The sequence below is a fragment of the Rhinoraja longicauda genome, unplaced genomic scaffold, assembly GCF_053455715.1.
Source record: "Rhinoraja longicauda isolate Sanriku21f unplaced genomic scaffold, sRhiLon1.1 Scf000401, whole genome shotgun sequence".
Classification (NCBI taxonomy): Eukaryota; Metazoa; Chordata; class Chondrichthyes; order Rajiformes; family Arhynchobatidae; genus Rhinoraja; species Rhinoraja longicauda.
The window spans coordinates 2,521-74,609 of record NW_027601618.1 but is presented as its reverse complement, the minus strand read 5'-3'; the positions used below and the strand labels follow the sequence as shown (position 1 = coordinate 74,609).

At 47.8% G+C, this 72,089-nt stretch overlaps 1 protein-coding gene and 1 non-coding gene across 2 annotated transcripts; one reads left to right on the top strand and one right to left on the bottom strand.

The window, feature by feature from the left end:
• The first annotated feature begins 19,446 nt into the window (after positions 1-19,446).
• LOC144590930 (ribonuclease T2-A-like) lies at positions 19,447-52,220 on the top strand. The gene is made up of 10 exons (XM_078395278.1): positions 19,447-19,517; positions 24,033-24,099; positions 29,719-29,777; positions 30,626-30,680; positions 36,488-36,546; positions 39,526-39,612; positions 41,514-41,547; positions 45,051-45,095; positions 50,389-50,421; positions 51,759-52,220. The coding sequence occupies exons 1-10, from the start codon at positions 19,465-19,467 to the stop codon at positions 51,789-51,791; spliced, it is 525 nt and encodes a 174-aa protein (XP_078251404.1). The 5' UTR covers positions 19,447-19,464; the 3' UTR covers positions 51,792-52,220.
• An 18,208-nt stretch (positions 52,221-70,428) lies between these two features.
• LOC144590932 (U1 spliceosomal RNA) lies at positions 70,429-70,592 on the bottom strand. Its single transcript, XR_013546631.1, has one exon. It is a non-coding gene; the product is annotated as a U1 spliceosomal RNA (small nuclear RNA).
• Positions 70,593-72,089: the final 1,497 nt, after the last annotated feature.

Genomic DNA, 72,089 nt, shown 5'->3' with positions numbered 1-72,089 from the left:
GGTAAACTCCGAAATCAGGGTGAGGTGCCGCTGCTGGCGAGCCGACCACGGGTCAGAAACCTTAGCAAAAGCGAATGTTAGAGGTTTGTGATGCGTGTAGGCCACAAAAGAACGGCCTTCCAAAAAATAACGGAAGTGGCGGACTGCTAAATAGAGGGCCAGGAGCTCCCTATCAAACGCACTATATTTGAGATCGGCTCGCGAGAGCTGCCGGCTGAAAAACACCAGGGGCTGCCATTGACCTTCGACCTGCTGCTCCAAAACCCCACCCACCGCCACGTCCGAGGCGTCCACCGTCAGCGCCGTGGGGGCGGAGGAGCGCGGGTGCACCAGCATGGTGGCGTTGGCGAAGGCCTGTTTGACCGCGACAAAAGCCGTCTCTGCAGATGCGGACCATACCAACTCTGCGGGGTTACCCGCGAGGCATAGAAAAAGGGGGCGCATGACCCGAGCTGCTGCAGGCACGAACCGGTGGTAAAAGTTCACCATGCCTACGAATTCCTGCAAACCCTTGATGGTAGTAGGGCGTGGAAAAGAGCGGACCGCCTCCACCTTAGCTGGCAAAGGGGTGGCTCCGGCTGATGTAACCCGGTGACCCAAAAAATCTACCACCGACAGGCCGAATTGGCATTTGGACGGATGGAGAATCAGGCCGTGGTCCTGCAGCCTCTGGAATATAGTGCGGAGGTGGACTAAGTGCTCCTGGACCGAACGGCTGGCAATAAAAATGTCATCGAGATAAATAAACACGAACGGCAAACCTCGACCCACACGGTCCATCAGACGCTGGAATGCCTGAGCTGCGTTTTTAAGGCCGAAAGGCATGCGCAACCACTCAAACAATCCGAACGGAGTAATGGTAGCCGTCTTTGGAATGTCCGGCGGGTGGACCGGGATCTGATGATATCCTCGCACCAAATCAATCTTAGAAAAAATTGTAGCCCCCTCCAGGCTAGCTGAGAAGTCCTGTATGTGCGAACTTTCCCCTGACACCCTTTATATCAAACAAAAATCACAGCTGGAGAAGTGACTGATGCAACTTTGTCATGTTATAGTGTCCAAGTAAACCCCTGGAACAGATATATGGGAAAGATGTAAAAGCAGAGGGTGAGTTGTAGTGGGTGACTTTAATTTTCCCAATATGGACTCGGTCTCCGGTGGTGCCACAAGCTTAGATGAGGCAGAATTTTTGTAGGTGTATCTAGGAGGGTTTCTTGGCAATATCTAGATCCAACCAGGGAAGGGACCATACTGGACCCTGTATTGGGAAATGAGCCTGGCCAGCTGATTGGAGTTTCAATGCAGGAGCATATTGGGAACAGTAAACACAACTCCACATGTTTTCTGAAAGTTACGTATAAGGATAAATCTGGACCTTGGAGGAGAGTGCTAAGTTGAGAAGATGCCAATGACATCAGTATTAGGCATGAGCTGGGGAGACAGGATGAAAGGCAAGAATGGCAAGGCTCACGAACCTTCGATGACAAGTTTAGTCAAAAAGAAAAAAAGAAGCATATGTAAGGATGAGGAAACTGAAATTGGGCCCTTGAGAAATGTAGACAATAAGAAGAAAACAAAACTTCCATGGCAAGTTGGATTAAGGAGAATCCCAAGATATTGTATTCATTGTTGACAAATAAGTGGGTAACTAAGGAGGGGATTGGAACAGTCAAAGGTAAATAAGAGAATTTATGCATGGATTCACCGAAAACGGGTGAGTTACTAAATGAGTACTTTGCACCTGTATTCACCAAGGAGAGAATAGTGCAATCACGGAGGGGTATATTGATATTCTAGGGCATGTTGATCATTTTGACTGTTTATCATTATTGTCCTATTCTGCTGCAGGCTCTGGTGCCTGTGGTAAGAGCAGGGAGTGTACCTCTGGTAGTTGCAAGAACTTGTGGTTGGAACATGTCGTATAGGAAGCCTGTGTGACCACAGCCCCATCTGATCTCATGAGCCTGCAGCCTGGGGATGTATAAAGCCTGAGCATCCCACTGTGCATTACAGCTACAATAGCCTACAACTGTCTCCGCCGTGACATGGGAAAACAAAACATTTCTTCACACAGAGAGTGGTGAGTCTGTGGAATTCTCTGCCACAGAAGGTAGTTGAGGCCAGTTCATTGGCTATATTTAAGAGGGAGTTAGATGTGGCCCTTTTTGCTAAAGGGATCAGGGGGTATGGAGAGAAGGCAGGTACAGGCTACTGAGCTGAATGATCAGCCATGATCATATTGAATGGCGGTGCAGGCTCGAAGGGCCGAATGGCCCACTCCTGCACCTATTTTCTATGTCTATGTTTCTATGGGTCTGCCATTCCTCCTGAGTACTTTGCACCTGCATTCACCAAGGAGAGAATAGTGCGATCAGGGAGGGGTATATTGATATTCTAGGGACATGTGATCAAGAAGGAGGAGGTTTACTCTGCTTTAGTTCAGAGATACAGCATGGAAACAGGCTCGTTGGCTCTCCATGTCCATTCCGACCATTGATCACCCATACACACTAATTCCATGCTATCCTGCTTTCTCATGTACTTCCTACACATCAGGGGCAATTTACGGAAGCCAAATAACCTACAAACCCGCATGTCTTTGGGATGTAGGAACAGGGAGAATAGGCAAACTCAACACTGGCAGCATCCAAGGTCAGGATCAAACTTTGGTCCTGGGCACTGTGAGGCAGCAGCTCTACCAGCTGTGTCACTGTGTCGCCCTTGGGCCACTGTGGCACAGGTATTGTTTTCTAGAAGAAGAATATTGTGTCCAAGAAAACTACCGGAACAGATATATGGGAAAAATGTAAAAGCCACAGAGGAGTTGCAGTGGGTGACTTTAATTTTTCCAATATGGACTTAACTCCCCTTGGTGCCACAAACTTAGATGGGGCAGAATTTTTGTAGGTGCATCTAGGAGGGTTTCTTGACAATATCTAGATCCAACCAGGGAAGGGACCATACTAGACCCTGTATTGGGAAATGAGCCTGGCCAGCTGATTGGAGTTTCAATGCAGGAGCATATTGGGAACAGTAAACACAACTCCATATGTTTTCTGAAAGTTATGGATAAGGATAAATCTGGACCTTGGAAGAGAGTGCTAAGTTCAGAAGATGCCAATGACATCAGTATTAGGCATGAGCTGGGGAGACAGGATGAAAGGCAAGAATGGCAAGGCTCACGAACCTTCGATGACAAGTTTAGTCAAAAAGAAAAAAAGAAGCATATGTAAGGATGAGGAAACTGAAATTGGGCCCTTGAGAAATGTAGACAATAAGAAGAAAACAAAACTTCCATGGCAAGTTGGATTAAGGAGAACCCCAAGATATTTTATTCATTGTTGACAAATAAGTGGGTAACTAAGGAGGGGATTGGAACAGTCAAAGGTAAATAAGAGAATTTATGCATGGATTCACCGAAAATGGGTGAGTTACTAAATGAGTACTTTGCACCTGTATTCACCAAGGAGAGAATAGTGCAATCACGGAGGGGTATATTGATATTCTAGGGCATGTTGATCATTTTGACTGTTTATCATTATTGTCCTATTCTGCTGCAGGCTCTGGTGCCTGTGGTAAGAGCAGGGAGTGTACCTCTGGTAGTTGCAAGAACTTGTGGTTGGAACATGTCGTATAGGAAGCCTGTGTGACCACAGCCCCATCTGATCTCATGAGCCTGCAGCCTGGGGATGTATAAAGCCTGAGCATCCCACTGTGCATTACAGCTACAATAACCTACAACTGTCTCCGCCGTGACATGGGTCTGCCATTCCTCCTGAGTACTTTGCACCTGCATTCACCAAGGAGAGAATAGTGCGATCAGGGAGGGGTATATTGATATTCTAGGTACATGTGATCAAGAAGGTGGAGGTTTACTCTGCTTTAGTTCAGAGATACAGCATGGAAACAGGCTCGTTGGCTCTCCATGTCCATTCCGACCATTGATCACCCATACACACTAATTCCATGCTATCCTGCTTTCTCATGTACTTCCTACACATCAGGGGCAATTTACGGAAGCCAAATAACCTACAAACCCGCATGTCTTTGGGATGTAGGAACAGGGAGAATAGGCAAACTCAACACTGGCAGCATCCAAGGTCAGGATCAAACTTTGGTCCTGGGCACTGTGAGGCAGCAGCTCTACCAGCTGTGTCACTGTGTCGCCCTTGGGCCAATGTGGCACAGGTATTGTTTTCTAGAAGAAGAATATTGTGTCCAAGAAAACTCCCGGAACAGATATATGGGAAAAATGTAAAAGCAACAGAGGAGTTGCTGTGGGTGACTTTAATTTTTCCAATATGGACTTAACTCCCCTTGGTGCCACAAACTTAGATGGGGCAGAATTTTTGTAGGTGCATCTAGGAGGGTTTCTTGACAATATCTAGATCCAACCAGGGAAGGGACCATACTGGACCCTGTATTGAGAAATGAGCCTGGCCAGCTGATTGGAATTTCAATGCAGGAGCATATTGGGAACAGTAAACACAACTCCATATGTTTTCTGAAAGTTACGGATAAGGATAAAACTGGACCTTGGAGGAGAGTGCTAAGTTGAGAAGATGCCAATGACATCAGTATTAGGCACGAGCTGGGGAGACAGGATGAAAGGCAAGAATGGCAAGGCTCACGAACCTTCGATGACAAGTTTAGTCAAAAAGAAAAAAAGAAGCATATGTAAGGATGAGGAAACTGAAATTGGGCCCTTGAGAAATGTAGACAATAAGAAGAAAACAAAACTTCCATGGCAAGTTGGATTAAGGAGAATCCCAAGATATTTTATTCATTGTTGACAAATAAGTGGGTAACTAAGGAGGGGATTGGAACAGTCAAAGATAAATAAGAGAATTTATGCATGGATTCCCCGAAAATGGGTGAGTTACTAAATGAGTACTTTGCACCTGTATTCACCAAGGAGAGAATAGTGCAATCACGGAGGGGTATATTGATATTCTAGGGCATGGGAGGAGTTGGCTGCACCTAACGGCTGCGGCTCTCTGGCAGTCTGTTGTCTTTTTTTCTTTTTTTTTGTTTGTGTCGGTGTTGGGATGGTTTTTGTTTCTGTTTTTGGCTGTGTATGTGTGGTGGGGGTGTGTGGTGGGGGTATGGGGTGGGGTGGGGGGGTGGGGCGGGGGGAAACCTTTATTTTATTAGGTCTCTTCCCCGGGGCGCGGCTCGGCTGCGGGCCTTAACATTGCCGGCGCAGCTCGGCTGCGGGACGTTTCAGTGCCCGGTGCGGCTCGGCTGCGGGCCTTAACATTGCCGGCGCAGCTCGGCTGCGGGACGTTTCAGTGCCCGGTGCGGCTCGGCTGCGGGCCTTAACATTGCCGGCGCAGCTCGGCCGCGGGACGTTTCAGTGCCCGGTGCGGCTCGGCCGCTGGACTTAACATCGCCCGGTGCGGCCGCGGGACGTTTCAGTGCCCGGTGCGGCTCGGCCGCGGGACGTTTCAGTGCCCGGTGCGGCTCGGCCGCTGGACTTAACATCGCCCGGTGTGGCCGCGGGACGTTTCAGTGCCCGGTGTGGCCGCGGGACGTTTCAGTGCCCGGTGCGGCTCGGCCGCGGGACGTTTCAATGCCCGGTGCGGCTTGGCCGCTGGACTTAACATCGCCCGGTGTGGCCGCGGGACGTTTCAGTGCCCGGTGCGGCTTGGCCGCTGGACTTAACATCGTCAGCGCTGTTCGGCCGCGGGACGTTTCAGTGCCCGGTGCGGCTCGGCCGTTGGACTTAACATCGCCCGGTGTGGCCGCGGGACGTTTCTGTGCCCGGGGCGGCTCGGCCGGGGGGCCTTCCATCCCCTTGCGGGGGCTGTGCGTGTCGGTTGCCTCGGTAGGGGTCGAGCTGCCTGTCCGTGGGTGCGGGGGGAGGAGAGGGGAAGTTTTGTTGCCTCCATCACAGTGAGGGGGTGTTTGGAGTCACTGTGATGGATGTTTGTGTTGGGGTCGGGTGTCCTGTGTTCTTTTCTTTTTGCTGTATTTTGTGTGACTGCTGAAATTTCGCTCGGTGTTGTGCTGAGTGACAATAAAGTGTTGTTATGTTATGTTATGTTATGTTGATCATTTTGACTGTTTATCATTATTGTCCTATTCTGCTGCAGGCTCTGGTGCCTGTGGTAAGAGCAGGGAGTGGACCTCTGGTAGTTGCAAGAACTTGTGGTTGGAACATGTCGTATAGGAAGCCTGTGTGACCACAGCCCCATCTGATCTCATGAGCCTGCAGCCTGGGGATGTATAAAGCCTGAGCATCCCACTGTGCATTACAGCTACAATAGCCTACAACTGTCTCCGCCTTGACATGGGTCTGCCATTCCTCCTGAGTACTTTGCACCTGCATTCACCAAGGAGAGAATAGTGCGATCAGGGAGGGGTATATTGATATTCTAGGGACATGTGATCAAGAAGGAGGAGGTTTACTCTGCTTTAGTTCAGAGATACAGCATGGAAACAGGCTCGTTGGCTCTCCATGTCCATTCCGACCATTGATCACCCATACACACTAATTCCATTCTATCCTGCTTTCTCATGTACTTCCTACACATCAGGGGCAATTTACGGAAGCCAAATAACCTACAAACCCGCATGTCTTTGGGATGTAGGAACAGGGAGAATAGGCAAACTCAACACTGGCAGCATCCAAGGTCAGGATCAAACTTTGGTCCTGGGCACTGTGAGGCAGCAGCTCTACCAGCTGTGTCACTGTGTCGCCCTTGGGCCACTGTGGCACAGGTATTGTTTTCTAGAAGAAGAATATTGTGTCCAAGAAAACTTACCGGAACAGATATATGGGAAAAATGTAAAAGCCACAGAGGAGTTGCAGTGGGTGACTTTAATTTTTCCAATATGGACTTAACTCCCCTTGGTGCCACAAACTTAGATGGGGCAGAATTTTTGTAGGTGCATCTAGGAGGGTTTCTTGACAATATCTAGATCCAACCAGGGAAGGGACCATACTGGACCCTGTATTGGGAAATGAGCCTGGCCAGCTGATTGGAGTTTCAATGCAGGAACAGTAAACACAACTCCATATGTTTTCTGAAAGTTACGGATAAGGATAAATCTGGACCTTGGAGGAGAGTGCTAAGTTGAGAAGATGCCAATGACATCAGTATTAGGCATGAGCTGGGGAGACAGGATGAAAGGCAAGAATGGCAAGGCTCACGAACCTTCGATGACAAGTTTAGTCAAAAAGAAAAAAAGAAGCATATGAAAGGATGAGGAAACTGAAATTGGGCCCTTGAGAAATGTAGACAATAAGAAGAAAACAAAACTTCCATGGCAAGTTGGATTAAGGAGAACCCCAAGATATTTTATTCATTGTTGACAAATAAGTGGGTAACTAAGGAGGGGATTGGAACAGTCAAAGGTAAATAAGAGAATTTATGCATGGATTCACCGAAAATGGGTGAGTTACTAAATGAGTACTTTGCACCTGTATTCACCAAGGAGAGAATAGTGCAATCACGGAGGGGTATATTGATATTCTAGGGCATGTTGATCATTTTGACTGTTTATCATTATTGTCCTATTCTGCTGCAGGCTCTGGTGCCTGTGGTAAGAGCAGGGAGTGTACCTCTGGTAGTTGCAAGAACTAGTGGTTGGAACATGTCGTATAGGAAGCCTGTGTGACCACAGCCCCATCTGATCTCATGAGCCTGCAGCCTGGGGATGTATAAAGCCTGAGCATCCCACTGTGCATTACAGCTACAATAACCTACAACTGTCTCCGCCGTGACATGGGTCTGCCATTCCTCCTGAGTACTTTGCACCTGCATTCACCAAGGAGAGAATAGTGCGATCAGGGAGGGGTATATTGATATTCTAGGGACATGTGATCAAGAAGGAGGAGGTTTACTCTGCTTTAGTTCAGAGATACAGCATGGAAACAGGCTTGTTGGCTCTCCATGTCCATTCCGACCATTGATCACCCATACACACTAATTCCATGCTATCCTGCTTTCTCATGTACTTCCTACACATCAGGGGCAATTTACGGAAGCCAAATAACCTACAAACCCGCATGTCTTTGGGATGTAGGAACAGGGAGAATAGGCAAACTCAACACTGGCAGCATCCAAGGTCAGGATCAAACTTTGGTCCTGGGCACTGTGAGGCAGCAGCTCTACCAGCTGTGTCACTGTGTCGCCCTTGGGCCACTGTGGCACAGGTATTGTTTTCTAGAAGAAGAATATTGTGTCCAAGAAAACTCCCGGAACAGATATATGGGAAAAATGTAAAAGCAACAGAGGAGTTGCTGTGGGTGACTTTAATTTTTCCAATATGGACTTAACTCCCCTTGGTGCCACAAACTTAGATGGGGCAGAATTTTTGTAGGTGCATCTAGGAGGGTTTCTTGACAATATCTAGATCCAACCAGGGAAGGGACCATACTGGACCCTGTATTGAGAAATGAGCCTGGCCAGCTGATTGGAGTTTCAATGCAGGAGCATATTGGGAACAGTAAACACAACTCCATATGTTTTCTGAAAGTTACGGATAAGGATAAATCTGGACCTTGGAGGAGAGTGCTAAGTTGAGAAGATGCCAATGACATCAGTATTAGGCACGAGCTGGGGAGACAGGATGAAAGGCAAGAATGGCAAGGCTCACGAACCTTCGATGACAAGTTTAGTCAAAAAGAAAAAAAGAAGCATATGTAAGGATGAGGAAACTGAAATTGGGCCCTTGAGAAATGTAGACAATAAGAAGAAAACAAAACTTCCATGGCAAGTTGGATTAAGGAGAATCCCAAGATATTTTATTCATTGTTGACAAATAAGTGGGTAACTAAGGAGGGGATTGGAACAGTCAAAGGTAAATAAGAGAATTTATGCATGGATTCCCCGAAAATGGGTGAGTTACTAAATGAGTACTTTGCACCTGTATTCACCAAGGAGAGAATAGTGCAATCACGGAGGGGTATATTGATATTCTAGGGCATGTTGATCATTTTGACTGTTTATCATTATTGTCCTATTCTGCTGCAGGCTCTGGTGCCTGTGGTAAGAGCAGGGAGTGTACCTCTGGTAGTTGCAAGAACTTGTGGTTGGAACATGTCGTATAGGAAGCCTGTGTGACCACAGCCCCATCTGATCTCATGAGCCTGCAGCCTGGGGATGTATAAAGCCTGAGCATCCCACTGTGCATTACAGCTACAATAGCCTACAACTGTCTCCGCCTTGACATGGGTCTGCCATTCCTCCTGAGTACTTTGCACCTGCATTCACCAAGGAGAGAATAGTGCGATCAGGGAGGGGTATATTGATATTCTAGGGACATGTGATCAAGAAGGAGGAGGTTTACTCTGCTTTAGTTCAGAGATACAGCATGGAAACAGGCTCGTTGGCTCTCCATGTCCATTCCGACCATTGATCACCCATATACACTAATTCCATTCTATCCTGCTTTCTCATGTACTTCCTACACATCAGGGGCAATTTACGGAAGCCAAATAACCTACAAACCCGCATGTCTTTGGGATGTAGGAACAGGGAGAATAGGCAAACTCAACACTGGCAGCATCCAAGGTCAGGATCAAACTTTGGTCCTGGGCACTGTGAGGCAGCAGCTCTACCAGCTGTGTCACTGTGTCGCCCTTGGGCCACTGTGGCACAGGTATTGTTTTCTAGAAGAATAATATTGTGTCCAAGAAAACTCCCGGAACAGATATATGGGAAAAATGTAAAAGCAACAGAGGAGTTGCAGTGGGTGACTTTAATTTTTCCAATATGGACTTAACTCACCTTGGTGCCACAAACTTAGATTGGGCAGAATTTTTGTAGGTGCATCTAGGAGGGTTTCTTGACAATATCTAGATCCAACCAGGGAAGGGACCATACTGGACCCTGTATTGGGAAATGAGCCTGGCCAGCTGATTGGAGTTTCAATGCAGGAACAGTAAACACAACTCCATATGTTTTCTGAAAGTTACGGATAAGGATAAATCTGGACCTTGGAGGAGAGTGCTAAGTTGAGAAGATGCCAATGACATCAGTATTAAGCACGAGCTGGGGAGACAGGATGAAAGGCAAGAATGGCAAGGCTCACGAACCTTCGATGACAAGTTTAGTCAAAAAGAAAAAAGAAGCATATGTAAGGATGAGGAAACTGAAATTGGGCCCTTGAGAAATGTAGACAATAAGAAGAAAATAAAACTTCCATGGCAAGTTGGATTAAGGAGAATCCCAAGATATTTTATTCATTGTTGACAAATAAGTGGGTAACTAAGGAAGGGATTGGAACGGTCAAAGGTAAATAAGAGAATTTATGCATGGATTCCCCGAAAATGGGTGAGTTACTAAATGAGTACTTTGCACCTGTATTCACCAAGGAGAGAATAGTGCAATCACGGAGGGGTATATTGATATTCTAGGGCATGTTGATCATTTTGACTGTTTATCATTATTGTCCTATTCTGCTGCAGGCTCTGGTGCCTGTGGTAAGAGCAGGGAGTGTACCTCTGGTAGTTGCAAGAACTTGTGGTTGGAACATGTCGTATAGGAAGCCAGTGTGACCACAGCCCCATCTGATCTCATGAGCCTGCAGCCTGGGGATGTATAAAGCCTGAGCATCCCACTGTGCATTACAGCTACAATAGCCTACAACTGTCTCCGCCGTGACATGGGTCTGCCATTCCTCCTGAGTACTTTGCACCTGCATTCACCAAGGAGAGAATAGTGCGATCAGGGAGGGGTATATTGATATTCTAGGGACATGTGATCAAGAAGGAGGAGGTTTACTCTGCTTTAGTTCAGAGATACAGCATGGAAACAGGCTCGTTGGCTCTCCATGTCCATTCCGACCATTGATCACCCATATACACTAATTCCATTCTATCCTGCTTTCTCATGTACTTCCTACACATCAGGGGCAATTTACGGAAGCCAAATAACCTACAAACCCGCATGTCTTTGGGATGTAGGAACAGGGAGAATAGGCAAACTCAACACTGGCAGCATCCAAGGTCAGGATCAAACTTTGGTCCTGGGCACTGTGAGGCAGCAGCTCTACCAGCTGTGTCACTGTATCGCCCTTGGGCCACTGTGGCACAGGTATTGTTTTCTAGAAGAAGAATATTGTGTCCAAGAAAACTTACCGGAACAGATATATGGGAAAAATGTAAAAGCCACAGAGGAGTTGCAGTGGGTGACTTTAATTTTTCCAATATGGACTTAACTCCCCTTGGTGCCACAAACTTAGATGGGGCAGAATTTTTGTAGGTGCATCTGGGAGGGTTTCTTGGCAATATCTAGATCCAACCAGGGAAGGGACCATAATGGACCCTGTATTGGGAAATGAGCCTGGCCAGCTGATTGGAGTTTCAATGCAGGAGCATATTGGGAACAGTAAACACAACTCCATATGTTTTCTGAAAGTTACGGATAAGGATAAATCTGGAACTTGGAGGAGAGTGCTAAGTTGAGAAGATGCCAATGACATCAGTATTAGGCATGAGCTGGGGAGACAGGATGAAAGGCAAGAATGGCAAGGCTCACGAACCTTCGATGACAAGTTTAGTCAAAAAGAAAAAAAGAAGCATATGTAAGGATGAGGAAACTGAAATTGGGCCCTTGAGAAATGTAGACAATAAGAAGAAAACAAAACTTCCATGGCAAGTTGGATTAAGGAGAATCCCAAGATATTTTATTCATTGTTGACAAATAACTGGGTAACTAAGGAGGGGATTGGAACAGTCAAAGGTAAATAAGAGAATTTATGCATGGATTCCCCGAAAATGGGTGAGTTACTAAATGAGTACTTTGCACCTGTATTCATCAAGGAGAGAATAGTGCAATCACGGAGGGGTATATTGATATTCTAGGGCATGTTGATCATTTTGACTGTTTATCATTATTGTCCTATTCTGCTGCAGGCTCTGGTACCTGTGGTAAGAGCAGGGAGTGTACCTCTGGTAGTTGCAAGAACTTGTGGTTGGAACATGTCGTATAGGAAGCCTGTGTGACCACAGCCCCATCTGATCTCATGAGCCTGCAGCCTGGGGATGTATAAAGCCTGAGCATCCCACTGTGCATTACAGCTACAATAGCCTACAACTGTCTCCGCCGTGACATGGGTCTGCCATTCCTCCTGAGTACTTTGCACCTGCATTCACCAAGGAGAGAATAGTGCGATCAGGGAGGGGTATATTGATATTCTAGGGACATGTGATCAAGAAGGAGGAGGTTTACTCTGCTTTAGTTCAGAGATACAGCATGGAAACTGGCTTGTTGGCTCTCCATGTCCATTCCGACCATTGATCACACATACACACTAATTCCATGCTATCCTGCTTTCTCATGTACTTCCTACACATCAGGGGCAATTTACGGAAGCCAAATAACCTACAAACCCGCATGTCTTTGGGATGTAGGAAAAGGGAGAATAGGCAAACTCAACACTGGCAGCATCCAAGGTCAGGATCAAACTTTGGTCCTGGGCACTGTGGGGCAGCAGCTCTACCAGCTGTGTCACTGTATCGCCCTTGGGCCACTGTGGCACAGGTATTGTTTTCTAGAAGAAGAATATTGTGTCCAAGAAAACTCCCGGAACAGATATATGGGAAAAATGTAAAAGCAACAGAGGAGTTGCAGTGGGTGACTTTAATTTTTCCAATATGGACTTAACTCACCTTGGTGCCACAAACTTAGATTGGGCAGAATTTATGTAGGTGCATCTAGGAGGGTTTCTTGACAATATCTAGATCCAACCAGGGAAGGGACCATACTGGACCCTGTATTGGGAAATGAGCCTGGCCAGCTGATTGGAGTTTCAATGCAGGAGCATATTGGGAACAGTAAACACAACTCCATATGTTTTCTGAAAGTTACGGATAAGGATAAATCTGGACCTTGGAGGAGAGTGCTAAGTTGAGAAGATGCCAATGACATCAGTATTAGGCATGAGCTGGGGAGACAGGATGAAAGGCAAGAATGGCAAGGCTCACGAACCTTCGATGACAAGTTTAGTCAAAAAGAAAAAAAGAAGCATATGTAAGGATGAGGAAACTGAAATTGGGCCCTTGAGAAATGTAGACAATAAGAAGAAAACAAAACTTCCATGGCAAGTTGGATTAAGGAGAATCCCAAGATATTTTATTCATTGTTGACAAATAAGTGGGTAACTAAGGAGGGGATTGGAACAGTCAAAGGTAAATAAGAGAATTTATGCATGGATTCACCGAAAATGGGTGAGTTACTAAATGAGTACTTTGCACCTGTAAGATTTGAGAAGTTTTCCCTCATTCTGAAATCAACACAAAACCAAAGAGCTGCAGTTTGGACATTTTAAACGGGAGACTGGGGCTGATAGCGGAGAAAGGCTGCAGTCAGTTTACCAAAGGATGTCACAATCTGTGGGTCCTAAAATGGCTGCAGGACCTCGTGACCAGCCACAAAAGGTAAAAAACCTTACAACCCAGTCTCTAGGTTTCTGCAAAGCTACGGCCAGAACAAAGGATGGGTATTGGCCATGCAGAAACCTACGAAACCAGGTCGGAGTCCAGACACTGGGGCGCTGACATCAGCATACTCACAATGCCCCAAGCCGACCTAAACAGTTCATCTCAGTGAGGGGGCACAATAGCCCATAGAAAACTACCTGGTAGGTGATGGGAAACCAGTTAACACCCATCACCTCACAACGAAATCCCAATTAACACCGTCTGGCCATCCCCGGTATCCCCGAACATAAGCGCAGATCAGAAGAAAACCTCATACATATCTTTTTGAACAAAGAGATTCCAAGATCTGGCGGGAGATAGGACGGGTCAGAAACAGTATAACTGGCCACTACTTTTGGGTGAATAAGTGAAGTCAACTCGAGAAGAAAACCTGCAGGGAACGCAAGCAGGCAAGGCGGACACAGTCAAGAAGCGCAGAGAAAACCGGGTTTGAAGTCAACTGAAGTCAAGAAGAAAGTCGGAAAGAAGAACGGATGCAAGAGGGAGGAACAGGCACGCAACTGGAGAAGAAATACTGCAAAACGAACAGCCAGTAACCCCAGTAATAGCCCCATGGTGAGCATGCACTCCAAATCCTACATATCCTGGACATAGTTTAGTGTAGAGGGGAGGGTGGTTGTGAATAAACGTTGGGTGTGTATTAAAATATGTGTTGGTCAAGGTTGCGATGCGTCGTGCGTTCCCCATCTTACAGTCGTGTATGTGTCTTGCAGAACTGTGTTTAAGAATTCATAAGTAAAAGGGTATTCGTGTATATGTTTTGTGGAACTGTGTGTTTCAAGAATTCAGCGAAGAAGGTATTCGGATATATGTCTCGTGGAACTGTGTGTTTTTAAGTTTTCAGCGAAAAGGGTATTCGGGTATATGTCTTGTGAACTGTGCGTTTCGTGATTAATAAATCAAAGGTATTCATGTATTCGGTATGTGTATTATAGATATATCTTATAGAACTGTATAAATATATTCATGGACAATAGTCCCAAGTGCTGAATAAAAGCCTTTTCATTTCAACCCTGGTTTTGAAATCTGGTCTGGTTGAATTTTTTCTGCACTATAAGAGCTCCTGCATCTAAGCCCAGTGTCTAGAACCGTAAGGGGTGAGTGGGTCGAACCACTCACGGGGAACCAGTGTGCACGGCCTGGTCAAGGGATCAGAGCAAGGCACGGGGACCTTAGGTCGGGCGAAAGCTCGGCGCAGAAACCCCTTACACACCTGTATTCATTAAGGAGAGAATAGTGCAATCACGGAGGGGTATATTGATATTCTAGGGCATGTTGATCATTTTGACTGTTTATCATTATTGTCCTATTCTGTTGCAGGCTCTGGTGCCTGTGGTAAGAGCAGGGAGTGTACCTCTGGTAGTTGCAAGAACTTGTGGTTGGAACATGTCGTATAGGAAGCCTGTCTGATCTCATGATCTCAGGCCTGCAGCCTGGGGATGTATAAAGCCTGAGCATCCCACTGTGCATTACAGCTACAATAGCCTACAACTGCCTCCGCCGTGACATGGGTCTGCCATTCCTCCTGAGTACTTTGCACCTGCATTCAGCAAGGAGAGAATAGTGCGATCATGGAGGGGATATTGATATTCTAGGGACATGTGATCAAGAAGGAGGAGGTTTACTCTGCTTTAGTTCAGAGATACAGCATGGAAACAGGCTCGTTGGCTCTCCATGTCCATTCCGACCATTGATCACCCATACACACTAATTCCATGCTATCCTGCTTTCTCATGTACTTCCTACACATCAGGGGCAATTTACGGAAGCCAAATAACCTACAAACCCGCATGTCTTTGGGATGTAGGAAAAGGGAGAATAGGCAAACTCAACACTGGCAGCATCCAAGGTCAGGATCAAACTTTGGTCCTGGGCACTGTGAGGCAGCAGCTCTACCAGCTGTGTCACTGTGTCGCCCTTGGGCCACTGTGGCACAGGTATTGTTTTCTAGAAGAATAATATTGTGTCCAAGAAAACTCCCGGAACAGATATATGGGAAAAATGTAAAAGCAACAGAGGAGTTGCAGTGGGTGACTTTAATTTTTCCAATATGGACTTAACTCCCCTTGGTGCCACAAACTTAGATGGGGCAGAATTTTTGTAGGTGCATCTAGGAGGGTTTCTTGACAATATCTAGATCCAACCAGGGAAGGGACCATACTGGACCCTGTATTGGGAAATGAGCCTGGCCAGCTGATTGGAGTTTCAATGCAGGAGCATATTGGGAACAGTAAACACAACTCCATATGTTTTCTGAAAGTTACGGATAAGGATAAATCTGGACCTTGGAGGAGAGTGCTAAGTTGAGAAGATGCCAATGACATCAGTATTAGGCATGAGCTGGGGAGACAGGATGAAAGGCAAGAATGGCAAGGCTCACGAACCTTCGATGACAAGTTTAGTCAAAAAGAAAAAAAGAAGCATATGTAAGGATGAGGAAACTGAAATTGGGCCCTTGAGAAATGTAGACAATAAGAAGAAAACAAAACTTCCATGGCAAGTTGGATTAAGGAGAATCCCAAGATATTTTATTCATTGTTGACAAATAAGTGGGTAACTAAGGAGGGGATTGGAACAGTCAAAGGTAAATTAGAGAATTTATGCATGGATTCACCGAAAATGGGTGAGTTACTAAATGAGTACTTTGCACCTGTAAGATTTGAGAAGTTTTCCCTCATTCTGAAATCAACACAAAACCAAAGAGCTGCAGTTTGGACATTTTAAACGGGAGACTGGGGCTGATAGCGGAGAAAGGCTGCAGTCAGTTTACCAAAGGATGTCACAATCTGTGGGTCCTAAAATGGCTGCAGGACCTCGTGACCAGCCACAAAAGGTAAAAAACCTTGCAACCCAGTCTCTAGGTTTCTGCAAAGCTACGGCCAGAACAAAGGATGGGTATTGGCCATGCAGAAACCTACGAAACCAGGTCGGAGTCCAGACACTGGGGCGCTGACATCAGCATACTCACAATGCCCCAAGCCGACCTAAACAGTTCATCTCAGTGAGGGGGCACAATAGCCCATAGAAAACTACCTGGTAGGTGATGGGAAACCAGTTAACACCCATCACCTCACAACGAAATCCCAATTAACACCGTCTGGCCATCCCCGGTATCCCCGAACATAAGCGCAGATCAGAAGAAAACCTCATACATATCTTTTTGAACAAAGAGATTCCAAGATCTGGCGGGAGATAGGACGGGTCAGAAACAGTATAACTGGCCACTACTTTTGGGTGAATAAGTGAAGTCAACTCGAGAAGAAAACCTGCAGGGAACGCAAGCAGTCAAGACAGACACAGTCAAGAAGCGCAGAGAAAACCGGGTTCGAAGTCAACTGAAGTCAAGAAGAAAGTCGGAAAGAAGAACGGATGCAAGAGGGAGGAACAGGCACGCAACTGGAGAAGAAATACTGCAAAACGAACAGCCAGTAACCCCAGTAATAGCCCCATGGTGAGCATGCACTCCAAATCCTACATATCCTGGACATAGTTTAGTGTAGAGGGGAGGGTGGTTGTGAATAAACGTTGGGTGTGTATTAAAATATGGGTTGGTCAAGGTTGCGATGCGTCGTACGTTCCCCATCTGACAGTCGTGTATGTGTCTTGCAGAACTGTGTTTAAGAATTCATAAGAACCACTGAAGGTCACCTCACCTACTGTCTCCTTTCTCTGTTCATTTATTTATTTACTTATTTATCTATTTATTAATTTCCCTATGTTCTCAAAATCTCTGTAAAGCGTCTTTGAGTATATGAAAAGCGCTATATAAATAAAATGTATTATTATTATTATTATTATTATAAGTAAAAGGGTATTCGTGTATATGTTTTGTGGAACTGTGTGTTTCAAGAATTCAGCGAAGAAGGTATTCGGATATATGTCTCGTGGAACTGTGTGTTTTTAAGTTTTCAGCGAAAAGGGTATTCGGGTATATGTCTTGTGAACTGTGCGTTTCGTGATTAATAAATCAAAGGTATTCTTGTATTCGGTATGTGTATTATAGATATGTCTTATAGAACTGTATAAATATATTCATGGACAATAGTCCCAAGTGCTGAATAAAAGCCTTTTCATTTCAACCCTGGTTTTGAAATCTGGTCTGGTTGAATTTTTTCTGCACTATAAGAGCTCCTGCATCTAAGCCCAGTGTCTAGAACCGTAAGGGATGAGTGGGTCGAACCACTCACGGGGAACCAGTGTGCACGGCCTGGTCAAGGGATCAGAGCAAGGCACGGGGACCTTAGGTCGGGCGAAAGCTCGGCGCAGAAACCCCTTACACACCTGTATTCATCAAGGAGAGAATAGTGCAATCACGGAGGGGTATATTGATATTCTAGGGCATGTTGATCATTTTGACTGTTTATCATTATTGTCCTATTCTGCTGCAGGCTCTGGTGCCTGTGGTAAGAGCAGGGAGTGTACCTCTGGTAGTTGCAAGAACTTGTGGTTGGAACATGTCGTATAGGAAGCCTGTCTGATCTCATGATCTCAGGCCTGCAGCCTGGGGATGTATAAAGCCTGAGCATCCCACTGTGCATTACAGCTACAATAGCCTACAACTGCCTCCGCCGTGACATGGGTCTGCCATTCCTCCTGAGTACTTTGCACCTGCATTCAGCAAGGAGAGAATAGTGCGATCATGGAGGGGATATTGATATTCTAGGGACATGTGATCAAGAAGGAGGAGGTTTAATCTGCTTTAGTTCAGAGATACAGCATGGAAACAGGCTCGTTGGCTCTCCATGTCCATTCCGACCATTGATCACCCATACACACTAATTCCATGCTATCCTGCTTTCTCATGTACTTCCTACACATCAGGGGCAATTTACGGAAGCCAAATAACCTACAAACCCGCATGTCTTTGGGATGTAGGAAAAGGGAGAATAGGCAAACTCAACACTGGCAGCATCCAAGGTCAGGATCAAACTTTGGTCCTGGGCACTGTGAGGCAGCAGCTCTACCAGCTGTGTCACTGTGTCGCCCTTGGGCCACTGTGGCACAGGTATTGTTTTCTAGAAGAATAATATTGTGTCCAAGAAAACTCCCGGAACAGATATATGGGAAAAATGTAAAAGCAACAGAGGAGTTGCAGTGGGTGACTTTAATTTTTCCAATATGGACTTAACTCACCTTGGTGCCACAAACTTAGATTGGGCAGAATTTTTGTAGGTGCATCTAGGAGGGTTTCTTGACAATATCTAGATCCAACCAGGGAAGGGACCATACTGGACCCTGTATTGGGAAATGAGCCTGGCCAGCTGATTGGAGTTTCAATGCAGGAACAGTAAACACAACTCCATATGTTTTCTGAAAGTTACGGATAAGGATAAATCTGGACCTTGGAGGAGAGTGCTAAGTTGAGAAGATGCCAATGACATCAGTATTAGGCATGAGCTGGAGACACAGGATGAAAGGCAAGAATGGCAAGGCTCACGAACCTTCGATGACAAGTTTAGTCAAAAAGAAAAAAAGAAGCATATGAAAGGATGAGGAAACTGAAATTGGGCCCTTGAGAAATGTAGACCATAAGAAGAAAACAAAACTTCCATGGCAAGTTGGATTAAGGAGAATCCCAAGATATTTTATTCATTGTTGACAAATAAGTGGGTAACTAAGGAGGGGATTGGAACAGTCAAAGGTAAATAAGAGAATTTATGCATGGATTCCCCGAAAATGGGTGAGTTACTAAATGAGTACTTTGCACCTGTATTCATCAAGGAGAGAATAGTGCAATCACGGAGGTGTATATTGATATTCTAGGGCATGTTGATCATTTTGACTGTTTATCATTATTGTCCTATTCTGCTGCAGGCTCTGGTACCTGTGGTAAGAGCAGGGAGTGTACCTCTGGTAGTTGCAAGAACTTGTGGTTGGAACATGTCGTATAGGAAGCCTGTGTGACCACAGCCCCATCTGATCTCATGAGCCTGCAGCCTGGGGATGTATAAAGCCTGAGCATCCCACTGTGCATTACAGCTACAATAGCCTACAACTGTCTCCGCCGTGACATGGGTCTGCCATTCCTCCTGCTCCTCTTCCTGGTGGCAGCCAGCTGTTCTGGGTGAGTACAGTCAGGATTACTGGTAAGGGGAGCTTTTTCTTTCCATTGTGTCTGGATTAATCCCATCTGTTCATGAGTGATAGCTGAATGAGGCTATTCAGCCCATCAAGTCCACTCTGCCATTCAATCATGGCTGATCAACTGCCATTCAATCATGGCTCCCTCTCAACCCCATTCTCCTGCCTTATCCTCATAAGCCTGTCACTCGTACTAATCAAGAGTCTATCTACCTCCACCTTAAAAATATTCATCGACCTGGCCTCCACAGCCTTCTATGGCAAAGAATTCCATGGATTCACCACCCTTTGAGTAAAGAAATTCCTCCTCAGCTTCCTAAATGGACGTCCTTTTATTCTGAGGCTACGACCTCTGTTCCTAGACTCTCTCACTAGTGGAAACATCCTCTCCACATCTACTCTATCCAAGCCTTTCACTATTCGATGTTTCAATCAGGTCCCCCCCACATCCTTCTAAATTCCAGGGAGTGCAGGCTCAGTGCGGTCTGGGCGGTAAAACCAGCCAACACTCTCAAAGTACTCAACTTATAGATGTTAGTCTTTAAAATGTTTATTGGAAGTAAATATCAAAAACTATTATGGCATAAAATACGTAATAAAATGTGCGATTAAATTTTACAAGAAAGTTAAAATGATTCAAGATAAAATGTTACAAAATACAATGCACTGACCATTCCTCTGTGCCCTAATGGGTTTGCACAGCTTTAATTCTTAACTTTAAGTCTCCAACTCAGAATGCAGCTCACCTCAATGTTTACTGATCCAGTGGTTAAATGGTACTTTATTGTCACATGTAACTAGGTACGTACACTTGAGTAAGAATCTTACTATACAAAGACACAAACATACTTAAGTACAAGAGTGTAGGAATAGTAGATTACACTGTTACAGGCATTACACAAGGCACACCACATTTCCAGCGCTATTTGTAAGATTGAAGTCCAAGGTTGTTTAAAATGTTGAGTCCGAACTTGGCCATAAAGGCCAGTTGTCCTAGTGGCGGCACTGCATTGGAGTTGCAGCGGCCGATCTGGCCAGACGATGTTATCAAAGTCCTCCACCCCTGCTCCGCCACTCTGTGCTGCAGCAGGCTGGTTCTGATCCACGCACTCGGCCTCTTAGAGCGGCACCTGAGCCACTTGAGCCCCCGGCTGCTGCAGGGCCTCCAGTGGCCCACTCCACCGACACTTTGACAAGGGGACATCCACCCATAAACATGTCGTCACTCGCCTCACACGGCCACTGCTCAGCCTTCGATCCCCAGGGTGCCACCCCGCAATCAACCTTGAGCACAGAGTGCTGCCGAAGGTGTGGGAGGAAAGACCCCAGCAGCACCGTTCTTTTACTGCAACCGCCACCATTTTGAATCTTACGCACCAATCCTGTCCAGTTTCATTGCAAGTTGCTCTGAACTTTCCCCTGACACCCTTTATATCAAACAAAAATCACAGCTGGAGAAGTGACTGATGCAACTGTGTCATGTTATAGTGTCCAAGTAAACCCCTGGAACAGATATATGGGAAAGATGTAAAAGCAGAGGGTGAGTTGTAGTGGGTGACTTTAATTTTCCCAATATGGACTCGGTCTCCGGTGGTGCCAAAAGCTTAGATGAGGCAGAATTTTTGTAGGTGCATCTAGGAGGGTTTCTTGACAATATCTAGATCCAACCAGGGAAGGGACCATACTGGACCTTGTATTGGGAAATGCGCCTGGCCAGCTGATTGGAGTTTCAATGCATGAGCATATTGGGATCAGCAAACACAACTCCATATATTTGCAGTAAGTTACGGACAAGGATAAGCCTGGACCTTCGGGGAATGTGCTACATTGAGGTGAGGCTAATGACATCAGTATTAGGCACGTGCTGGGGAGAGAGGACGGAAGGCAAGAATAGCAAGGCTCAGGATCCTTGGATGTCAAGAGATGCTGCAAGTTTAGTCAAAAAGAAAAAGGAAGTTTGAGGAAGCTGAAATTGGGCCCTTTGAGAAATGTATAGACAATAGGAGGAAAATGAAACTCCCATGGCAAGTAGGATTAAGGAGAATCCCAAGATATTTTACCCATTGTTGACAAACAAGTGGGTAACTAGATAGAGGATTGGACCAGTCAAGGATAAATTGATGCTTGGATCTGGAAATGGGTGAGGTACTAAATGAGTACTTTGCACCTGCATTCACCAAGGAGAGAATAGTGCGATCAGGGAGGGGTATATTGATATTCTAGGGACATGTGATCAAGAAGGAGGAGGTTTACTCTGCTTTAGTTTAGAGATACAGCATGGAAACAGGCTCGTTGGCTCTCCATGTCCATTCCGACCATTGATCACCAATACACACTAATTCCATGCTATCCTGCTTTCCCATGGACTTCCTACACATCAGGGGCAATTTACGGAAGCCAAATAACCTACAAACCCGCATGTCTTTGGGATGAAGGAACAGGGAGAATAGGCAAACTCAACACTGTCAGCATGCAAGGTCAGGATCAAACTTTGGTCCTAGGCACTGTGAGGCAGCAGCTCTACCAGCTGTGTCACTGTATCACCCTTGGGCCACTGTGGCACAGGTATTGTTTTCTAGAAGAATAATATAGTGGGTAACTCCCCAGGGCCTCATGGGATCTATCCCAGATCATTGAAAATACAAGAGTGGAGACTGCTGGGGCCTTGACAAAGATCTTTGTATGCTCTTTAGCCACATGCAAGATCCCAAAGTTCTGCAGGTACCCCATTGCAATTCTTTCATTTGAGGCAGGAAATAGAGACAAAACAGGTAATTCATAGGATGGTGAGCCTGTGGTAGAAAAATTGGTGGAGAAGATTTTTAGGGATAGAATCCTAATCTATCCATAATAAGTCTTTTTAGGGATAGTCAACATGACTTTGGGAGGCAGAGATGATAACTTAAAAAATTGGTTGATTTTTTTGAGGAGGTGACAAAGATAATTGAACGTAGGGCAATGGGTGTTGAATAAATGGATTTTAGTAAAGTTTTCAACACAGGCCTTCATGGTAGGCTGATGTAAAGGCTAAAGTACATGAGATCCACAGAGACTTGATAGATTGAATTCAAAGTTGATGTGCACAATGTGAGAGGGACCCCTCCTTCAGATGCCGCTCTGATCCCTCTCATTGGCTGACAGGCCAGGAGAGGCAATTCTCAGCATCATTGGTAACAGCGGGGGGCAATTAGCTTATATTGGTTTGGTCACCAGAACCTTTTCAGCCTGTTCCCTATAAACCTAGGCATTCTAGCGAAAAGAGAGAGTGTTGGAAAGGGAAAGGCAAGGGGCAAGGCGCAGGGCTCCCTGCTAGCTGTGTTCCCCTGTCACAAGTCCGAGGAAGACTGAGTTACTGGGACAAAACTGAGTCTGCCAGTACCATTGTGTGGTCAAGACTGGGCTGTCAGGAAAAAATCCGAGACAGCCAGCACTTCCACTGAGACTAAGGCCAAGTGGCCGGGGCAAGCCTGAGGTGCCAGTGCCTCGTCCTGTCCTAACAAGGGATTGCGCCCATGCATATGCAAAGACTGAGCTGGTCTGGCAGCATCTCCGGAGAAACGTCTAGGTCACGTATCGTGTCGGAATCCTTCTTCGGACTGACACTCTCACTCAGCCTGAAACATCATCTATTCCTTTTCTCCAGAGATGCTGCCTAATTGGTGCAGTTATGGATAGTGAGGAGGCTTGTCGAATGATTCAGCAGGATATAGATAGGTTGAAAATATGTGCAGAGAAACGACTGATGAAGTTTAATCTGGACACACTGCAGCCATGGTGTATCACTGTGGAGGGTGTGAATAGACTGGGTGCTCATTAAATGCGTTATTCGCCTTGGTCATCTAGACATGAGTCAAGCATTCCGAGTGTCATTGGAAGTGCACGCATCTAGGAATGTGGAGAGTATTCATTATTGTCTTGATATTCTTTATAGACCATGGATTGAACAATGTAAGACCTGATTTGGATTCATAATCCAAGCAGCCCCAGAAACACCTTCACATTATAAACTTGGAGAATGCAGCATTTACATTGATTAAGCCTAGATGAATGGGAGGGTGGTGAGTGGATTGGAAGCAAGTGAGGAGAAACATCCAAGTTCAGAAAGTGTGGGGCTGAGGGGAATGTGGATGGTGTTTTGATCTGCTGCCTTTGGTCACTTTTCACTGCTTTTCACTGTACCTCGATACATGTGACAATAAACTAAACTGAACCGAGCTCTGTCTACCTAGATGACTGGATTGGTGTACTCAGATGGAATGTAAACATTTCATGATCCCTGTTGCCACTTTGACTCTGCTCCCACCTAGACCACTCTGACTCTTTCCCTCCCTTTGACATCTCTACCCCCATCTCTGGAGTTACCAGGTGAGTGCGTGTTGTGGTGGTTTATATGCAGTAGGTGAACGGGGGCTGTACCGCCAATTACTATTTGCTCTATCAGCACTTCCTCGTGTGGCCAGTTCACAGATCCGTTAATGAAAACACTTTTGTTTTATAGCAAATCTAACTTGGAAGTTCCTCCCGATAATATTCTGGCACTTCAATGGCCGAAAAATGTCTGTAAGGTAAATGGAATTATTTGTGTGCCAGTCTGAGTGCTTTGATTGTGAGAGCATGCAAATAGTGTCATTATCACAGAAGCTGCTTTAGAGATCATATTGCCATATTAATAATTAGAATCTGGATGGCATGACTGGTAGGGTTATGGATGTACCTGCTCCCAGTCAACCTTTGCCAGGTCCTGTTTCATGACATTCATATCATCCTTCCCCACTTCAGATCCTTAATTTCTAATCCTTGTACCTTTCCTTATCTACCTTGAAACGCACGTTTGGAACAATAAGGTTGAGAGAAGATTGGTGGTATAGTGGACAATGAAGAGGCTTGTCTCAGGTTACAACTGATTTGGATGAGAGTGTACAAGGCTTGATTAGTAAGTTTGTAGATGACAATAAAGTAGGTGGTATCGCAGATTGCAAAGAGGGTTATCAAAAATTACAGCAGGGTCTTGATCTGCTGGGCAAGTGGGCCGAGGAGAGGCAAATGGAGTTTTATGCAGATCAGTGCAAGATGTTAAATTTTGTAAAGTCAAACCAAGGTAGAACCTTCGCAGTGAATGGCAGGGGCCTGTGGAGTGTTGTAGAGCAGAGGGATCGGGCGGTGGTGCGGTAGTAGAGTTGCTGCCTTACAGCGCCAGAGACCCAAGTTCGATCCTGACTACGTACTTGTCAGTACAGTGTTTGTAAGTTCTCCCCGTGACCTGTGTGGGTTTTCTCTAGGTTTCCTTCCACACCCCAAAGACATACAGGTTTGTTGGATAATTGGCGGGGTACAATTGTAATTTCTCCCTAGTGTGTGTAGATTAGTGTTAATGTGTGGGGATTGCTCATCTGCGCACTCAGTGGGCCGAGGGGCCTGTTTCCACGTTGTATCTCTAAACTAAACTAAAAACTAAGCAGTGAAAGTGCTAGTGTAAAGTGTAGTTCCCTGAAAGTGGCATCACGGGTGGTTTGGGTATTAAAGAGGAGTTTTAGTGTATTGGCTTTCATCAGTCATAGGGAATGGATATGGTGAATGTACAGTTTTTTACCCAGGATAGTGGAATTAAGAACCTGAGAGCATAGGCCTAAGGTGAGAGGGGAAAGAATTAATAAGAATTTCTTCACACAAAGGGTGGTAGGTATGGAAAATGAACTGCCAGAGGAGATCATTGAGGCACGTACAATAACAGCATTTAAAAGACATTTGGGCAGGCACATGGACAGGAAAGGTTTAGTGGGATATGGGCCATACCTAAGGAAATGGGACTAGCTTAGGTGAGGCACCTTGGTCAGCATGGACGAGTTCGATCAATGGGGCTGTTTCCATGATAACTCTTTACGACCGAGCACACACTTTATGCAGGTATGCCAAATAAGACAATCCACTGTTTGTTGTCACCAATGGAGTGTGTCGATGTTGAAAGGCTTCAAGAATACTGTACGAGCATCTCTGAAACTTGTTCTGTCACCACCTGATCGTTTGCCCTCAGTCAGCGATCCATAAAACAGCTGCCTTCTGACATCAGTCCCTCTTGTGTCATGTCCTGCTCCTCTGATCTGTGATTCCTTCAGTAACGTGTACATGTTTTTAGTTTCAGAGATATAGAGTGGAACAGGCCCATTGAGTCCGTGCTGAACAGCAATCACCAGTACACTAGTTCTATCATACACACTAGGGACAATTAACCTACAAACCCACACGTCTTTGGGATGTGGGAGGAAACCAGAGCATCCAGAGGAAACACACGCAGTCACAGCAAGAACGTGCAAACTCCATATAGACAGCACCCGTAGTCAGGATGAAACCCGGGTCTCTGGCATTGGGAGGCAGCAGCTGTACTACTGCGCCATTGTGCCACCCATGGTGAGGAGGTTTATTTGGGACAGAATGTGTGTATCTGGATTTATGTCTGAAGAGTGATTGGTTACATGGTGATATTGATCTAATAAGATGGGCAGAGCAATGTCAGGTGGAAGTGAGACCATATACATCAAAGGTCTAATAAGGGTAGAACAAGAGGAAAGGTTATGGAGGTTAGGCCAGTGGTCTGCTCTTCCTGTGGGAGTTTGGGAACATTTCTGGTGTGTCTGACTACACCTGCAGGAGGCTGTGTCCAGCTGCAGCTTCCCACTGTGTAGTGCCGTGGAGAATTTGATTTACGGAGAACTTTGTTGACTGAATTTAGCAATTAGTCACACTGCAGGTAGAGAAAGGAAGGAGGTGGATGACCAGGAGGAGCAGTAAGTGCAGGCAGGTCGTGCAGGAGTGAGTGCCCTGTGGTCATTCCCCTCGCAGACAGAGTAGGTCTCTCAGAGGAAAGTTGCAGCAGTAGCCAAGGTGTGGCACCACAGTTGGCTGTGATGCACAGCAGGGCAAGGAAACATCTCAGTGAGCTGTGGTGTGGGGAAGAGATGGACTTCCCCTTGGCTCAGAGCGAGATCCCAGGATGGTTTGTTGCCTCTCACGTGTCAAGGACAGGGATGTCTTGGATTGGATCCGGGACATTGTGAAAGGGGAGGGAAAACAGCTGAGATTGCTGTACACAATGGTACTGACAACCTAGGCAGAACGAGAGGTGAGATCCGACAGGGTGAACTTAGAGAGTTTGGTAGAAGTTTACAAAGCAGAACTTCCAGAGTGTAATCTCAAAATTCCTCTCAGTGCCATATGCCAACGATGGTAACAATAGAATAGATGAACGCATGGCTGAAGAACTGGTGCAGAAGGCAGGCCTTTAGCTGATGAGATCACTGGGATAACTTCTGGGCAGGTGTGACCTGTACAAGAGGGACAGGGTGCATCAAAACTGGAAAAGGACTAACATCCTCTCAGGGAGGTTTGAGGAATGGGTAGTAAAGGCTTTTGGTACCTTCATTAATCAGGGTGTTAAGTAAAGAAGTTGCAATATTGTGTTACAGTTGCACAAGACTTTCAGGCTGCATTTGGAGTATTGTGTTCAGTTTTGGTCACTCTGCAATAGGAAGGATGTCATTAAGCTTAAAGAGCACAGAGAAGCTGAAGAGGATGTTGCCAGGACTTGTGAGCCTGTGCTACAGAGAGAGGTTGTGTAGGCGAGAACGTTATTCTTTGGAGTGCAGGAAGATGAGCAATGATCTTATAAAGGAGTATAAGGTCTTGAGGGGAATAGATAGGGTATTTTACCGAACGCGGGGGAATCATGAACAAGAAGACTTAGGTTAAAGGTGAGTGGGGCAAGATTTGATTGGAACCTGAGGGTCAATTTCTTCACACAGAAGGTGGTGGCAACATAGATTACAGCCACCTGCTCCATGACCCTTGCATCCTTTAACAACCTGGGATTATCCCTTCCGGTGCAAGTGACTTGTTAGTGTTACCTCCTCCTCCTCATCAGTTACCCCCACCCCCTCTCCCAGATCTGCATCACTCCGCTTCTGGCAGCTCCCATTTCCTGATAACGGGTGATACAATGCCCTCAGCCATGTTCCAGCTGTGCCTCTACCTTGATGCAGATCACTCCGTTATACCCTGATCTCCACACTCCGCTCATCCCATTTACAGGCCTTTGGAAGGCTCTTTGTTCCACTTTCCCTTGAAAAGCCTCTCTCCTTTTGTACTCACTGCCTCTCCCAACTCACCACATTCAGGTGGGTTTCCATTGAAGTCTCACCTTCCTCATGCTCACTCCTTCCTTCACTCCCTCCTGGGTGATCCAGGGAGCACCTGAGTTCCTTTACTTTTCCCTGGTGTGGGAATACTCCTCGTCTGTACATAAAACATTCCCCATTCTTCAGTGACAGTGCCAGCTGCCACAATATCAACACTTGTGATACATGAGGACTGGGGAGAGCAGTCCATTTCGCGATTTACTAACACAAAGCACATTATCTATGCTTGCGTAAGGAAACAAGAGTTGAAAAGTGTTCTGTCCATTTATTTTTTTCTCCAAATAAAATTTGGCAATCTCTAATTTTTTTTGGTATCCCAGATCTTTGAAACTTGTGATTTTTTGTCCACTGAAGAAATGGCAGGCAGGTTGGTGCAGTGTATTTCCTGCAGGTTATGGGCGGTCAAGGATGCCTATGGAGCTTCTGGAGACTACACCTGCAGGAATTGTGTCCAGGTGCAGCTCCTGAGTGAACGTGTTGGGGAACTGGGGAAGCAGCTGGATGACCTTAGGGCCATCCTGGAAAATGAGAGTTTCCTGGACAAGTGAAGTTGTTAAGCCAGTGATTCAGGAGGAGAGCAGGTGGGTGACTGGGAGAAAAGGGAGTAAACGTGGAGAGCAGGCGACCCCGGTGGCTGTGCCGAATGAAAACAGGTATGCCCCCTTAGGAGTTGTCGGAGCAGAAGACGCTTCCAGTCCAAGCGGTGAACAGGTCGGTGGCTCCAATCCTGGCAAGGAGACTCGACTGGGGAGACCGACGTGAGGCAGAGCCATAGTAGTAGGTGACTCCATTGTCCGAAGTGTGGGCAGGAGATTCTGTAGCGGCAGGCGGGACTTCAGGATGGTCTGTTACCTCCCTGGTGCCAGGGTTAAATATGTCACAGACCGACTTCAGAACATCCTCAAGAGGAAGGGTGAACAGCCAGAAGTGGTTGTGCACATGGGCATGAACGACGTCGGGAAGAAGAGGAAGTTCTGCAAAGTGAATTCCAGCCCAAGCGAGTTTGTGCATGGCCTCAAGGACATCCCCTCTCTTCAGTCTATAGTAGTTGGCATCCGTCCATCGGCGAGAGGCGACGGTGAAGCTTTGATGCTGTCTTGTTTGGAGAAGGGAATGTTTAATCGATAGTCTATAATACCATTTTCCTCTGCCTCCCATCTCCTGTTTTCCATCCTTGCCTTTTCTGACCACCATATCTTTGAATATTAAGAGGTCTGTTCTGCCGAGAATGAGCCATGTGATCAGCAGCACATCATAATCACACATGGCTCTTTGTACCTGCAGCTCACCAATCTTACTCATCACATTCTGTGTATATTGTGGACACCAGATTGTGTCTCTCAATTTGCTCCTATCCAACAATTCCTTCTCTGTCATCATCCAACACTCACACCCTCTGTTCACCTTATTTATTTTTGCTGTTATTGCCTGGTATGCCCATACCCTGCTGATCTTGATTCAACTGTCGTGACTTGGGCATTGTCCCAATCCTATTAACTTGTGACCCGTCCATCTCATACAGGTTTCATCTGCCTCTGAATCTGAATGTACCTGTATGCACCATGGATGTTACCAGTCTATCACCACCTTCTCTTCATATTCTGTTCTCCCTGAAGCCTCGCCGTGCCAGCAACCCAGAGATTGCCACCTGTCCACCTCTGGCAACATTGACAGACTTCCATTGCTGCCTTCTCCACATTGGTACCAATGTGTACCACTTGTTCTGGGTCCCACTTTCCTCTGCACCCTCTCACTCATATCCTGAGAAGCAGAGAAACATCCACCTGGAGAGAAGCAACCAATCCCACAGTCACTTTGACCCATCCACCTGTCTCTTCCACCCCTCCCTTTGTTCACTCACCCCTCTGTCCTTTTGCCAAACCCTCCCATTGCCTGCCCACTCTCTGCCTGACAATGACCCCAATGATCTATCTTTTTTTTAACCTTTTTCATCCATTCTGTTTCAGTGATGGGTTTTCTTTGTTCTTTCTCCAGGTGAAGAACTGGACCAGCTCAGAATGTAATTTTAATTGGTGGACCATCCATGGCTGGTGGTAAGTCTCGTTACTCAGATGGGTTCTAGTGAGAGATGGGAGTTGTCAGGGAGAGCTGACAGGGGGGTCTCCAGTGGTAGTGTCGGGCTGTGGTGCTGGGCTGTGGTCTCCACTGAGCCCAGGCACTGGGCACCAGCACCAGAACAACAGCTGGTTCTGCAGCTGCACGGCTGCATTCTGAGCAAAGGTCTTCAGCTCCACCTCAAATGGCCGCCCCTGAATCTGACACAACCCTGTCAGTCCCCCTCACAATTTAGACAATTCATGAAGATCACTTCCCATTCCAAAATCTCCAGTGAGCTTCGGCCCAACCTGCTCAATCTCTCATACAGCACCCCATCCCAGGACTCAACCTTTCACCATTCACCCAACTGCTTCCATGGCAGCTATACCTCTCTTTAAATAAAGAGACCAAGAATCTGTTGTGATGTCACTAAAGGTCTGCAGAGACAAAGCCAGACCTCTGTTGGAATAATATATTCAAGACGTGAGTGACAATTAACTTCTTTGTTCACAATAACATGTCAAGCCAGAGACTGCTCTGCTGACTCAGAGCATGCAACCTTTTAATATCATATTTAATAGCAAGAAATGTGGAGTGGGTCACGTATATTTGTTAACATGGTTAACTTCACACCCGGCAAACCCGGGACGGGGTATATTTGCTGTCATTGCTCCAAGCTGCAGTGTGGGAGCACCGATTCTGCAACGCTGGAGTTACCACGGAGCTCCTGGTCTCTGGCACTGAGACAGAACAGGAAGTGTTGTCCCTGTGAAGAAGTTGTCAGCAAAGTGCAGGAACTCTTCAGCTTGGAGGTAGTAACTCACCCCATCCATTTATCTTCCAGGCCCCCCCAGGGTGACAATGTGAATAAACATGACTTTACCTTCGACAAAATAAGAGTAAGTACTTACGGTTCAAGACCATCGTGAGTTTTGGGTCTGGGGTGACACGCTGGCACACAGGCCTTTGGTCAATTTCTCTAGAGGGTGGGTGGGCTTTTCAAATCACACAGCAGCAGGAGGTGTCCTCAGGTCTGTTCTCTGGGCATTTTACATTGGCCTCAGCTGCAGTATTTGAGATTGTGTACAGAAACACACAAACCCATTGAAAACCTTCAGTTTGTAACCCACTCCTAGTATCTGTTATTCAACATGTAAATGACTTCCTACAGACAATGAATGACTTCCCACTCTGTAACTCTGGTATCTGTTATTTCCACACATAAACTATCTGAACTCCTGCCATAGATCCAAGCATGTTACTCCCCCACAGATATCTGATATTAGAATCATGCAGCATGCAAAGAGACCTGTCAGCTTAACCATGCCAATCAAGATGTCTACCAAAGCTAGTGAGCTTTGCCTGTTTGGCTCATATCCCTCTAAACCCTTCCTATGCATAAACCTGTACAAATGTCTTTTAAACGTTATAATTCTACCCATCCCTACCAATGTCTCTGGCAGCTTCTTCCTTATACCCAGCACCCTGTGTGGGAATAAGTCTCTCCCCTCTCACATTAAAGCTGTGCCCTCTAGTTTTAGACTCCCCTATGCTGGAGTATAGGCTGTGACCATGCGCCTTCTCTATGCTTCCCATGATTTCATAAACCTCCATAAGATCACCCTTCAGCCTCCTTCACTCCAGGGAAAACAGTCCCTGTCTGTTCAGTCTGATCAATCTGAAGAAGGTTCCCAACCCAAAAGGTTTCCTGTCCATTCCTTCTGCAGATGCTGCCTAAATCCAGCATCTTACTCCAGCATTGTTTTTGCTAAAGATTCCGGTGCCTGCAGTTTCTTGTGTCCACAGCTGATCCAATGTCACCTAATAACTCAAGCCTTCCAATCTTGTAGTATTTCACCTGTGAATATTAGGTGTAGCGGGACAGGAGGCATCTCTGGAGAGAAGGACTGGGTGACATTTCAGCTCGAGACCCTTCAGTCTGAAGAAGTCTTATCCGAAATGTTATCCAGTCCTTTTCTCCAGAGATGCTGCCTGTCCCACTGAGTTATTCCAGCATTTTGTGTCTACATTCAATTTAAACCAGCATCTGCAGTTATTTCCTACACAATATTAGGTTTAGGTTCGGCTTAAGTTTATTGTTGTCACATGTGCCGAGATACAGTGAAATGATACAGCAATGATACAGCATTCTTTTGCATGCTTTCCAATCAGATCAGAAAATACTATACATAAAAACAATCAAGCCAAACTCGAGTGCAATAGATAGAACAAAGGGGAAGATACAGAGTGCTGGAGTAACTGAGAATATGTTTCTCAGCTTTGTAGTGCATTAGTTCCAGAAACAAAGTCCAATGTCTGCAATGCAGTAGAGGTGAATTGGTTTAGTACCCTAGTTAATGGAAGGACCGTTCAGAAGCTTGATAACAGAGGGGAAGAAGCAGTTCTGGAGTCTAGTGTTGCACGCTTTCAAGCTTCTGTACCTTCTGCTGGAAGAGAACAGGGAGAAGGATGACCAGGGTCTGACAAGTCAGTGATTGTGTTGGTTGGGTCACTGGTTGGGTCTAAGTCTGGTCTGTGTTAAATAAAGAAACAAAGTGATGGAGTAACTCAGTGGGTCTGGCAACATCTCTGAGGAATGTGGATTGGAGACGTTTCAAGTCAGGATACTTCTTCAGACTGATTGTAAGAGGTGGGGGAAAGAAAGCTGGAAGAGAGGAGGGGGATTACAAATTGTGAAGCCATAGGAAGAGATGTAAGAGGAGGGGGAAGGGAGAAATAGGTGTGAGCCAGGTAAGGGGGAGGGGGGGGGTTGTTAGAGGTCACCTAAAATTGGAGGATTCGAAGTTCATACTCTTGGGTTGTAAGCTTGGTAAATGTTTAAAAAATCATCTCTAGTGTGTGTAGGATAGTGGTAATGTGCGGGGGTTGCTGGTTGGCGAGGACTTGGGCCAAAGGGCACGTTTCCGCACTGAATGTTAATCTGAATCTTATGTTTAAAAAGCTTTGAGACAAATGCTTAAATAGGACATGGCAGAGAGGGATACTGTCTTAATGTGGGCAAATGGGATTAGTGTAGTTGGGTAAAATGCAAGCCATGACTGAAACATGGATAAGGGAGGGGCAGGACTGGCAGCTCAATGATCCGGGGTACAGGAGCTTCAGGAGAGACATGGGTGAGGAAAAAAGCAGAGGGGGAGTTGCATTGTTGATTAAGGAGGATGGCACGGCTAGGTTCAGAGGTTAAGTTCAGAGGTAACATTACGGACAGTTCGTCTAGTGAAACTATATAGGTGGAGCTGAGGAACAAGAAAGGGATGATCAGGAAAGGGGTGTACTACAAACGCCCAAATAGTCAACGGGAATTAGAAGAGCAAATGTGCCAGGAGATTGCAGACAGCTGCAGGTCAAATAAGGTTGTTATTGTAGGGGATTTTAACTTTCCTAATATAGACTGGGAAAATCATAGCATGAAGGGTTCAGGTGAGGTTTAAGAAAGCTATGGATCGGAATGGAGAGGGTCCATGTGTTAAAATGCTCAACTGGGGTAAGGCCAACTTTGAGGGTATGAGAGAACCTTCAAGTTGACTGGAGCAGGTTATTTGATGGGGAATGGAACATCGGCCAAGTGGGATGTTTTTAAAAGTGTACTAAAGAGAGCTCAGGATGTGTACGTCCCCGTTAGAGTGAAAGGCATAGCAGGCAAACAAGGCAGCTTGGCTGATGAGGGAAATTGAGATGTTAGTCAAAAACAAGAAGGATACATGGGACAGGTATAGGCAGCTGGGATCAAGTGCACCCCTGGAGGAGTTTTGGGAACTAAGGAGCAACTAAAAAAAGGAGAACAGAAAGGCTAAAAAGAGGCCAGGAGATAGCTCTTGCGAGTAGCCTCAAGAACAATTCCAAAAGATTTTATAAATAATTAAGGGAGAAAGGGTAACTAGAGAGAGAGTGGGACATCTCAGGAATAAAAACTGTCACCTCTGTGTGGAGCCACAGGAGATGGGCAAGGTCCTCAAATGAGTATTTCTCCTTTGTATTTACCGAGGAGAAAGACAGTAGGACAAAGGAAATTGGAGCATTCACTGGAAGTGTCATGAGAGTCATTGTTACCGTCAAGGAAGTACTGAAGGTACTGTCGTGTATGAAGGTAGACAAATCTCCGGGGCCTGATCAGATCAAGTTAGGAGGAGGGGGAGTTCAACGAGATCTGGGTGTCCTAGTGCATCAGTCAATGAAAGGAAGCATGCAGGTACAGCAGGCAGTGAAGAAAGCCAATGGAATGTTGGCCTTCATAACAAGAGGAGTTGAGTATAGGAGCAAAGAGGTCCTTCTACAGTTGTACCGGGCCCTGGTGAGACCGCACCTGGAGTACTGTGTGCAGTTTTGGTCTCCAAATTTAAGGAAGGATATTCTTGCTATGGAGGGCGTGCAGCGTAGGTTCACTAGGTTAATTCCCGGAATGGCGGGACTGTCGTATGTTGAAAGGCTGGAGCGATTGGGCTTGTATACACTGGAATTTAGAAGGATGAGGGGGGATCTTATTGAAACATATAAGATAATTAGGGGATTGGACACATTAGAGGCAGGAAACATGTTCCAATGTTGGGGGAGTCCAGAACAAGGGGCCACAGTTTAAGAATAAGGAGTAGGCCATTTAGAACGGAGATGAGGAAGAACTTTTTCAGTCAGAGAGTGGTGAAGGTGTGGAATTCTCTGCCTCAGAAGGCAGTGGAGGCCAGTTCGTTGGATGCTTTCAAGAGAGAGCTGGATAGAGCTCTTAAGGATAGCGGAGTGAGGGGGTATGGGGAGAAGGCAGGAACGGGGTACTGATTGAGAGTGATCAGCCATGATCGCATTGAATGGCGGTGCTGGCTCGAAGGGCTGAATGGCCTACTCCTGCACCTATTGTCTATTGTCTATATCCGACGACATTCCGGGAAACTAGAGAGGAAATTGCGGGAGCCCTGGTTGAAATTTATGAGTCATCCTTAAATACAGGAGAGGTGCCAGATTGGAGGGTGGCAAATGCTGTGCCTCTTTTCAAGAAAGGCTGCAGGGAAAATGTTGGGAACTATAGGCCGGTGAGCTTAACATCTGTAGTTGGTAAGTTACTGGAGAGTATTCTGAGGGATAGAATATACAGGCATTTGGATGGGCAAGGGCTAATTAGGGATAGTCAGCATGGTTTTGTACGTGGGAGGTCATGTCTCAGAATTCTGATTGATTTTTTTGAAGACGTGAGCAGAGCTGTAGAAGTTGTGTTAATGGACTTCAGTACGGTGTTCGACAAGGTTCCACATGGTAGGCTGCTCTGGAAGATTAGATCTCATGGGATCCAAGGAGAGATAGCTGAAAGGATAGCTAATTGGCTCCATGGAAGGAGGCAGAGGGTGATGGTGGAAGGTGGCTTCTCAGAATGGAGGCCTGTGACTAGTGGTGTGCCTCAGGGTTTGGTGCTGGGCCCATTACTGTTTGTCATCTACATCAATGATTTGGATGAGAACATACAGGGCAAGATTATCAAATTTGCTGATGATACCAAAGTTAGTGGTTTGCAGATAGTGAAGATGGTTGTGAACAATTGCAGCAGGATCTGGATCGATTGGCAAGGTGGGCGGAGGAGTGGTTGATGGAATTTAATGCAGAGAAGTGTGAGGTATTGTATTTTGGGACGTCGAACAAGGGTAGGACCTACACAGTAAAATGGTAGGCCTCTGTGTAGTGTTACAGAGCAGAGGGATCTAGGAATACGTGCATGGTTCCTTGAAAGTCACGTCGCAGGTAGATAAGGTAATCAAAAAGGCTTTCAGCAATTTGGCCGTCATCAGTCAGAGTATTGAGTGTAGAAGTTGGGAGGTCATGTTACAGTTTTATAAGACGTTGGTGAGACCGCATTTAGAATATTGTATTCAGTTCTGGTCACCATGTTATAGGAAAGATATTGTCAAGCTTGAAAGGGTTTAGAAAAGATTTACAAGGATGTTGCCAGGACTAGAGGGTGTGAGCTATAGGGAGAGGTTGACTAGGCTGGGTCTCTATTCCATGGAGCGTAGGAGGATGAGGGGAGATCTTATAGAGGTATACAAAATCATGAGAGGAATAGATCGGGTAGATGCACAGAGTCCTTTACCCATAGTAGGGGAATCAAGGACCAGAGGACATAGGTTCAAGGTGAAGGGGCAAAGATTTAATCGGAATCCGAGTGGTAACATTTTCACACAGAGGGTGGTGGGTGTATGGAACAAGCTGCCAGAGGAGGTAGTTGAGGCTGGGACTATCCCATCGTTTAAGAAACAGTTGGACAAGTACATGGATAGGACAGGTTTGGAGTATTATGGACCAAGCAAGTGGGACTAGGGTAGCTGGGCCACTATTGGCCGGTATGGGCGAGTTGGGCTGAAGAGCCTGTTTCCACACTGTACCACTCTATGACTCTATAACTATAAATCTACGACTCAATATTCAAGTCTACACATAACTTTTGGGTTTCTGTTAGATTATGTGGAAATCCTCACTTGGATTCCAACCTGTAATTCCTGAGTATCTGTTTATTTACAAACCCCCAAATCCCTGGATTAGATCCCACCCTATTCCCAGATACCTGCATCTGTTTTCATATCGCTGACCAACTTGATTGCAATCCAGCTGCTATCGCTGTGTAGGGTATGTGATGTTCTCCTTCTTGTATTTTCAGTTTTTATTTCACTCTTGTCCTGACACAAAATGTTAATTTGTTTATTTTCAGGATTTACTACCACGTTTGAACATCGATTGGCCAGATCTGGCTGGCCATAGAACTCTTTGGTAATGGTTTGTACCTAAGGTGGATAAATCCCCAGGGGTTGACCAAATGTATACTTGCACCTTGTGAAAAGCTAGGGTAGAAATTGTGGAGCCCTTGCACAGATATTACCATCATCTTTAGGCACAGGTGAAGTTCCAGTAGACTGGAAGGTGGCTAATGTACAGTTATTTAAGGGCACCAAGGACAAGCCAGGGCACCACTGGTGAGTGAGCCTGCATCAGTAGTGGGTACGTAACTGCAGGTGATTCTGAGGGACATCATTTACCAGCAGTTGATAGATAAAGACTGATCAGGGATAATCATAGGAAATCATATCTCACAAAGCAGACAGTTTTTTAAAGAGGTGACCAAGAGGATTGATTGAGGTTAAAGATCGTTGTCTATGTGGACATTAGCTGGGCCATGACAAGGTCATAAGTGATTGGAGCAGAATTAGGCCATTCGGTCATTCCACAATAGTGACCCAGCATCGATCCCTGTGGCACACCACTGGTTTCTGATCTCCAATCTGAATAACAACTCTTTACTATACCCTCTGGCTCTTGCCATCAAACCAATTTTCTCACCAATTGGCTAGTTTGCCGTGGATCCCATGTGATCTAACCTTCCAGCCGAGCTTACAATGCGATACCTTGTCAAAGGCCTTGCTGAATTTAGCAGGCCACACTGCCCTCATCAATCCTCTTCTAACTTCTAAATGTTGTGAGAGTCACTGCTTCCACTGCCTCGAGCAGTGTGTTTCAGATTCCAACTACCCTCTCTTGAAAAAGTTATTTTCAGATCTCTAAATCTTTTCCCACTTCTCCTAAAAGTGAGCCATCTAGTTTCCTACTATCTGCTCTGTCTCTTACTCTCATACCTTTGTGCATGTCCACCGGGTCACCTTCAGCCTCCTCAATTCCCAGGAAAACTAACGCTGTCTATCCAGTCGTTCCTCATAATTCAGGTGCCTAATCCTAGATCAGAATTATACAGTTCTCCAGGTGTGGCCTGACCAATAGATAAAGTTGTAACACTGTTCTTATTTAGTGCCTGACAAATGAAGGGAAATATTGTGCACACCTGTGCTGGCAACCTTGTGTACTGCACACCTGCAATCCTTGGGTTTGAACACCAAAGTTTGTCTGTTCAATGGTTTAGGTGGCACAGTGACACAACTAGTAAAGCTACCACCACACGGCTCCAGTAACCCCTGGTTCAATCCTGATATCTGCCTCTGCTGCCTGTGTTTGTACATTCTCCCTGTTATTCTGTGGGCTTCCCAAGGGTGCTCTGGATTCTTCCCATATTCAAAAGATGTGTGAGGGCTACGTTAATTGGCTGCTATAAATTAAGGGGGAGAATCTATGGGGCAATTGATCATAAAATGGGTGCTTGGTGGTCAGTGCAGACTCAATAAGCCAAATAACTGACTGCTGTGCTGTACCTTCATATCAGTCAAATCTCCAACCCACTGGATCCCCTCCCACGGACACTCTCCCCACCATTCTGCCCCAATTACCCACTCTCCCCACCACTCTGCCACATCACCCACTCTCCCCCATCACCCACTCTCCCCCATCACCCACTCTCCCCATCCCCATCCCTCCCACGGACATTCTCATCACCCACTCTCCCCATCCCCACCCCTCCTATGGACACTCTGCCCCATCACCCACTCTCCCCACCCCCTTCCCACCCTTCAACGGACACTCACACCACCCACTCTCTACACCCCTCCCACGGACACTCTCATCACCCACTCTACACCCCTACCACGGACACTCTCCCCCATCACCCACTCTCCCCATCCATGGACACTGTGCCTCATCACCCACTCTCCCCAACCCCACCCCTCCTGTGGACATTCTCCCCCATCATCCCTCCCCTCCCACGGGCACTCTCCCTCATCACCCACCCTCCCCACCCCTCCCCTCCCATGGACACTCTCCCTCATCACCCACCCTCCCCACCCCTCCCCTCCCATGGACACTCTCCTTCATCACCCACTCTCCCCACCCCCACCCCTCCCACTGACACTCTCCCCCATCACCTGCTCTCCCCACCCCTCCCCTCCCATGGACACTCTCCTTCATCACCCACTCTCCCCAACCCCACCCCTCCTCTGAACACTCTCCCCCACCACTCACTCTCTCCACCCCCTCCCCACCCATAGACACTCTCCCTCATCACCCACCCTCCCTGCCCCCACCCCTCCTGTGGACATTCTCCCCCATCATCCCTCCCCTCCCTTGGACACTCTCCTTCATCACCCACTCTCCCCACCCCACCCCCACCATGGACACTCTCCTTCATCACCCACTCTCCCCACCCCCTCCCCTCCCCTCCCCTTCCAACTGGACAAATAATGTTTTGGTTCCTGATCTTCAGACTGGAGAAAATGGTCATCTGTGCATTTTCTCCCTGCAGATACTGTCTGGTCTCCACCAACTTGTTATTAACTTCCTCTAAACATTTCTATCCATATGCCTGACCAAATGTCTTTTAAATCCATCTCTACATGACCTCTGTCAGCTTATTCCATTAATGTAGCACCGTCTGTGTGGAAAAGATTGCCCCTTAGGTCCCCTTTAAATCTTTCCCCTCTCACCTTAAACCTATGCCCTCATGTTTTAGACACCCCAACCCTGGGAAAGCAGTCACTTTATTGCCTTCTTCACTCCAGTGAAAACAGCCCCAGCCTGTCCAGTCCCTCCATATCATTCAACCCCTCCTGTCCCTGTTACATCCTCATGAATCTCTTCTGTACCCTTTCCAACTTAATGACGGGGTTCCCATAGTTGAAATTATTCCTATATATTTAGTTGGAATAATTCCTGTAGTTGGGTGACTGGAACTCTGCACAATAGTCCAAGTGTGGTCTCACCACCAATATCATTCAATGAGAGTTTCTGTTTCTCCTTCAATCCATCTTTCAGCTCTGCACTCTTGAAAACTCTTCATATTGAAACATTGCTGTTCCTAATCTCTTTCCACAGGCCCCATGAGTGGAATACACACGGTAAGCGTGCTACTCAGACATTAACAGTGCATCGGTACTTTGTCAAAGGTCTGGACTACTACAGGTGAGGACCTGATGTGTGTATCTCACTGACATACAGCCCCACCACCACCATCCACGGGAGGAGAGAGAGACAAAATGAAGAAGGGTGGCAGAGAGACAAATATATGGAAGAAGAGAGACAGAGGCAGGGAGATGGAGAGAGAGAGAGATGGAAGGAGGGAGAGGAGGAGGACGGACAGAGAGAGAGTCTGAGGGAGAAGTGATGGAGAGAGTAAGAGTGACAGAGGGGGAGACAATGAGAAGAAGAGGGGAGATTGAGGACAGAGCACAAAGAGATGGGATGGAAAAGATGGAGAGTTCAAGGAGAGAGCAACAGTGTGTGAGTGGCAGAGAGAGAGTGGGAGATAAAGGATGCAGCGAGGGAGAGAGAGAAGGGGGAGATGCACAGATGCCTGACAAAACAAACAGATGTGGGAAACAGGCAGACACAGGAAGATAGATAGATAGTTACAGATAGATGTGTGAAAAGAGGGGAGGAGGACAGATGTGAAGAGATGGAGAGCTATACAGGCAGGGAGAAAGAGATGGATGGGTAGAGGGAGAGGCAGAATATAGATCATATAGACAGAGTGCTATGCAGCATGGAAACAGGGCCTTCAGCACCTCTTCCATGCTAACCAAAGTGTTCACCTCGAGCCACACCCATTAGGTTGCGTTTGGCCCATACTCCTCTAAACCTTTCCAATCCATGTACCTGTCCGTATAACCTTGAAATATTGTTATTGTACTCGCTCCTCCTACCTCTTCTGGCAGCTCATTTCATACTCCCACCACCCTCAGATCTCTTTTAAATCTTTCCCCTCTCATCGAAAATCTAGTTTTACACTCTCCCGCCCTTGGGAAAAGACTGTGATCATCCACATGATCAAAGTTCCCTGTGTTACACCCTGCATTGTTCCAGGCCTATCAGTACAATGCAGCACAGGAACAGGCCCTTTGGCCCACAATGTCAGTGCTGTTCATGATGCCAAGATAAACTAATCTCCTCCACCTGCACATGATCCACATCCCTCCATTCCCTGCATATCCATGTACTTATTTAAAGGCCTCAAATGCCACTATTGTATCTGCCTCCACCACCACCCTCAGCAGTGTGTTCCAGGCACCCACCACTCTCCTTTAAACTTTGCCCCTCTCACTTTAAAGCTTTGCCCTCTGCTCTTTGAATCTGGTCCTTATAAATTAAACCCTCCGTAGCATTATCTGCAGAGGAATCTTGAGGAGCAAGTCTATAGTTCACTGAAAGTGGAAGCACAACATGGATAGGGAGGTAAAGAAGGCAGACAGCTTGCTTACCTTCATCAGTCAGATGTGGGTTTTACAATCAGGTGATCATGTTGCAGCTTTATAAACTATGGTCAGGGCACATTTGGAGTATTGTGTGCAGTATTGTGTGGGGGGGGGAAGAGGGGGGAATAAAAGAGAAATGAGGGATCTGGGGATGGGAGATGAGCACACTGAGGAAGGAAAATGGTGGGGTGTGAAGGGGCAGATGGGAGATAGTGAAATAAATGGGCTGCACCGGGTGTAGGAGGGGGGAACGGAAACAAGAGAGGGCATGGGGGTATTACTTGATATTGGTGAATTCAATGTTCATACCATTGGGTTGTGAACCTGTGTAGATGGACAGAGAGCTGCACAATGCAACAGGAACACAGATCAGTTTTTGTTCACAAATCGTTGCTACTCTCCAATGTGATTGTGTGCCAGAGAGGGAGAGTGTGTGGAGAGGTGGGAATACTGAGAGGGAGCGCATGGGTTAATGGGGATTAAGCAGAGAGGGTGAGGAATGTGGGGACGGTATGTTGGTGAGGGGGAGGAAGGGATACAATAATTTGTATTTACTTATGAGCGTTGAATGTTGATGTGCAGCGGAAACAAAACTTCTTTGTTTTGTTGCAGACGTGTGAAAGGTTGTGTAGACCAAGACCCAAAGGTAAGTCATGCTCAATTAATGGTTCTTTGTTACAAGGTGTTTATGTTCTGAGACAGGGACCTAATGTTACCAATGTACAGGAGTCCTCGGCGCCGTCTCTTCCGTATTCCCCCCCCCCCCCCCCCCCGTGTCATATCCCCCCCCCCCCCCGTGTCATATCTCCCCCCCCCCATGTCGTGTCTCCCACCCCCCACCCACGCATAAAATGTTACAAAAACTCATTGGAGTCTCTTGCATCTTATCTGCCAGAGGTCTGCCAGGCCTTCTTTTTTTGCCCTTTAGTTTTCCTTTACGAACATCCTTTACAAGGATGTTGCCAGGACTTGAGGGCCTGAGCTACAGGGAGTGATTGGGCAGTCTAGGACTTTATTCCCTGGAATGCAGGAGGATGAGGAATGAACTTACACAGGAGTGAGTATAAGATCATGATGTATAAGATGCACAGTCTTTTACCCAGAGTAGAGGAATCAAGAATCAGAAGCCATAGGATTAGGGTGATAGGGGAAAGATTTAATAGGAACCCAAGGGGCAACTTTTTCACACAGAGGGTGGTGGGTAAATGGAATGTTGGGTATATGGATGGGTACATGGATAATGAAGGAGGGATATGGGCCAAGTGCAAGTAGGTGGGACTAGTATAACAATCAAACAATCTCCTAGATGTTCTAGTGGCCAGAGATCCTAGGGTAACGGAGGAACTGAAGGAACATTAGGCAGGAAATGGTGTTGGGTAGACTGATGGGACTGAAAGCTGATAAATCCCCAGGGCCTGATGGTCTGCATCCCAGGGTACTTAAAGAGGTGGCTCTAGAAATTGTGGACGCATTGGTGATCCTTTTCCAATGTTCTATAGATTCAGGATCAGTTCTTGTGGATTGGAGGGTAGCTAATGTTATCCCACTTTTAAGAAAGGAGGGAGAGAGAAAACGGGAAATTATAGACCAGTTAGTCTGACATCAGTGGTGGGGAAGATGCTGGAGTCAATTATAAAAGATGAAATTGCAGAGCATTTGGATAGCAGTAACAGGATCGTTCCGAGTCAGCATGGATTTACGAAGGGGAAATCATGCATGACTAATCTTCTGGAATTTTTTGAGGATGTGACTAGGAAAATTGACAGCGGAGAGCCGGTGGATGTGGTGTACCTCGAATTTCAGAAAGCATTCAACAAGGTCCCACAAAGGAGATTAGTGGGCAAAATTAGAGCACATGGGTTTGGGGGTAGGGTACTGACATGGATAGAAAATTGGTTGGCAGACAGAAAGCAAAGAGTGGGGATAAATGGGTCCCTTTCAGAAAGGCAGGCAGTGACTAGTGGGGTACCGCAAGGCTCGGTGCTGGGACCGCAGCTATTTAATATATACATTAAAGACTTGGATGAAGGGATTAAAAGTACCATTAGCAAATTTGCAGATCATACAAATCTGGGTAGTAGTGTGAACTGTGAGGAAGATGGTATAATGTTGCAGGGTGACTTGGACAGGTTGTGTGAGTGGGCGGATGCATGGCAGATGCAGTTTAATGTGTATAAGTGTGAGGTTATCCACTTTGGTGGTAAGAATAGGAATGCAGATTATTATCTGAATGGTGTCAAGTTAGGAAAAGGGGACGTACAACGAGATCTGGGTGTCCTAGTGCATCATTCACTGAAAGGAAGCTCCAGGTGCAGCAGGCAGTGAAAGCCAATGGAATATTGGCCTTCATAACAAGAGGAGTTGAGTATAGGAGCAAAGAGGTCCTTCTGCAGTTGTACAGGGGCCTAGTGAGACCGCACCTGGAGTACTGTGTGCAGTTTTGGTCTCCAAATTTGAGGAAGGATATTTTTGCTATTGAGGGCGTGCAGCGTAGGTATACTAGGTTAATTCATGGAATGGCGGGACTGTCATATGTTGGAAGACTAGAGTGGCTAGGCTTGTATACACTGGAATTCAGAAGGATGAGAGGGGATCTTATCGAAAGGGGAAATCATGCTTGACTAATCTACTGGAATTTTCTGAGGATGTAACTAGGAAAATTGACAGGCGAGAGCCAGTGGATGTGGTGTACCTCGACTTTCAGAAAGCCTTCGACAAGGTCCCACATAGGAGATTGGTGGACAAAATTAGAGCACATGGTATTGGAGGTAGGGTACTGACATGGATAGAAAATTGGTTGACAGACAGAAAGCAAAGAGTGGGGATAAATGGGTCCCTTTCAGAATGGCAGGCAGTGACTAGTGGGGTACCGCAAGGCTCGGAGCTGGGACCGCAGCTAATTACAGTATACATCAATGACTTGGATGAAGAGATTAAAAGTACCATTAGCAAATTCGCAGATTTGGTCTCCAAATTTGAGGTAGGATATTCTTGCTATTGTGGGCGTGCAGCGTAGGTTTACTAGGTTAATTCCTGGAATTGCGGGACTGTCATATGTTGAAAGACTGGATTGACTAGGCTTGTATACACTGGAATTTAGAAGGAGGAGAGGAGATCTTATCGAAATGTATAAGGTTATTAAGGGGTTGGACACGTTAGAGGCAGGAAACATGTTCCCAATGTTGGTGGAGTCCAGAACCAGGGGCCACAGTTTAAGAATAAGGGGTAGGCCATTTAGATCGGAGATGATATGGATAGGTATGTAGTTTAAATGACTGGGTAAATGTAAAAATTGTCCCTAGTGTGTGTAGGATAGTGTTAGTGTGCGGGGATCGCTGGGCGGCGCGGACTTGGTGGGCCAAAAAGGACTGTTTCCGTGCTGTATCTGAAATATGAAAGAAAAAAAAAGAAGAAAAAAAATGAGGAAAAACTTTTTCAGTCAGAGAGTTGTGAATCTGTGGAATTCTCTGCCTCAGAAGGCAGTGGAGGCCAATTCTCTGAATGCATTCAAGAGACAGCTAGATAGAGCTCTTAAGGATAGCGGAGTCAGGGGGTATGGGGAGAAGGCAGGAACGGGGTACTGATTGAGAATGATCAGCCATGATCACATTGAATGGTGGTGCTGGCTCGAAGGGCCGAATGGCCTACTCCTGCACCTATTATCTACTGTCTATTGTAGATGGGGCATATTGGTCAGCATGGGCAGGTTGTGCCTATGGGCCTGTTTCTGTGCTGTGTGATTCCATTACTATAAATGTGCCCTGCAGTCCACTACATTCTCCAGGGATACGCTTTGTCCCAGCCACCTGGACCTGATCCAAGCCTCCTTTTTCCTGACCTTTTCAGGACGTTTCTGCAACTTCAATTACCTTTTGTGCTTTCCTTTGCCGATACTGTAGTGGGATCTTGAACCTGAAATGTTAAATCTGTTTCTTTCCCCATAAACGTTACCTGACTTGCTGAGGTTATTTATTGTTTTCTATTTTATTTAGATTTCCAGCCAATCCGTCATCCAGTAATACGTGCTGATGTAATGTGCTCGGAGCACTTCCCTCTCTGCGTTTCATTAGTTTGTCATCGTCTTTTCTGTCTGAAGGATCATAGCTGGTCAGTCCACTCCTGGTAACCTCCACTTTCCTTTGTTCACAGAAAGCCGAAGCATGCTTCACAAATCTACCATCTGTGAAGAGATGTGTAAGTATCAGGTCCTGATGGAAAAAGCTCACAACCAGCCCATAATCCATGTTCCCCTTGATATCCAGAAATCTAGTAATCTCTGTTGTGAATGCCCTCAGTGGCTGAGCTCCCACACCCCTGTGTGATGAAATCTAAAGAATCGCCACCTATGAGGATGGGGATTTTTTTCTTATCTCAGTACTCAACAGCCTGTCCCAACTTGCAATCCCAACAACCCCCTACTTCTACACTTCTCAACTAGAGGAACCAACATTGCAATAAATCCCCTCCCAAAGCCTATAATGGATATGCAAATCATCAAGAGGTTATTACTCATTATTTTCCACTCGAGAGGACAGGCCCATTCTGCTTAATCTCTCCTCAGGATAAAATCACTCTGGTCCAAATGTACCACAACAAGTTCACCCTGAGCTGCAACCCCTTAAAATTACAACAGATTTTGACAATAGACAATAGGTGCAGGAGTAGGCCATTCGGCCCTTTGAGCCAGCACCACCATTCAATGTGATCATGGTTGATCATTCACAATCAGTACCCCGTTCCTGCCTTCTTCTCATACCCCCTGACTCCGCTATCTTTAAGAGCTCTATCTAGCTCTCTCTTGAAAGCATCCAGAGAATTGGCCTCCACTGCCTTCCGAGGCAGAGAATTCCACAGATTTACAACTCTCTGAATGAAAAAGTATTTCCTCATATCCGTTCTAAATGGCTTACCCCTTATTCTTAAACTGTGGCCCCTGGTTCTGGACTCCCCCAACATTGGGAACATGTTTTCTGCCTCTAATGTGCCTAATCCCTTAATAATATATGTTTGAATAAGACCGCCTCTCATCCTAAATTCCACCGTATACAGGCCTAGTCGCTCCAGTCTTTCAACATACGACAGTCCCACCGTTTTGGGAATTTACCTAGTGAATCCATGCTGCACGCCCTCAATAGCAAGAATGTCCTTCCTCAAATTTAGAGACCAAAATTCCACACAGAACTCCAGGTGTGGTCTCACTAGGGCCCTGTACAACTACAGAAGGACCTCTTTGCTCCTATACTCAACTCCTCTTGTCATAAAGGCCAACATGCCATTAGCTTTATTCACTGCCTGCTGTACCTGCATGCTAACTTTAAGTGACTGATGACCAAGGACACCCAGATCTCTTTGTACTTCCCCATTTCCTAACTTGACACCATTCAGACAATAATCTGCCTTCCTGTTCTTTCCACCAAAGTGGATAACCTCACATTTATCCACCTTAAACTGCATCTGCCATGCATCTGCCCACTCACACAACCTGTCCAAATCACCCTGCATCCTCATAGCATCTTCCTCACAGTTCACACTGCCACCCAGCTTTGTATCATCTGCAAATTTGCTAATGGTACTTTTAATCCCTTCATCCAAGTCATTAATGTACTTCGCAAGAATGGCGTTGGAGAGAGAACTGAAGGCGACAGGAGGATAGTCATACTGCGCGGAAACACGCCCTTCGGCCCAACTTGCCCACACCAACCAACATGTCCCATCTACACTGGCCCCACCTGCCTATGTTTGGCCCATATCTCTCTAAACCTGTCCTATCCATGCACCTGTCCAAATGTTTCTTAAACATTGTGATACTACCTGCCTCTACTACCTCCGGCAGCTCATTCCATACATCCACAACCTGTGTGAAAGTTACCCCTAGGTTCCTATTAACTTTCCCCCCCCTCACCTTAAAACTATGTCCTCTGGTTCTTGATTCCCCTACACTGGGCAAGAGGCTCAGTATGTCTACCCAATCTATTCCTCTCATGATTTTGTACACCTCTATAAGATCACCCCTCATCCTCCTGCGCTCCAAGGAATAGAGTCCTGCTTGCTCAACCTCCATATAATTACGACTCATAAATCTCAGGCCCTTGAATCCTGGCAAGATTCTTGTAAATCTTCTCTGCACCCTTTCCAGCTTGACACCATCTTGCCTAATGCCTAATCAATGTCTGATATAAATGCAACAGGACTTCCCAACTTCTATACTTAATACTCTGACAGATGAAGGCCAGTGTGCCAAAAACCTTTTTGACCACCTTATCTACTTGTGTTGCCACTTTCAACAAACTATGTACCTGCGCTCCTAGATCTTCCTTCTCTACAACTCTCCCCAGAGACTTACCGTTCACTGTGTAGATTCTGCCCATTTTAGTCTTCCCAAAATGCAACACCTCACATTTCTCTGATTGAATTCCATCAACCATTCCTCAGCCCTCCTGGCCAACCGATCAAGATCCTGCTGCAATTTTTGACAACTGTGGCAACGTATCGAGAAAGGCCCGAAATAAAGGCAAGGAGCCGGGTATTTCGGGAGGTTTGATTTTATTACGTTTGCTAGACCGGTCAAGTCTGTCAGAGTGAAATCGTGCCCAAAACCTTGTCCTTTATAACCGTAGCAAAGGGCCGCCTCCCTGAACCGGTCCATTCCCGTGCCGAGGGGTCGGTAGTGGTATGGCCCGACCCTTGGGAGCCGCCACAGGACACCGCCCCCCAGAACCGGAGGCACGAAACGCACTGGTGGTCGCACTACCCGACCGGACTGCGTACGAAAATCGGCCAACAGAGGGGCCGGCGGAGGCACAGTTGGAGGGACAGGTGGTGGGACCTGCAAAGAGGGGCAACCTCGTGACCGAGGCTGGGCAACCCGCACCGGTTGGTCGATGTCCAAGTGGGCCGGCTTCAAGTGGTCAATTGACATGGCCTCCGTCCGGCCCCCCATGTCCAAGACAAAGGTTGTCTGTCCGTGCTCCAGCACCCGGTACGGGCCCTCATAAGGCCTCTGGAGTGGCGTCCGGTGGGTGTCACGGCGCAGGAACACATGGGTGCAGTCCCGGAGGGCCGATGGCATGAACAGGCGGAATGTACCATGGCGGGACGTCGGCACAGGTGCGAGCTTGCCAACTCGCTCTCGAAGGCGCTGTAGTTAAGCTCCATCTTAACTATCTAAAATACCACCCACTTTCGTGTTATCTGCAAACTTGCTAATCATGTACATTCCCATCCAAATCAATGATATAGATGACAAACAGCAATGGGCCCACCACCAAACCCTGAGGTACACCACCAGTCACAGGCCTCGAGTCTGTGAAAAGAAACCTTCCACCATCAGCCTCTGCTTCCTTTCATGAAGCCAATTTTCTATCCATCCAGCTATCTCTCCTTAGATCACATGCGATCTAACCTTCCAGATGTTCCAGGTGTTCCGGATGTGGCCTTCATTCTATCGGTGACACAAAGCATAGATTCAGCGACTGTTTTGCCGGACACTTGAGCTCGACCCACCAAAGATGACTGGATTTCCCAGTTACTAACCACATTAAACCCCCTTCCCATTCCAACACTGACTTTTCTGTCCTGTGCTTCCTCCATTGCCAGAGTGAGGCCAGACACAAACTAGAGGAACAGTGCCTCAAATTCCACGGGTCGCTTACAACCTAATAATATGGACATTTAATTCTCCAATTTGGGTAACTTACCAAACTCCCCCACCTTCTTCCCCCCTTCCTTCCCCCCAGTCCATCTCTCTTCCCTGTGCTACACCTGGACGCATAACCATTTCTCTCTCACCCATTTCCTTCCAACTACATTCCTTCCTCTAGCTTCACAATTTTCAACTCACCCTCTGGACTTTGTTCAACCATTCGCTGATCAAAAAACCTTTGTCTGTGTCCACCCGTGACTCATAGGCTTTGTCCTGCCCCTCCTCTCATCCAACTTCCTTCCCACCCCACCCACCCCCAAAATCAGTCCAAAGAAGTGTCCCAACCTGAAACCTTAATGTCTTTCGAAGTTGCAACAGGCAGGAATGAAAAAGAGGACCCAGTTGATATGTATTTGGACTCAGAGGCCTTTAATAAAGTGGAGTATAGGAGGTTATTAAACAAAATTTACATGCTCGGCCATGAGGATAATATACGAGCCAGGACTTGGTCAACTGAGAGAAGATGGAGTGGGATAAAATGGGTCATTTTTTGGACTGGGTGGCTGTGACCAGGAATGATGCTGGATTAATGCTGGGCCCAGCTGCTCACAATTGATATCCCTGAATTGTATTAGAAGATCAGGTTGGATATGTCCAAGCAAAACACAAACTGCTGGAGGAACTCAGCATCAGTGGAGGCAGAGGGATGGTGCCTGTTTGGGGTCAGGATCCTGCACCAGCTCACTACATGATGTATCCAAGGTAGCTGACGATACCAAGCCAGGATTATGCAGAGACATCGGGCAGAACATGGCGGATGGAAAATAATGTGGAGAAAGGTGGAGAATTTTAAATGGTGGGAAATTGAACGGTGTTGGTGTTGGGAGAGGTCCAAGTATGGGGTTCTTGCACACCAACCACTGAAAGTTCACATGTAGGGTAGTGAGCTATTTGTTGTGTGTTGAGCTTTATTTTAAGAGGATTGCTCCAATTATATGGGGCACTGGTGAGACAGGATCTGGAATATGTACAGATCTGCTGTACCTGCCTGAGGAAAGATTACCCTCAATGGAGGGTGAGCCGCATTGCTTTACCAGGTTGAATGGTGGGTTGGGATGGGGTCTGGCTGCTCCTCTGTAGAGAGAACGAACAAACTTGGTCTAAACTCTAGTTCCAAGAATGAGAGGTGATCTCATTGAAACACAAATTTTTACTGGATTTGATATGAATTTGATGTTTCCATTGCCTACAGTCTGAAATACAATTATCCCCCACTCTCAGCTGCCGGTCCATGCTGCTACCCAATCTTTAACCCCCTCTGGCCCAGTTTCACACAGCCTTGAGGGTAGGACTTCATCAAACCCCTGAAAGCCCTCTCAGAGATTGAATAGATGGAGGATGGCAGGAGAGAGGGAGAGCAGAAGAAACAGGGGGGGGGGGGGGGGGGGGAAGGGGATTGACAACAGCAGAGATGTTTCAGGCGAGGAACTCCAGTGATCTGGGATGTGCTGCCTGAATGGAGCTCAGTAGATTCACAGCATTGGGTAAAGGGAACTGGAGAAAGTCTGGACTGTGGGGAGGAATGGGGAGTGAGACTCAGCAAGGAGCTCCACCATCAAGCTGGAACAAGCCTGATGGGCTGAGTGGACTCCTGTCATTCACCGATTCTCAAATCCAATCTGGAATTCCAGAGGGGGAGGGGATGTGGGACTTGTTCCCACCCTGTGCCTGGCTCTCCCTCTCCACGGTTCAGTAGTTGATAATCTCTCCTTATTTCTGCTCCTGATGTCCTAACTTAGATCCGTCCGTACCTGGTAACCTTATCTTTCCGCTCTCTGTTCACAGCAAATAATCTGGGGAAACGTAAATGGAAACAAAGTGAGTATCAAGTCCTGAGTATAAAAGCGAACACTCGATCCAGAGAAGGTGTCTGCAACTAAGCGCTAGTGGGGAGAAGTGATGTTGGTGACAGGACAATGGGTGGAACAGGAAGTGAGTGAGAGAAGTGAAACAGAGAACTGGAAGGCAGAGTGAGGTGAGAGGGGTACAGGGGAGAGATAGTTTGGGGGGAGAGTGTGAGGGAGGCAGATAGGTAGACCGGGAGGAAGGAGAGGGAAATAGAGAAGAGAAGAAAGAGTGGCAAAGAGAAATGCAAGGGTTATGGCCACATCATGCAACACAGAACCCTCAGTCCATTGTGTCCATGCTGACCATCAGGTATCCAACTCCAACCACTTGGTCCGCACCCTACTCAGTCTTGGTAATTCAGGAGCTCATGCAAATGTTTCTTCAACACTGAAAATTTCTGCCTCCACCATCCCTTCAAGGAGATCATTCCAGATTCCAATCACCCTCTGAATGGATAAAGGTCTTCCTCGGATCCTCCTTAGACCAACACCCTCTGTCCCTAGACACATGTACCATTGGGAAACATTTCCTACAATCTATCTCTTACAGCATGGATACAGCTGCTTCGGCCTAACCTGTCCACACCGACCAAAATGCCTCAGATAAGCAAGTTCCATTTGCCTGTGTTTGGCCCATATCCCTCAATGTCTTTCATATCCATGTGCCTGTTCAAGAGTCTTTTAAATGCTGTTATAGTTCCTGAAAGAATGATCTCCACTGGCACCTAATTCCATGACCCAACATCTTCTGATTGAAAAAAGTGGTCTTCAGGTTCCTATTACATCTTGCCCCTTTCTCCTTAAATCTAGGACCTCTGACTTTTGATTGTCTATCCTGGATAAAAGACTCTATTCACTCTCCTCATGATTTTAAACACCCAAAACACATCACTCTCTCTAACTCAGGCCATCAAGCCATGAAAAATTCTGGTAAATTATTTCTAGATTATTTAGTCCTGTCCACTGTGCCTTCCCTCCACAGATGCTGCCTAACCTGCTCACTTCCCCTAGCAGCATGGTTTTCCCATCTATTCTTGGGCAGGGACAGACCTGGAGTGACAGAGCCCCAGAGGATGAATGGGTGGATGGGGCGGTGGTCATCAGTGAATGGGGGGGAGGGGGGGGGGGGAGAGGTAGTAGGGTTTGGGTTGACAAGGACAAGGGCCTGCCAGTGGGTTGGGGTGATAGTCTGAGTTAATGGGGGGTTTGCACAGTGAGTGAGTGAGGGGTGACCCTTCACCGACTGTTGGTCACCCTCACTCCAGCTCCTTTCCCAGAAAGGTTTTCACCACTTTCTTTTGCCCGCAGATTATTACTGAAGCACTATTGTATCTCAAGTAACCGTACAGAGCTCACAGCCAATCAACTGCACAGCACGCTACGATTCTGCAAATGCTCAGCGGGACAGGGGATGGAAAGGGATGGAAGAACAGAGACTGCCAGAGACACTCTGGTGGATGGATAAACAGGAAAAAGAGGCAGGTTGAAAGAGGGAAAGAGAGAAAGTTGGAGGTGTTCATGTGTTAGTCCTGTCGAGCTGCTAAATTCTCACTGCAGTTATCACCTGAAGGTAATATTCTTTATTGGAGACTCAGCTGTGACCTGTGCTCACATCACACATCGTCACTACATGGACATGCACCTTTCAATGTTCTCAAAATTATTATGGGGAGAGACCTAGAGGAAACATATGTACAAGCAAAGGAAGGACACCACACAAACAGGCAAAGAAGTGGTGTTATAGACAGATTGAAACTCCAGGGGTTCAGCAAATGCGAGCTATGCTTTGCTTTGTGGCTTTTAAGCAATAAAAAATCATTTCAAAACTTGTCTTGTATTGGTTATGTATGTCTGGACCTCTCCTGGTGCCATGGATGGAGACAGGAGGGGGTGCAGGTGAATGTGTGACCCACAACTGATACAAGAGGAAGGACTTGGATTCCTGGGGCAGGGCAGCCAAACTGAATGGTCAGGCTCAGAGCTGGATTGGCAGGGTGAAGGGAAACCCACAATGATTCAGGACCGTCGGGTGCCTTCAGTAAATGAGTCTGCAAAGCAGATGAAACAGGCTGGAAGAAAGAAAACCAAGTAGAGGGTACAGTGGAGCAGCAGTAAGTGCTGCTGTCTGCCAGCTCTAATCCGTGTGCAGTTTATATGCTCTTCCTGTGTCCGTGGGTTCCCCTGGCACTCCTCCCACATCCCCTGCCCCACGGGGTGATCGGTCACTCTGGTAGCCCATCCTGGGCCACAGGTAAACTTTGTGGGCCAATACGATTGCACAGACTGGAAGGACTGAAAGGGCTTTCCTCATAAAGAAATCCAGAAATGTGTAAAGGTTTTGAAGGGGTTAATTGTTTGTAGTTCAGTGTGTGTGGTTGGGGTGAGGGGGGGGGGGGGGGGAGGTAGTGGAGGACAATGCAGAGGCCATGGGAGGTTTGCAGTGACCAGTAGACATGGCTTACATAGAGTGCATGTGGAGAGAATGTTTCCACTAGTGGCAGAGTCTGGGACCAGAGGGCACAGCCTCAGAATGAAAGGACGGACCATAAGAATGGAGATGAGGTGAAATATCTTTCGCCAGACGGTGGTGAATCTGTGGAATTCATCACCATAGACGGCTGTGCAGGCCGTCATTGGGTATTTTCAAAGCAGAGGTTGACAGGTTCTTGATTAGTAAGGGGGTCAAAGGGTGCAGAGAGAAGGCAGGAGAATGGGTTGAGAGGGAAAGATAGTTCGGTCATGATTGAATGGCACAGTAGACTCGATGGGCCAAATGGCCTAACTCTGCTCGTAATTCCGGATTCATGGACAAGAGTGTCAGTGAATGTTGCTGCTGACCTGGTCAGTAAGGGGGTCAAAGGTTACAGAGAGAAGGCTGAAGAATGGGTTGTGAGGGAAAGATAGATCGGTCATGAATAAATGGCAGAGTCGACTCGATGGGCCAAATGGCCTAACTCTGTTCTTAATTCCGGCTTCATGGACATTAGTGTCAGTAAAATCTGGGGGTTACCATAACAGATAGAGAGTAGTTCAGAACTGCTCTCTGGCTGTGATAGGATAGTTCACTTTCCAGATAACAGCTGTGAAGAAACTGTCCCTGAATCTGCAGGTGTGCGTTTTCACATTTAATACCTTTTGCCTGAGGAAAGAAGAGGTAGTGGCTAAGGTGTGATGTCCTTGATTATGCTGCTGGCCTTGCCGAGGCAGCATGAGATATAAATAGAGTCAATACAAGGGAGGTTGGTTTGTGTGATGGTCTGGGTTGCGTCCACAATTCGTGGTCTTGGATGGAGTTGTTCCCAAGCCAAGCAGAGATGCATCCTGATAAAGTTCCTCATGGCAGCCTGATCGAGACAATTGGTTTAGTTTAGTTCTGTTATTGCTGTCACGTGTACCGAGATGCAATGAAATATTTTATTTTGCATACTATCCAGCCACAGCTTGCCTGTACCAGGCCCATATCCCCTCAACCCTTGATAGAAACAAGGAACTGCATATCTTTTTTGCATTCATTGTTTCATTCAATCATTCATTCATTCTTCTGTATCTCTCCACATCGCTATCTATATCTCTCGTTTCCATTATCCCTAACCAGTCTGAAGAAGGGACTCGACCTGAAACGTCACCCATTCCTTCTCTCCAAAGATGCTGCCTGTCCCGCTGAGTTACTCCAACTTTTTGTGTCTATCAAGGAACTGCAGATGCTGAGTTACTCCAGCACTCTGTGTCTATCCCTTCAAACACCCCCTTCTATGTAGCTGTCAGTGGCTTTCAAATGTCATAATTGTAGCTGCTTCTACCATCGCATCTGACAGCTCCATATGTACACAGCCCTCTGTATGGGGAAGCAGTTGCCTCTTGTATCCCTTTTAAATCTTTTCCCTCTCTGCGTCAACGTATGCCCTTTAGTTTTAGACTCTCTTCTCTAATACCCAATAACTTAGCCTCCACAGCCAGCAAAGAATTCCACAGGTTCACCACCCTCTGACAAACAGCTTTCAAACACACATCACGGGTTAACCCAATCACCCCCCGGATAACTCTCATGAGCCTCTTCTGGACCTTCTTCCCTCTCTCGGCTCCTTCAACATAATCAAGATTCTTGATTAGTCCGGGCGTCAAAGGTTGTAGCAGCAACTTAGTCCTTCCCAATAAAGTCCTTAAGCTTACCACTTTTACGAAAGGAGTGGAGTGAACATTCTTGACGCAAACAACGACATAAATCTTCATGACGTTTCAGTTTAATTAGTCGTTTATTGAAGTAGTTATACAAACATATTAGTATATCTCTAGTCATTGACTTGGTAAGAATTGTATCCCACCACAGCTCCTCTCGTGTCTATCGCATAACATCGCTGTCTTCCCAATTATAATTCTGGCCCCTCCCCTGGCTCCTCCCAGTCCATATATGCACATATGCCCATGTATGTAAGCCTAGTATTCATCTGACGACAACCCCCAAAAATAGGATACAAAAGAATATAATATGCTAAGACAGCTAGCAAATACACATGGCTCCGACAAAGGTTATGGGGAGAAGGCAGGAGAATGGGGTTGAGAGGAAAAGATAGATCAGCCAGGGTCTATGGCTGGAGAATGGCAGAGTAGACTCGTTGGGCTGAATAGCCTCATTCTGCTCCTATGCATTATGAACATCATACTATAAACACGTACAATATATAGAATAGATGACCAGTGATAGTTTGATTCAGACTGGCTCACCCAGGGAAGACACAGGGCTGTGGCAAAAGGATGTTGTTCTGACTGGAGGCCCATAACCAGTGGAGTTCCACAGGGGTTAGTGCTGGCACCTATTTTAACAGTATATATATTAATGATAGCGATGAAAATTAGTTGGCCAGTAAATGTGCAGATGATGCACAAATTGGTGCTCAGGGACAGTGAAAAAAAGACTCAAATGTATATATAACTTAGTTACAGATGTGAGCGGAGAAATGGCAGGCAGTGTTTACCCGGGCAAATATGCGGAATTGCATTTTGGGAGGTTGAATATAAGGGGAAAATTTAGTTTTTACAACATAAAGTGGGGAGTGCCTGGAATGTGCTGTTGGGAGTGATGGTAGAGGCAGATATGATAGTGGGATTTAAAAGGCTTTAGACAGGCTCATGGATATGCAGGGGATGGAGGGATATGGATTATGTGCATGCAGGGGGGATTGGTTTAATTTGGCATCAGGTTCGGCACAATATTCGATAAATGAGGGGATGAAGGGTGGAGACTCCATCAACGTGGGCAAAGCCATGATAGCGGCTCAGTGGCTGGCTGATCCCAACAGCAAGCACCCAAGGAAGAGCAGCAGACTGCATGCCAAGTGGATACCTCTGTATCAGAGGGTGGTCGAGCGGGGTTCAAGAGATTGCAGGGCTGTATCATTACCGTGGATGGTAAGGTGGAGGCTCTGATTCCATGGTGTGCCTGCCACTGAGGGAGAGCTGAGAACCACAGCAAGGCAGTAGCTGACTGATACGGAGTGGGGAATGGACTGGATTCTGTGATGTTGGTGGTGGGAGGGAGAGATGCTCTCAGTCATACAGCACAGTGGCAGTGCCTCCAGCCGTGCAGTGACCACCCACACACCCATCTACACTGATCCCACATTCACCCACTTCACTCTCCCCACATTCACACCAACACCCCCCCAGCACACGCACACCCTGAGGGCAATTCAAAACAGCCAATAAACCCACCCACCATCACAACTCAAATTGCAGCAGGATCTTGATCAGTTGGCCATGTGGGCTGAGAAATACTTGATGGAATTTAACACTGAGAAATGTGAGGTGTTGCATTTTGGAAAGTCAAACATGGGCAAGACCTACACAGTGAATGTTAAGGCTCTGGGGAGTGTTGGAAAGCAGACAATCTAGGAGTGCAGATACATAGTTTGTTGAAAGTGACATCACAGGCAGATCGGGCGGTCAAAACGGCTTTTTGGCACATTGGCTTTCATCATTCAGAGTATTGAGTATAAAAGTTGGAAGGTCATGATTTAGTTGTATCAGACGTTGGTGAGGCAGCATTGAGAGGGTTGTGTCCAGTTCTGGGCACCATGACATAGGAAAGATGTCAAGATGGAAAGGGTGCACAGAAGATTTATGAGGATTTTGCCAGGACTCGAGGGCCTGAGCTACAGGGAGAAGTTGAGCAGGCTGGGACTCTATTACTTGCAGCGCAGGAGGATGAGGGGTGATCATATAGACGTGTACAAAATCATGAGAAGAAACGATAGGGTAGTCGCACAAAGTCTCTTGCCCAGAGTAGGGGAATCACAAACCAGAGAACATAAGTTTAAGGAGAGGGGAAAAGATTTAATAGGAAACTGAGCAGTAACGTTTTCACAGAGAGGGTGGTGGGTGTATGGAACGAGCTGCCGGAGTTGAGGCAGGTACTAGATTCAGGATTCAAGATTCAAGATCCAATTTATTGTCACATGTACAGTGAAATTTGAGTTACCATACAGCCATCTATCTATATACAAAAACTCTTGTTTGTTTGTTTATTTGTGACTGAACTTCAGCCAAAACTGTACTAGATAGCACAACATTTTAAGGCCCACCTATCAGACTGATTAGACCAAGCGGACCAGCTGGGCCCAAACTCCTCCCGCATTCGCGCAGCGCCCGATCACCTCTTCCCCCCCCCTCCTTTCCCCCCACCTCTCCTCTCCCCCCTCTCCTTTCCCCCCTCTCCTCTGCCCCCCTCTACTCCCCCCTCCTCTCCCACCCTCTCCTCTCCCCTCTCCTCTCCCCCTCTCTCTCCCGCCCTCTCTCCTCTCCCCTCTCCTCTCCCCCTCTCCTCTCCCCCCTCTCTCTCCCACCCTCTCTCCTCTCCCCCTCTCCTCTCCCCTCTCCCCTCCCCCTCTCCTCTCCCCCCTCTCTCTCCCACCCTCTCTCCCTCTCTCTCCCACCCTCTCTCCTCTCCCCCTCTCCTCTCCCCCTCTCCTCTCCTCTCCCCCCTCTCTCTCCCGCCCTCTCTCCTCTCCCCTCTCCTCTCCCCCTCTCTCTCCCACCCTCTCTCCTCTCCCCCTCTCCTCTCCCCCCTCTTCTCCCCCCTCTCCTCTCTTCTCTCCCCCCCTGCTCTCCCCCTCCTCTCCTTGACCCCCACTCCTCCCTCACACCCCTCTCCTCCCTCCCCCTCTCCTCTCTCCCCCCTCTCCTCTCTCCCCCTCTCCTCTCTTCCCCCTCTCCTCTCTCCCCCCCTCTCCTTTCCTCCCTCCCCCCTCTCCCCCTCTCCTCCCTCGCCCCCTCTCCTCTCTCCCCCCTCTCCTCTCTCCCCCCCTCTCCTTTCCTCCCTCCCCCCTCCTCCCAAGGAGACAGATTTAAACTTTAAAATGTGAATAACTTAAAAAAATATAACACCTATTTCGATGAAACGTCTTCCAATAAGACCACCGGACGATGGTAAGGTGGGCTTAAAATTGTCGTGCTAACGTGTACCGTTTTGGCTGTAGTCCCGGAACAAACAAACAAGAGTTTTTGTATAAAGATTTTATTTGCTGCTGAGCTGTTAAAGATAACCCCCACTTAAAAGCTCCCCAAAACCCCCCCTACATTAACTGAAATTGAGTTAAGGTTGTTTTAAAGAACCCCAGTCACACACTCCTTCCCCCCTCCATCAACTTTATCCCCCCTCCCCTCACCTGATCAATACCTATCTCTTTTTAATATCATGCCAAGAGGTAGGACTTAAAGGGAACGTTTTCGACGGCGCGGGTTGTATTGCATAGAGCGCAGGAGGATGACAGCTGGTGTACAAAATCAGGAGAGAAATAGATAAGTTAGATGGGCAGAGTATTTTTTTGTGTATTTTTTTGAGTAATGGTATCAAGAACAAGGGAGCAGTTGGTAATTGTGCAAAAAGACAAATGATTACGAACCGTACGGACAATGTTTGTACACAGAGGGTGGTCGGTATATTGGGCGGACTGTCCGAGTGGTTAGTTCAGGTCGGGACTATAACCACATTGGCAAAGAACATTTGGGCAGGTACATGGATAAGAACGGTTCAGAAGGATATGTGTCGCCCACACTGCTCCCTTAGTACTGCCCCTCCCACAGTGTGGTGCTCCTAGTACTGCCCCTCCCACAGTGTGGCGCTCCTAGTACTGCCCCTCCCACAGTGTGGTGCTCCTAGTACTGCCCCTCCCACAGTGTGGCGCTCCCTTAGTACTGCCCCTCCCACAGTGTGGCGCTCCCTTAGTACTGCCCCTCCCACAGTGTGGCGCTCCCTTAGTACTGCCCCTCCCACAGTGTGGTGCTCCTAGTACTGCCCCTCCCACAGTGTGGTGCTCCCTTAGTACTGCCCCTCCCACAGTGTGGCGCTCCCTTAGTACTGCCCCTCCCACAGTGTGGTGCTCCCTTAGTACTGCCCCTCCCACAGTACGGCGCTCCCTTAGTACTGCCCCTCCCACAGTGTGGCGCTCCTAGTACTGCCCCTCCCACAGTGTGGCGCTCCCTTAGTACTGCCCCTCCCACAGTGTGGTGCTCCCTTAGTACTGCCCCTCCCAGTGTGGTGCTCCTAGGACTGCCCCTCCCACAGTACGGCGCTCCCTTAGTACTGCCCCTCCCACAGTGTGGCGCTCCTAGTACTGCCCCTCCCACAGTGTGGCACTCCCTTAGTACTGCCCCTCCCACAGTGTGGCGCTCCCTTAGTACTGCCCCTCCCACAGTGGGGCGCTCCCTTAGTACTGCCCCTCCCACAGTGTGGTGCTCCCTTAGTACTGCCCCTCCCACAGTACGGCGCTCCCTTAGTACTGCCCCTCCCACAGTACGGCGCTCCCTTAGTACTGCCCCTCCCACAGTACGGCGCTCCATCAGTACTGCCCCTCCCACAGTACAGCTCAACATTAATCTCCCATCCGCTATGTCCCCAAGCTGGCTACCACCCAAGTCTTTCTCACCCAAGATGGTACCTCACATTTCCCTTACTCCAAGCTGGCAGCGTCCCAATCCCTAATTCCCCTAAGATGGCTTCCATCCAGTCCCAATAGTCCCCAAAGCTGACATCCTGACATCCCTTACCCCCATAAACTGGCTACCTCCCATTCCCTTTTTACCCACCCTGGCTACATTCCATTCCCCCAACTCAATAGTCAATAGTCAATAGTGGTTTATTTGTTACATACACATAAATGTGTAGTAAAATGAAACATTACCCGCAGTTGAACAATAAGACCAATAAGATTAATCAATAAAAATGCAATAACACATACAATCACAACTAACACCAAACAAAAAGAAACATCCATCACAGTGAGTCTCCTCCAGTCCCTCCTCACTGTGATGGAAGGCCAGAATGTCTTTTCTCTTCCCTGCCGTCTTCTCCCGAGGTCAGGCTGTTGGAGTTGCCACGTCGGGGCGGTCGGGGCTCCCGATATTGAAGCCCCCGCCGGACGGTGAAAGGTCCGCGGGGGGCCGACCCAAGCCCCGCGATTCGGGGCGGGCGAACACGTTGCCTCTGCCGCTGCCGGAGCTCCCGATGTCGGCCCCCACCCAGGGGCCTGCGGGCTACCGACGTCCACGCGGCCCGCGCCGGAGCCTCCGGAGACGAGTCGCAGCCGCTCCCGCAGCATCCGCAGGCAGCCAGCGCCGCAGGTGGTGAGTCCGGGCCGTGGGCTCTGCGAACCAGAGACCCAGGTGGTCCCAGGTGCATGGCCGGTGGTAGGCCGCAACGGGAACGGAGACACGGCACAGAACAAAGGTCACGTCTCCGTTCTGGAGAGAGAATGTTACAGTTACAGTTCCCCCTAGCTGGCTACCTCCCATCCCTTACTCGCCCAATCTGGCTAACTCCCATTCCTTTTTTTTCCCAACCTGGCTGCCTCCCATTCCGCTTACACCCCGAAGCTGGCTGTTTCCCATCCCTTACTCCCTCCCCCAAGCTGTCTTCTTCTCATTCCCAATACACCCCCAACATCCCATTCCCCTTACTCTCCCCAGCTGGCTTCCTCCCATCCCAAGCTCTCCCAAGCTGGATAAGTCCTAACCATTACTCCCCCATGCATGCTACCTCCCATTCTCCATACTCCCACAAGCTGGCTACCTCCCCATTCCCCATACTCCCCCATGCATGCTACCTCCCATTCTCCATACTCCCCCATGCATGCTACCTCCCATTCTCCATACTCCCACAAGCTGCCTATCTCCCATTCCCCATACTCCCACAAGCTGGCTACCTCCCATTCTCCATACTCCCACAAGCTGGCTACCTCCCATTCTCCATACTCCCACAAGCTGGCTATCTCCCATTCCCCATACTCCCCCATGCATGCTACCTCCCATTCTCCATACTCCCACAAGCTGCCTATCTCCCATTCTCCATACTCCCACAAGCTGGCTATCTCCCATTCTCCATACTCCCACAAGCTGGCTATCTCCCATTCTCGTTACTCCCACAAGCTGGCTATCTCCCATTCTCGTTACTCCCACAAGCTGGCTACCTACCAAGGGCATTGGTGAGACCACACCTGGAGTATTGTGTACAGTTTTGGTCTCCTAATCTGAGGAAAGACATTCTTGCCATAGAGGGAGTACAGAGGTTCACCAGATTGATTCCTGGGATGGCAGGACTTTCATATGAAGAAAGACTGGATAGACTTGGCTTGTACTCGCTGGAATTTAGAAGATTGAGGGGGGATCTTATAGAAACTTACAAAATTCTTAAGGGGTTGGACAGGCTAGATGCAGGAAGATTGTTCCCCATGTTGGGGAAGTCCAGAACAAGAGGTCACAGTTTAAGTATAAGGGGGAAGTCTTTTAGGACCGAGATGGGAAAGTTTTTTTTCACACACAGAGTGGTGAATCTGTGGAATTCTCTGCCACAGAAGGTAGTTGAGGCCAGTTCATTGGCTATATTTAAGAGGGGGTTAGATGTGGCCCTTGTGGCTAAAGAGATCAGGGGGTATGGAGAGAAGGCAGGTACGGGATATTGAGTTGGATGATCAGCCATGATCATATTGAATGGCGGTGCAGGCTCGAAGGGCCGAATGGCCTACTCCTGCACCTATTTTCTATGTTTCTATGTTTCTAACCCTTACTACCCCAAGCGGGATTCTTCCCATCCCCTAACGCCATTATGCGGGCTCACTCCCATTCCACTTACTCCCCGAATCTGGCTTCCTCCCATTCCCAATACTCTCCCAAGCTGGATTCCTAACATTCCCCTTAATCCAGCAAGCTGTCCAGTTCCCATCCCTTACACACACTAGCCGGCCATGACCCATCCCTTACCCCCCTAAGCTGGCTAACCCACATCCCCTAACTCCCCCAGGATGGCTACCTCCCATTTCATTTTTTCCCCAACATGGCTACCTCCAATTCTCCGAACTCCCCCAAGCTGGCTTCCTCCCATTTGTTACTCCCCCAAGCTGGGCTACCTCCAACCGCTTACTCCCCAAAGCGGACTACCTCCCATCCCTTACTCTCCCAAGCTGGCTACCTGCCGTCCCTTACTCCCCAAAGCTGGCTTTCTCCCATCCACGAACTCCCCCAGATGGTTATCTCCCATTCCTCATAATCCTCCAAGCTGGCTACCTCTCAACCCGTAATTCTCCCAAAGCTAGCTTCGTCCCATTCCTAATACACCCCCAACCTGGCTGCCTCCCATTCTTCTTCCTCTTACTCCACCCAACCTTTTCACCCGCAAGCTGGTACCTCCCATTCCCCTTACTCCAAGCTGGCTGCGTTCCAATCCCTAATTCCCCTAACCTGGCTTCCTTCCAGTCCCAATACTTCCCCAAGCTGACATCCTCACATCCCTTACCCCAGTAAGCTGGCTGCCTCCCATCTGTTACTTCCCCAAGCTGGCTACCTCCCATTCCCTTTATTTCCCAACCTGGCTACATTCCATTCCCTGAACTCCCCCAAGCTGGATAACTCCTATCCCTTACTTGCCGAATCTGGCTTCCTCCAATTCCTTTTTATCCCAAACTGGCTGCCTCCCATTCCGTTTACACCCCGAAGCTGGCTGCTTCCCATCCCTTACTCCCCCAAGCTGTCGTCCTCCCATTCCAAATACACCCCCAGCTTCCCACCACCCTTACTCCCCCTAGCTGGCATCCTCACACCCCTTAACCCCCTTAAGCTGGCTACCTCCCATCTGTTACTCCCCCAAGACGGCTACCTCACATTCCCCTTATTCCCCCAAGCTGTCTACCACCCAACCCATTCATCCCCAAGCCGGTAGCTCCCATGATCCAAACTCCCACAAGCTGGCAACCTCCCATACGTCACTCCCCCAAGCTGGCTACCTCCACCCCTTACTCCCCAAAGCTTGCCTCCTCCCTTTCATTGCAATATCCCAAGCTGTCTATAATCTCATCCCTTACTCCCACTAGCGGGCTACCTGCCATCCCTTACTCCCCCAAGCTAGCTTCCTCCCATCGCATACTGCCCCAAACTGTCGACTTTCGCTTCACATCCTTCTAATCTGGCTAACTCCCATTCCCCGAACTTGCCCTATGCCCCAATCTGGCTATGTCCAATCCCTATTCCTGCTAGCTGGTTATCACCCATCTTTTACCCCCCCCCCCTCCCTAAGCTGGCTACCTCTCCACAAAGATGACTACCTCCCATTCCCTTTTTTCCAACTTGGCTACCTCCCATTCACCGGACTCCCACCAGCTGGCTTCCTCCCATCCCTTACTCCCCCAAGCCGGCCACTTCCCATCCCTAATTCCTTTAAGCGGTCTTCTTCCCATTCCTAATACTCCCCCAACTTCCCAACCCACTTACTCCCTCCCCCAAGCTGACATCCTCAGATCCCTTACCCCTCTAAGCTGGTAACCTCCCATCCATTATTCCCCCACTCAAGCTGGCTTCCTCCCACCGCATACTGCCCCAAACTGACGACTTTCGCTCCACATCCTTCCAACATGGCTAACTCCCATTCCCCTAACTTCCCCAAGCTGACTACCTCCCACTCCTTCCTCCCCCAATCTGGCTGCGTCCAATCCCTTACTCCCGCTAGCTGGCTGCCAACCATCCCTTACCCCCCCCCTAAACCAGCTACCTCTCATCCCCTACTCCCCCAAACTGGCTATCTCCCGTTCTCTTTTTTCGTGCAAGGCTACCTCCCCATTCACCGGTCTCCCATAAGCTGGCTTCCTCCCATCCCTTACTCCCACAAGCTGGCCACTTCCCATCCCTATCTTCTCCAAGCGGAATTCCTGCCATTCCCAATACTCCCCCAACTCCCCAAACCACTTACCCCCCAAGCTGGCATCCTCATAACCCTTACCCCTCTAAGCTGGTTACCTCCCATTCTCTTGTTTACCAAGCTGACAACCTCCCATTCCCTGAACTCCCCGAAGCTGGCTTCCTCCCAGCCCTTACTTCCCCAAGCCTGATTCCACCCATTCCCTGTGTCCCCCAAGCTGATTACCTCCCAACACTTACTCTCCGAAGTTGGTGACCTCCCATCACTTACTCCCCCAAGCGGGCTTCTTCCCATTTCCCTCAATATCGCAAGTTGGCTATATCCCATCCCTTACTCCTACTAGCTGGCTATCTGTCATCCCTTACTCCCCCAAGCTGTCTTTCTCCCATCCCCTATCTCCCCCAAGATGCCTACCTCCCAACCCGGAATTCCCCCAAATCTGGCTTCCTCCCAATACTCCCCCAATATGGCTGACTACCATTCCACTTACTCCCCCAAGCTGGCTGGCCACAAACTGGCGACATTCGCTCCACTTATCCTTCCAACCTGGCTACCACCCATTCCCTTTACTATACCCCAAGATGACTACCTCCAATCCCTTACCCCCCAACCTGGCTACGTTGAATTCCCTACTCCCCCAAGCTGGCTACCTCCCATTCCCTTTTTTCCCAATCTGGCTTCCTCCCATTCCCTTTTTTCCCAACCTGGCTTCCTCCCATCCCTTACTCCCCCAAGCTGGCCACTTCCCATCCCTTACTCCCCCAAGCTGGCCACTTCCCATCTCTTACTCCCCCAAGCTGTTTTCCTCCCATTCCCAATACACACACAACTTCCCACCCCACTTACTCCCCCCAAGCTGACATCCTCACATCCCTTACCCCCCTCCCCCAAGCTAGCCGACCTCCCAGCCATTAATCGCCCAAGCTGGCTACAACCAACCCCTTTCTCCCCCAAGCTGGAACCTCCCTTTCCCCTTACTCCCCCAAGATGGCTGTCTCCCAAAGCCTAATTCGCCTAAGCTGGCTTCCTTCCAGTCCCAATACTCCCCCAAGCTGACATCCTCATATCCTTTCCCCCCCGTAAGCTGGCTACATCCCATCCCTTGCATCACCAAGCTGGCAACCTCCCATTCCCTTGTCTCCCAACCTGGCGACATCCCATTCCACGTACTCCCCGAAGCTGGCTTCCTCCCATCCTTTACTTCGCAAGCCGGATTCCACCCATTCCCCATACTCCTCCATCGGACTACCTCCCAAGCAATACTCTCCCATCACACTTCGCAACCTGGCTTCCCTCCATACCCCCCCCCCCCCCCCCCCGGCTGGCAACACCCCATTCATTCCCCTTACTCTCCCCAGCTGGCTTACTCCCATCCCCTACTGCCCCAAGCTGGCTACGTCCTAACCATTACTCCCCCGTGCATGCTATCTCCCATTCCCCTTAATCCCACAAGCTGGCTACCTGCCAACCGTTACTACCCCAAGCGGGCTTCCTCCCATCCCTTACTACAACTAGGTGGTTACCACCCATCCCTTCCCTAAGCAGGCCAACCTACATCCCGTAACTCCGCCAAGCTGGTTACCTCCCATTCCCTTTAGTTCCCAACATGGCTACCTCCAATTCCCCGAACTTCCCCAAGCAGGCTGCCTCCCATCGCTTACTCTCCCAAGTTGGCTACCTACCTTTCTCATGTTTCCCAACCTGGTGACCTCACATTGACCCAACTCCCACCCCTTACTTCCCCAAGCCGGATTCCACCCATTCCCCGTACTCCCTCAAGCTGGTGACCTCCCATCCCTTACTCAACCAAGCTGGTGACCTCCCATCCCTTACTCCCCCAAACTGGCTTCCTCCCATCACACTTGGCAACCTGGCTTCCCTCCATACCCCTTCCTCCCCCATCTGGCACATCCCATTCCCCTTAGTCTACCAAGCAGGATTTCTCCTATCCATTACTGCACCAAGCTGCCTTAGTCCTAACCATTACTCCTCCATGCTAGTTAGCTCCCATTCCCCATTACTCCCACAATCTGGCTACCTCCCCTTCCTCCCACAAGCTGTCTACCTCCCAACACTTACTCCGGCAAGTGGACGTGCACCATCCCCCTAACCTACTCATGCTGGCTAACTCCCATTCCCCTTACTCCCCCAAGCTGGCTTTGTCCCATTCCCCTTACTCCCCCAAGCTGGCTTTGTCCCATTCCCCTTACTCCCCCAAGCTGGCTTCCTCCCATTCCCAATACTCACCCAAGCTGTATTCCTGCCATTCCCCTTAATCCAGCAAGCGTCCAACTCCCATCCCTTACTCCCACTAGCTGGCTACCACCTATCCCTTACCCCCTAAGCTGGCTAACCCACATCCCCTAACTCCCTCAGGTTGGATACCTCCAATTCCCTTTTTCCCCCCAACATGGCTACCACCAATTCCCCGAACTCCCCCAAACTTGCTTCCTCCCATTTATTACTCCCCCAAGCAGGCTACCTCCCATTTGTTACTCCCCCAAGCAGGCTACCTCCCATCCCTTACTCTCCCAAGCTGGCTACCACCTATCCTTTACTCTCCCAAGCTGGGCTACCTGCCATCCCTTATTCCCCGAAGCTGTCTTTCTCCTATCCCCTAACTCCCCCAAGACGGTTACTTCCCATTCCCCATAATCCTCCAAGCTGACTACTTACCAACCCATAATTCACCCAATGCTGGCTTCCACCCTTTCCCAATACACACCCAAGCCGGCTACCTCCCATTCTTCTTCCTCTTACTCCACCGAAGTTGGCTATCTCCCATCCTCTACTACCCCAAGCTGGCTACCACCCATTCCCTTTATTTCCGAAACAGGCTACATTTCATTCCCCGAACTCCCCCAAGCTGGATACCTCCCATCGCTTAGTCCCCCAATCTGGCTACCTCCCATTCCTTTTTTCCCCAACCTGGCTGTCTCCGATTCCGCTTACATCTCAAAGCTGGCTACTTCCCATCCCTTACTCCCACAAACTCTCTTCCTCCCATTCCCAATACACCCCAACTTCCCACCACCCTTACTCCCCCAAGCTGGCATCCACACACCCTTTACCCCCCCCCCCCCACCACCTCCCAACCGTTACTCCCCCAAGCTGGCTATAAACTGCCTACCTCACAATCCCCTTCCTCCCCCAAGATGTCTACCACCCAACCCATTCATCCCCAAGCTGGTTCCTCCCATTCCCCTAACTCCCCCAAGCTGGCAACGTCCCATAGGTCACTCACCCATGCTGGCTACCTCCATCTTTTACTCCCCCAAGCTGTCTTCCTCCCACCGCATACTGCCCAAAACTGTCGACATTTGCTTCACATCCTTCCAACCTGGCTAACTTCCATTCCCCTAATTCTATGAAGATGACTACCTCCCATCCCTTACTCCCCCAATCTGGCTACCACCAATCCCTTACTCCCACTAGCTGGCTACCTGCCATCCCTTACTCCCCCAAGCAGTCTTTCGCCCATCCCCAAACTTCCCCAAGTCGGCTACATCCAATTCCCCATAAACCCCGCAGCTGGCTACTTGTGATTCCCCCAAATCTGGCTTCTTCCCATTCCCAACACCCCCCCCCCCCCCCCAATAGGGCAGCCTCCCATTCCACTTACTTCCCAAAGCTCGCTACCACCCAACCCTACTCTCCCAAATCTGTTACCTCCCATTCCCCTTACTCCCACATGCTGGCTTCCTCCAAACCCATACTCCCCCAAGCTGGCTACCTCCCATTCCCTTTACTCCACCAAGCTGGCATCCTCACATCCCTTACCCTCCCTTCAGTTGGCATTCTACCATTCCCCTTGCTTCTCCAAACTGGCTCCATCCAAAACCTAATTTCCCCAAAGCTGGCTTCCTCCCAGTCCCTTACTCCTTCAAGCTGTCTTGCTTCCATTCCCAATAATTTCCCAATCTGGCTTCCTCCCATATGTTACTTCCCCAAGCCAGCTACTTCCCATCCTTTACTCCCCCAAGCTGGCTTCCTCCCATTCCCCACAATATCCCGTTGGCAATCTCTGATCTCTTACTCCCACTAGCTGTCTACCTGCCGTGCCTTACTCCCTCCCCTAAGATGGCTTTCTCCCATCACCTAACTCCTCCAAGACGGTTACCCCCCATTCCCCATAATCCTCCAAGCTGGCTACCTCCGAACCCGTAATTCCCCCAAATCTGGCTTCTTTCCATTCCCAGTACTCCCCCAAGCTGGCTGCCTCCCATTCCCCTTACTACCCAAAGCTGGCTACCACCCATCCCTTTCTCCCCAAACTGGCATCTCCCATTCATTCCCCTCACTCCCCCAGGCTGACTCCCTCCCATCTCTATCTCCCGCAAGCTGGGAACGCCCATTCCCCGTACTCCCAAAGCTGGCTTCCTCCCATCTTTCCTTCCATCCGTTTTTCTCCTATGCTGGTTTCCTCCCATCCCTTACTCCCCCAAGCTGGCTACTTACCATCCCTTAATCCCCCTAGCTGGCTACTTCCCATCCCTTATTCCCCCATGCTGCCATCCTCCCATTCCCAATACTCCCCCAACATCCCACCACACTGAGTCCCAAGCAGGCATCCTCACATCCCTTACCCCCCTAAGATGGCTGCCTCCCATTTCACTTACTCCCCCAAGCTGGCTACCACCCAACCCTTTCTCCCCCAAGCTGGTACCGCCCATTCCACTTACTCCCGCAAGCTGGCTTCCTCCCATCCCTTACTCCCCCAGGCTGGCTACCTCCCATTCACCTTACTCCACCAAGCTGGGAGGTAATCAGCTTGGGGGACTACAAGCAATGGGTGGAATCAGGCTTGGGGAAGCAATGGGTGGGAGGAAGCCAGCTTCGGGGAGTTCTGGAAATGGGAGGTGGTCAGGTTGGGAAACAAGGCAATAGGAGGTAGCCAGCTTGGGGGAGTAAGGGATGGGGGGTAGCCAGCTTACGGTGGTAAGGGATGGGAGGATGCCAGTTTGGGGGAGCACTGTGACTAGAACGAAGCCCGCTTAGGCGAATTGGGGATTGGGAGACAGCCAACATGGGGGAGTAAGGGGAGTGGGAGGTAACAGCTTGGGTGAGAAATGGTCGGGTGGTAGACAGCTTGGGGGATTAACGGAGGGTGAGGAAGGGATATGGAGGGCAGCCAGGTTGGGAAGTGTGATGGGAGGAAGCCAGCTTGGGGGAGTAAGGGATGGGTGGTTACCAGCTTGGGAGAGTAAGGTTTGGGAAGTAGTTAGTTCCACGGAGTACGGGGAATGAGTGGAATCCCGCTTGGGGAAGTATGGGGTGGGAGGAAGCCAGCTTCGGGGAGTTCGGTGAATGTGAGGTCGCCAGGTTGGGAAACATGGGAATTCAGGATATCTTTATTTGTCATCCAAAAAACAAGTCTTTTGGATGAGATTTGGTCACCCACAGTCCAACAATATGAGCAGTAAAATAGTAAGATTAAATGAGAACTTACCAGTTCGAAGTTTGATCTGTATTTTATGAGGAGTTACGATGAGGGACTACGTGAAGACCCCGTCCAGCACGCGTGCGCGACATTCTTCAAAGCAGCGGTGTGGATTCACAGAAAAAACACAACGATTGAAATAAATATAGTAAAGAAAAAATAAGAACTTGATTACCAGTTGATCTGTATAAAAAAGGGTGGGAGCGGAGGGCACGTAGTCCCTCATCGTAACTCCTCATAAAATACAGATCAAACTTCGAACTGGTAAGTTCTCATTTAATCTTACTATTTTATTTCGGAGTCACGTGAGTGACTACGTGAAGACTTCAAAGCTTCTGTGATTCCGAACCGTGTACCAGCTCATGCTTCACTCACTGTCTGAAGACCTTAGAGGGAGGAAGTATGTTATCGCGATCAAGAAACCTGTTTGTGAACAAAAAAGGTTTATTAATGACAACAAAAACAGAGAGCTCCCCAGGGCTCAAATTAAATATTATCTGCAGACTCTAAAATTCTGTCTGCAAATGTAGCAGGTTGCGCCAGCGGTTTATTATAAAACCTTTGGAAAGTTCTTTCCGAGGACCATCCTGCTCTGGCCAGAGTATGGTCAATTGGCACGTCCATTTGACTAGCCGCCGACGTAGATGCAGCCCTGGTGGAGTGAGATTTGTAAACATTCGTATTGACTCCCGCGGACTTAAGCACCTGCTTGAGCCACCTTGAAATGGTTTGGCTCGTCACCTGACCATGAGGCTTCTTGTGGCTTATCCATAAGGCTTTTTCTCTCCCTCTTAAGTTGTATGTTGTGTCTATGTAATTGGCGAGGTGGTCTTGGCACACAGCCGTGGTTCAGATGAATATGCCCAGAACTCCATGACTGGAGGCGTGGTACCTGGTCTAGTTTGTTTGACCAGTCCCTGAATATGGAATGTGAAACAGTCCAATGACTCTGTCATGCTGTCGAGCCTCAGGAGGTGGAGGGATTGTACCTTTTAAGCTGACACTAGTGCCATGAGCATGACTGATTTCAGTGTAAGTTGTTCCAGCGTGAGTGCCCTGGGCGGTGGCCATCCCCTAAGGTACGTCAGCACAATGCTGACATCCCAGATCTGAGTGTACCTTGGTCTGGAGGAGTTAGTATTAAAAAAGCCCCTCATGATTTTGATTCCTAGTGGATGGGACCCCAAAGCCAGTTGTCCTGCTGCTGGAACCAAATAAGCTGACAACGCACTCCTGGCTGTATTTATGGCGCTGTAGCTGAGTCCTTCCTGATGTAATCCAACCAGGAATTGCACAACACTGGTGGGTGTCGCTGTAGTGTAGGTAGTTCCTGTTTTGGAGCAATACCGTTCCCATTTTAAGAGGGGAGAGAGCGAACGCAGTCCCCCACTACCACAAATTTTGCAGTCGAGTATCCCGCATTTGGGGACATCGCAGGCGTCAGCACACCCGAAGTGCAATGGGATAGCCTTGTCCTGGGAAAACCTCCTGAGTGATCAAGGTATCTCCCCTGCCAGGTAAGTATTCCTTATATTGGTCAGGTATTGTCTCCTGGTGGACTCCCGGTGGGATGCGGTCATCATGTTGATGGCGTCCTCAGACAGTCCCAGGCCCAGTAGAGGTCTTTTTAGAATCTGCAAGCCAGGAGATTGACTCTGTCATGGCACGGGTGACTAATGCCTGACACTGGGTGGATTAATAATTCCGGACTGCTGGGGACGGAATCCAATTGAATCTTCCGTAATACCCGACTGATGAGGCAGAAGGGAGGAAAAGCATAAAAGAACATTTTTCCCCCCAATACAGCGTGAATGCATCAACTGCTGCTGCCTCAGGGTCTGGTTCCCAAGCGACATACGTTGGTACCTGGTGATTCAGCCTGGATGCAAATAGATCGATATCTGGTGTGCCATTTTGCTTTGTAATTTCGGCAAATATTTTGGGATTTAACATCCATTTGATGTTATCGTTAAATTTGCGTGACCTGGTGTCTGCCACTGTATTTTTGACCAATTTATCACACGATATTGACTTTATACCACACATGTGGTTGATATAAGCCACCACCGTGGTATTATCTAATTGCAACCGGACATGTGCATGATGCGTATTAGATGCATATGCTTTTAAACCATAAAACGCACCCAACATTTCTAAATAGTTGATACCCCGTGTCTGTAGGCAAGATGATTCAGAGTTAGTCCATCTGCCCCCTGTGCTGGATAGCATGTTAGTTGCTCCCCAGCCCAAGGCACTGGCATCCGTTTGAATGGTTAATACTGGGTTGGAGATAATTATGGGACTGGAACTGAGGCTAATGTTCCTTGTCCACCATTGTAACTCTGTAATGGATTCAGCAGTTAAATACATGCTCGGTCAAAGTGACCTGAGTTTTGCTTTAGTTCGTGCACTTTTGTTCTTTGTAAATTTTGGTAGTGCAAAGGCCCAAATTGTACAGCTGGAAAAGCTGCTACCATTTTACCAATAGCTCTAGCTACCTGCCGTATGGTTGGCTGACGTTTATGCATTAGTTCGTGGCATGATAGTGCCAATTGTGATGCTTTCCACTTTGGCAGAGTTACAACCATGCGAACAGTATCAATCGTAAATCCAAGATAGTCCATGGTAGTGGACGGTGTAAAATTGGATTTATCTGGATGTATGACAAACCCCAAAGTTTCAAACAAACGTTTGGTGGCTGCTACTGCCAAAATAGCTGTCTCCAAGGTTTCCCTATCTAAGTACGCCATGACTATATGCTTTTGTTTTGTCAATAATGCCAAGGCGGGTTTTAAGCTTCTAGTGAAACCTTGGAGCGGAGGTTAGTCCATTTGGTAAGGCTTTAAATTGACATAGCTGTTTCATCCAGATAAATTTTTAATTATTTACGGTGCTCCTTGTGTATGGGTACTGAGTAGTAGGCATCTTTTAAATCAATGCCTGCTAGAAAGTACCCTGTAGACACAAATTCCAAAGGTTCATGTTTTGTTCTTTCAATGACACCTTTTGCTAGTAGCCTCAC

Excerpts from the sequence above, each read along its gene's own strand:
- LOC144590930 (XM_078395278.1), top strand. The coding sequence starts at position 19,465 with ATGGGTCTGCCATTCCTCCTGCTCCTCTTCCTGGTGGCAGCCAGCTGT. Across the intron at positions 36,547-39,525 it reads GCTGGCCATAGAACTCTTTG|GCCCCATGAGTGGAATACAC; the intron begins GTAATGGTTTGT and ends CTCTTTCCACAG. Across the intron at positions 50,422-51,758 it reads GAAACGTAAATGGAAACAAA|ATTATTACTGAAGCACTATT; the intron begins GTGAGTATCAAG and ends TTTTGCCCGCAG.